The sequence below is a fragment of the Castor canadensis genome, chromosome 13 (genome assembly GCF_047511655.1).
Source record: "Castor canadensis chromosome 13, mCasCan1.hap1v2, whole genome shotgun sequence".
NCBI lineage: Eukaryota > Metazoa > Chordata > Mammalia > Rodentia > Castoridae > Castor > Castor canadensis.
Window position 1 is genome coordinate 114947147 of NC_133398.1, and position 72089 is coordinate 115019235.

Here is a 72089-nt window from a genome sequence, read left to right on the forward strand (position 1 = left end):
ATTTTACATCCAGATATGAGTATGCATACCTTAATGATTTGTATTAATGATTAATATCCTAGTCTGGGCTCATTGTGGTAATTGGCTCCCTTGGGTGTCTTTCTCCTTGTGATGTAAGAATACCCCTTAAAGTTTTTAGATTTTACTCAGTTTCATTTGGCTAAGTTTCACTGATATATTTGACGTATTTTCACCTTTACCTTACTTTTTTCCATATTTCATGGTTTTTTTAGAGTTTTCCTTATTTACAACTTGGAAATTCCAATACAATATTTCCAACTAGTATGATTGCTATCTGCAGGATTATTTTTGTCATTTAGGTTCGATTCAATATTTCTCTTTGGCAATTTACCCTCCTTGCTCTCAAATTTAAAAAGTTGTCATTGTGATACCAGAAAATATTTGAGTTCTCTTTTGTCTTGTTTACCTACCAGGTACACAGTTCAGAAGAACCAGCCCAAACAACTTCAACAGTTTTTCCCCAAATTATTCCTTATTTCCTTTTCAAAATTCCGGGGTAATTTTGTGATTATCCTGGATTTGGAAATAATTTGGAGCATGTATCTGTATTGACATAGATGTGGAGCGTGAGTTCTAAATTTTTATTTTCTCATAGTTTTTCCAAATTTTTGTGATTTTGTTGTAGTATTTATAAACATGTGTGATTAGTTTATTTTCTTGCTTCGTAAAAAAAAACGATGACGTTTTCCCTTTTATCTAATGTATACATTGATGCGTATTTATGGGTCACATACGTGAACATTTATTTTATACTATGTATTTATTTTTTAATTTCATTTTTGTTATCTATATATTTTTCCTAAATATTGGAGTGTAGCGTGATAAGTTTCAAATTTCTATGTCCTTTCTTGAAAATCCTTACTTAGTTAAATTTCTCATTTCTGTTGCAGGCAATCTGTGAGCACTTTAAAATTCTTTCCCATTGTGACATCATAAAATTTTTCATGCTTCAATGTTCTGTTAGGAATTCTCATATACAGATTCGTTAACACCGAAGAAAAAGCACTCCAACAGTCTTCCTTTCCAATGCAATCCATTATTCATCACTCACTTTATACTTGTATGGCGGTCAGAGTTAATTCGGAACAATTAAAATATACGGGGCACACATAAATTTTGATATACTTTGCAGTCATGTTTATGCTCATTTCTGGATGGTGATTTCAATATGCAGCTTCTTAAAGATGATCTGTATTGGCAATCTACCTTTAATGGTTATTACCTCACCACTCTCATGCACAGTTCTCCATGCTCATTACTAAATATTTTACAAATTGTGTAACTTAATATCGGAAGGCATTTTCTTCTTTTTGCCTGTACTTTTCTATCCCCGTTTAGGTGAACATTGAGATTATATCGAAGCCTGCAAAATGTCCTCAATTTTAGGGACTTCCTTCTGCGTTCCACAATTTGCTGAAGTATTACTATTTCTTGGTTCTTTTCATATAAGCAAGCATGGATATGACGGCTGAAATGTTAATGTCTCTACTTATGCTTTGCTATAAAATGTTGATTGAATTTTAATTACCTCATTTTCTTGCAGATAAATGGGTATATGACACCTAATTATGGCGTATTTGTTAATAATCATTCAGACATGTGACACTGAGGGTTTTTTTTATGCATTCTAACGTGTGTCACTTCCTTTCTAAAATCTAGTCAATATCGTCAAATTTACCCAGTTCCGGAGAATTACTTTCTTACTGGTATGTCTTCTTTGAAGTGCGTCCTTCTTACTAAAGTCACGTCATATCACATTCTCTGGATATGTCTTGAGTCCTCGTTAGCTGTATTTTTCTATTAATTTCTATTTTACTAATTTATTTCATATCCACATGTTCTTTATTAATAGTGTGAAAGTCCATATTTGAAAGCAAAATGCAGTTTTATTTCTTAAGGTGTTGTTCTAAGAGTAAAATATCCTTTGAAGTGGTAATCAGTAAGAAACAAAAACTGTTTAATAAAAATTTCTTTTTGCCTACAAATTGAACTAAATCCTTCATTTTACTTCTGCTTGGAAGTTTAGATAATACTCGAACATTTGATATTATGAGAGTATCTATGAGTCTTGTTACCAACAATTGACCTGTTTATTCCTGGCAGATTAAAGGCAATCTTTTACATTTTTCTGGTAGTAGTAAGATATGGAGATGTCTTATTATCTAATGGTTATTTATTAGTAACTCTAATTGGAAGAGAGGCTTTTTTGAAATCGTAAAAACCCACGTAAATACACTACAAACCGATATCTGTTCATTTCAGTTCATTTGAACAGACTACTATATTCAGATTTGTCCGTTTCTAAAAATGATGGGTAACAGCTTGTTTTTAGCTTGTCAATTCTTAGGAAGGCAAATGAGGACTTTTATGAAACTGGCAACTTAACTCATTTTGCAGAGTTGTCACATAAGTTGTGCTTTTGGAAGTGAACCACTAGATTATATGTAAAGGTAAGAAACTGGCAGTTTCTATTTTCTGGAGTCCAGCATCAATTAAAAATGCTGTGGGAACCTTAAAAATGAAAAAATACCTAGTGCACATACGAAACATCGGGTTACTACTATATGTTAACTGTACTAAATGTGGATACGCAAAATTACAGGAGTATTTTCAAGTGGCTGTTGAATGCAGTGGTTATACACATCACTTGGAAAACAGAATTTCGAGGACACTTCAGTCATAACAAAGGCAGAGACAATCAAGTGGCCACAGTTTTCTATGCCAATATGGCCAGTACTTCTAAAGTTTATACAAAGGTAATTATGAAACTACAAGGAAACCCCATGTCAAAAAACATTTCACAACACGAATGATGTTAATATTAAAAGAAGAAGAGAACTATTTTCATCATACTTGCAGTTAAACTCAGGACCTTATACTTCCTATGTAGGTGCCCTTGACTCACCCTCCCAGCCACTTTTTGCTGATTAAGTTTGATATCACGTCTTCCTTGTATGTCACATTTTCTGTGATGTAGTGAGGTAGCTATTCCATTTACATGTTTCTGAATTATTTCCTTAATTTTTCATTTCCATGGTAATTCTATTTTTAGAAGTTATTCATGTATACAAGACATTATATTATTCTTTCCAAATTAGTCATTGTTTACTTCTGCGTTCACAATATCCTTTTCATTATAAAAAATATTTCTCTCTATGTATTTCATTATATTTTGTATATCTATATGCACATATATTCAATTATTGTATATATCTACATACCTATTTACATATAAATATCTCCTAGGTCAAATCTCTAATATGTGGAAGATTTTCTTATCTTTTCTAGGCTAATCTGGTCAGGGAAATATGTGTCCATCCATGCAGCTTTCATTGTGGTGGGCAACTTCAACAAAATTCTGCATTTTCCTGTTCATCATCCTAAGGACAATGTTGAATAGGAAGGGTTTGTAATTCTTTAAATTCTAGGTAAGATTGTTTCCATTTTCTTGGTAGTTATGGAATGTATGTTCATTTAGTAGATATAGGTCAATAGATTACAGAGGGATTGGCATCTTTCATTTATAATCATTCTGGTATTTGCCGGCATATCTGTATAGTGTCTTCTGGTGTTCTTCCTTGTTTTGTTCAATCAAACGTTATTTCTTGAACAGCAGTTTGTCTTAACTATGTGTCACCCTAAACATGATCCTTCCAAATGAGTTTTAGTCTTTTCTATCACAGTATATTTTACATCCAGATATGAGTATGCATACCTTAATGATTTGTATTAATGATTAATATCCTAGTCTGGGCTCATTGTGGTAATTGGCTCCCTTGGGTGTCTTTCTCCTTGTGATGTAAGAATACCCCTTAAAGTTTTTAGATTTTACTCAGTTTCATTTGGCTAAGTTTCACTGATATATTTGACGTATTTTCACCTTTACCTTACTTTTTTCCATATTTCATGGTTTTTTTAGAGTTTTCCTTATTTACAACTTGGAAATTCCAATACAATATTTCCAACTAGTATGATTGCTATCTGCAGGATTATTTTTGTCATTTAGGTTCGATTCAATATTTCTCTTTGGCAATTTACCCTCGTTGCTCTCAAATTTAAAAAGTTGTCATTGTGATACCAGAAAATATTTGAGTTCTCTTTTGTCTTGTTTACCTACCAGGTACACAGTTCAGAAGAACCAGCCCAAACAACTTCAACAGTTTTTCCCCAAATTATTCCTTATTTCCTTTTCAAAATTCCGGGGTAATTTTGTGATTATCCTGGATTTGGAAATAATTTGGAGCATGTATCTGTATTGACATAGATGTGGAGCGTGAGTTCTAAATTTGTATTTTCTCATAGTTTTTCCAAATTTTTGTGATTTTGTTGTAGTATTTATAAACATGTGTGATTAGTTTATTTTCTTGCTTCGTAAAAAAAAACGATGAAGTTTTCCCTTTTATCTAATGTATACATTGATGCGTATTTATGGGTCACATACGTGAACATTTATTTTATACTATGTATTTATTTTTTAATTTCATTTTTGTTATCTATATATTTTTCCTAAATATTGGAGTGTAGCGTGATAAGTTTCAAATTTCTATGTCCTTTCTTGAAAATCCTTACTTAGTTAAATTTCTCATTTCTGTTGCAGGCAATCTGTGAGCACTTTAAAATTCTTTCCCATTGTGACATCATAAAATTTTTCATGCTTCAATGTTCTGTTAGGAATTCTCATATACAGATTCGTTAACACCGAAGAAAAAGCACTCCAACAGTCTTCCTTTCCAATGCAATCCATTATTCATCACTCACTTTATACTTGTATGGCGGTCAGAGTTAATTCGGAACAATTAAAATATACGGGGCACACATAAATTTTGATATACTTTGCAGTCATGTTTATGCTCATTTCTGGATGGTGATTTCAATATGCAGCTTCTTAAAGATGATCTGTATTGGCAATCTACCTTTAATGGTTATTACCTCACCACTCTCATGCACAGTTCTCCATGCTCATTACTACATATTTTACAAATTGTGTAACTTAATATCGGAAGGCATTTTCTTCTTTTTGCCTGTACTTTTCTATCCCCGTTTAGGTGAACATTGAGATTATATCGAAGCCTGCAAAATGTCCTCAATTTTAGGGACTTCCTTCTGCGTTCCACAATTTGCTGAAGTATTACTATTTCTTGGTTCTTTTCATATAAGCAAGCATGGATATGACGGCTGAAATGTTAATGTCTCTACTTATGCTTTGCTATAAAATGTTGATTGAATTTTAATTACCTCATTTTCTTGCAGATAAATGGGTATATGACACCTAATTATGGCGTATTTGTTAATAATCATTCAGACATGTGACACTGAGGGTTTTTTTTATGCATTCTAACGTGTGTCACTTCCTTTCTAAAATCTAGTCAATATCGTCAAATTTACCCAGTTCCGGAGAATTACTTTCTTACTGGTATGTCTTCTTTGAAGTGCGTCCTTCTTACTAAAGTCACGTCATATCACATTCTCTGGATATGTCTTGAGTCCTCGTTAGCTGTATTTTTCTATTAATTTCTATTTTACTAATTTATTTCATATCCACATGTTCTTTATTAATAGTGTGAAAGTCCATATTTGAAAGCAAAATGCAGTTTTATTTCTTAAGGTGTTGTTCTAAGAGTAAAATATCCTTTGAAGTGGTAATCAGTAAGAAACAAAAACTGTTTAATAAAAATTTCTTTTTGCCTACAAATTGAACTAAATCCTTCATTTTACTTCTGCTTGGAAGTTTAGATAATACTCGAACATTTGACATTATGAGAGTATCTATGAGTCTTGTTACCAACAATTGACCTGTTTATTCCTGGCAGATTAAAGGCAATCTTTTACATTTTTCTGGTAGTAGTAAGATATGGAGATGTCTTATTATCTAATGGTTATTTATTAGTAACTCTAATTGGAAGAGAGGCTTTTTTGAAATCGTAAAAACCCACGTAAATACACTACAAACCGATATCTGTTCATTTCAGTTCATTTGAACAGACTACTATATTCAGATTTGTCCGTTTCTAAAAATGATGGGTAACAGCTTGTTTTTAGCTTGTCAATTCTTAGGAAGGCAAATGAGGACTTTTATGAAACTGGCAACTTAACTCATTTTGCAGAGTTGTCACATAAGTTGTGCTTTTGGAAGTGAACCACTAGATTATATGTAAAGGTAAGAAACTGGCAGTTTCTATTTTCTGGAGTCCAGCATCAATTAAAAATGCTGTGGGAACCTTAAAAATGAAAAAATACCTAGTGCACATACGAAACATCGGGTTACTACTATATGTTAACTGTACTAAATGTGGATACGCAAAATTACAGGAGTATTTTCAAGTGGCTGTTGAATGCAGTGGTTATACACATCACTTGGAAAACAGAATTTCGAGGACACTTCAGTCATAACAAAGGCAGAGACAATCAAGTGGCCACAGTTTTCTATGCCAATATGGCCAGTACTTCTAAAGTTTATACAAAGGTAATTATGAAACTACAAGGAAACCCCATGTCAAAAAACATTTCACAACACGAATGATGTTAATATTAAAAGAAGAAGAGAACTATTTTCATCATACTTGCAGTTAAACTCAGGACCTTATACTTCCTATGTAGGTGCCCTTGACTCACCCTCCCAGCCACTTTTTGCTGATTAAGTTTGATATCACGTCTTCCTTGTATGTCACATTTTCTGTGATGTAGTGAGGTAGCTATTCCATTTACATGTTTCTGAATTATTTCCTTAATTTTTCATTTCCATGGTAATTCTATTTTTAGAAGTTATTCATGTATACAAGACATTATATTATTCTTTCCAAATTAGTCATTGTTTACTTCTGCGTTCACAATATCCTTTTCATTATAAAAAATATTTCTCTCTATGTATTTCATTATATTTTGTATATCTATATGCACATATATTCAATTATTGTATATATCTACATACCTATTTACATATAAATATCTCCTAGGTCAAATCTCTAATATGTGGAAGATTTTCTTATCTTTTCTAGGCTAATCTGGTCAGGGAAATATGTGTCCATCCATGCAGCTTTCATTGTGGTGGGCAACTTCAACAAAATTCTGCATTTTCCTGTTCATCATCCTAAGGACAATGTTGAATAGGAAGGGTTTGTAATTCTTTAAATTCTAGGTAAGATTGTTTCCATTTTCTTGGTAGTTATGGAATGTATGTTCATTTAGTAGATATAGGTCAATAGATTACAGAGGGATTGGCATCTTTCATTTATAATCATTCTGGTATTTGCCGGCATATCTGTATAGTGTCTTCTGGTGTTCTTCCTTGTTTTGTTCAATCAAACGTTATTTCTTGAACAGCAGTTTGTCTTAACTATGTGTCACCCTAAACATGATCCTTCCAAATGAGTTTTAGTCTTTTCTATCACAGTATATTTTACATCCAGATATGAGTATGCATACCTTAATGATTTGTATTAATGATTAATATCCTAGTCTGGGCTCATTGTGGTAATTGGCTCCCTTGGGTGTCTTTCTCCTTGTGATGTAAGAATACCCCTTAAAGTTTTTAGATTTTACTCAGTTTCATTTGGCTAAGTTTCACTGATATATTTGACGTATTTTCACCTTTACCTTACTTTTTTCCATATTTCATGGTTTTTTTAGAGTTTTCCTTATTTACAACTTGGAAATTCCAATACAATATTTCCAACTAGTATGATTGCTATCTGCAGGATTATTTTTGTCATTTAGGTTCGATTCAATATTTCTCTTTGGCAATTTACCCTCGTTGCTCTCAAATTTAAAAAGTTGTCATTGTGATACCAGAAAATATTTGAGTTCTCTTTTGTCTTGTTTACCTACCAGGTACACAGTTCAGAAGAACCAGCCCAAACAACTTCAACAGTTTTTCCCCAAATTATTCCTTATTTCCTTTTCAAAATTCCGGGGTAATTTTGTGATTATCCTGGATTTGGAAATAATTTGGAGCATGTATCTGTATTGACATAGATGTGGAGCGTGAGTTCTAAATTTGTATTTTCTCATAGTTTTTCCAAATTTTTGTGATTTTGTTGTAGTATTTATAAACATGTGTGATTAGTTTATTTTCTTGCTTCGTAAAAAAAAACGATGAAGTTTTCCCTTTTATCTAATGTATACATTGATGCGTATTTATGGGTCACATACGTGAACATTTATTTTATACTATGTATTTATTTTTTAATTTCATTTTTGTTATCTATATATTTTTCCTAAATATTGGAGTGTAGCGTGATAAGTTTCAAATTTCTATGTCCTTTCTTGAAAATCCTTACTTAGTTAAATTTCTCATTTCTGTTGCAGGCAATCTGTGAGCACTTTAAAATTCTTTCCCATTGTGACATCATAAAATTTTTCATGCTTCAATGTTCTGTTAGGAATTCTCATATACAGATTCGTTAACACCGAAGAAAAAGCACTCCAACAGTCTTCCTTTCCAATGCAATCCATTATTCATCACTCACTTTATACTTGTATGGCGGTCAGAGTTAATTCGGAACAATTAAAATATACGGGGCACACATAAATTTTGATATACTTTGCAGTCATGTTTATGCTCATTTCTGGATGGTGATTTCAATATGCAGCTTCTTAAAGATGATCTGTATTGGCAATCTACCTTTAATGGTTATTACCTCACCACTCTCATGCACAGTTCTCCATGCTCATTACTAAATATTTTACAAATTGTGTAACTTAATATCGGAAGGCATTTTCTTCTTTTTGCCTGTACTTTTCTATCCCCGTTTAGGTGAACATTGAGATTATATCGAAGCCTGCAAAATGTCCTAAATTTTAGGGACTTCCTTCTGCGTTCCACAATTTGCTGAAGTATTACTATTTCTTGGTTCTTTTCATATAAGCAAGCATGGATATGACGGCTGAAATGTTAATGTCTCTACTTATGCTTTGCTATAAAATGTTGATTGAATTTTAATTACCTCATTTTCTTGCAGATAAATGGGTATATGACACCTAATTATGGCGTATTTGTTAATAATCATTCAGACATGTGACACTGAGGGTTTTTTTTATGCATTCTAACGTGTGTCACTTCCTTTCTAAAATCTAGTCAATATCGTCAAATTTACCCAGTTCCTGAGAATTACTTTCTTACTGGTATGTCTTCTTTGAAGTGCGTCCTTCTTACTAAAGTCACGTCATATCACATTCTCTGGATATGTCTTGAGTCCTCGTTAGCTGTATTTTTCTATTAATTTCTATTTTACTAATTTATTTCATATCCACATGTTCTTTATTAATAGTGTGAAAGTCCATATTTGAAAGCAAAATGCAGTTTTATTTCTTAAGGTGTTGTTCTAAGAGTAAAATATCCTTTGAAGTGGTAATCAGTAAGAAACAAAAACTGTTTAATAAAAATTTCTTTTTGCCTACAAATTGAACTAAATCCTTCATTTTACTTCTGCTTGGAAGTTTAGATAATACTCGAACATTTGACATTATGAGAGTATCTATGAGTCTTGTTACCAACAATTGACCTGTTTATTCCTGGCAGATTAAAGGCAATCTTTTACATTTTTCTGGTAGTAGTAAGATATGGAGATGTCTTATTATCTAATGGTTATTTATTAGTAACTCTATTTGGAAGAGAGGCTTTTTTGAAATCGAAAAAAACCCACGTAAATACACTACAAACCGATATCTGTTCATTTCAGTTCATTTGAACAGACTACTATATTCAGATTTGTCCGTTTCTAAAAATGATGGGTAACAGCTTGTTTTTAGCTTGTCAATTCTTAGGAAGGCAAATGAGGACTTTTATGAAACTGGCAACTTAACTCATTTTGCAGAGTTGTCACATAAGTTGTGCTTTTGGAAGTGAACCACTAGATTATATGTAAAGGTAAGAAACTGGCAGTTTCTATTTTCTGGAGTCCAGCATCAATTAAAAATGCTGTGGGAACCTTAAAAATGAAAAAATACCTAGTGCACATACGAAACATCGGGTTACTACTATATGTTAACTGTACTAAATGTGGATACGCAAAATTACAGGAGTATTTTCAAGTGGCTGTTGAATGCAGTGGTTATACACATCACTTGGAAAACAGAATTTCGAGGACACTTCAGTCATAACAAAGGCAGAGACAATCAAGTGGCCACAGTTTTCTATGCCAATATGGCCAGTACTTCTAAAGTTTATACAAAGGTAATTATGAAACTACAAGGAAACCCCATGTCAAAAAACATTTCACAACACGAATGATGTTAATATTAAAAGAAGAAGAGAACTATTTTCATCATACTTGCAGTTAAACTCAGGACCTTATACTTCCTATGTAGGTGCCCTTGACTCACCCTCCCAGCCACTTTTTGCTGATTAAGTTTGATATCACGTCTTCCTTGTATGTCACATTTTCTGTGATGTAGTGAGGTAGCTATTCCATTTACATGTTTCTGAATTATTTCCTTAATTTTTCATTTCCATGGTAATTCTATTTTTAGAAGTTATTCATGTATACAAGACATTATATTATTCTTTCCAAATTAGTCATTGTTTACTTCTGCGTTCACAATATCCTTTTCATTATAAAAAATATTTCTCTCTATGTATTTCATTATATTTTGTATATCTATATGCACACATATTCAATTATTGTATATATCTACATACCTATTTACATATAAATATCTCCTAGGTCAAATCTCTAATATGTGGAAGATTTTCTTATCTTTTCTAGGCTAATCTGGTCAGGGAAATATGTGTCCATCCATGCAGCTTTCATTGTGGTGGGCAACTTCAACAAAATTCTGCATTTTCCTGTTCATCATCCTAAGGACAATGTTGAATAGGAAGGGTTTGTAATTCTTTAAATTCTAGGTAAGATTGTTTCCATTTTCTTGGTAGTTATGGAATGTATGTTCATTTAGTAGATATAGGTCAATAGATTACAGAGGGATTGGCATCTTTCATTTATAATCATTCTGGTATTTGCCGGCATATCTGTATAGTGTCTTCTGGTGTTCTTCCTTGTTTTGTTCAATCAAACGTTATTTCTTGAACAGCAGTTTGTCTTAACTATGTGTCACCCTAAACATGATCCTTCCAAATGAGTTTTAGTCTTTTCTATCACAGTATATTTTACATCCAGATATGAGTATGCATACCTTAATGATTTGTATTAATGATTAATATCCTAGTCTGGGCTCATTGTGGTAATTGGCTCCCTTGGGTGTCTTTCTCCTTGTGATGTAAGAATACCCCTTAAAGTTTTTAGATTTTACTCAGTTTCATTTGGCTAAGTTTCACTGATATATTTGACGTATTTTCACCTTTACCTTACTTTTTTCCATATTTCATGGTTTTTTTAGAGTTTTCCTTATTTACAACTTGGAAATTCCAATACAATATTTCCAACTAGTATGATTGCTATCTGCAGGATTATTTTTGTCATTTAGGTTCGATTCAATATTTCTCTTTGGCAATTTACCCTCGTTGCTCTCAAATTTAAAAAGTTGTCATTGTGATACCAGAAAATATTTGAGTTCTCTTTTGTCTTGTTTACCTACCAGGTACACAGTTCAGAAGAACCAGCCCAAACAACTTCAACAGTTTTTCCCCAAATTATTCCTTATTTCCTTTTCAAAATTCCGGGGTAATTTTGTGATTATCCTGGATTTGGAAATAATTTGGAGCATGTATCTGTATTGACATAGATGTGGAGCGTGAGTTCTAAATTTGTATTTTCTCATAGTTTTTCCAAATTTTTGTGATTTTGTTGTAGTATTTATAAACATGTGTGATTAGTTTATTTTCTTGCTTCGTAAAAAAAAACGATGAAGTTTTCCCTTTTATCTAATGTATACATTGATGCGTATTTATGGGTCACATACGTGAACATTTATTTTATACTATGTATTTATTTTTTAATTTCATTTTTGTTATCTATATATTTTTCCTAAATATTGGAGTGTAGCGTGATAAGTTTCAAATTTCTATGTCCTTTCTTGAAAATCCTTACTTAGTTAAATTTCTCATTTCTGTTGCAGGCAATCTGTGAGCACTTTAAAATTCTTTCCCATTGTGACATCATAAAATTTTTCATGCTTCAATGTTCTGTTAGGAATTCTCATATACAGATTCGTTAACACCGAAGAAAAAGCACTCCAACAGTCTTCCTTTCCAATGCAATCCATTATTCATCACTCACTTTATACTTGTATGGCGGTCAGAGTTAATTCGGAACAATTAAAATATACGGGGCACACATAAATTTTGATATACTTTGCAGTCATGTTTATGCTCATTTCTGGATGGTGATTTCAATATGCAGCTTCTTAAAGATGATCTGTATTGGCAATCTACCTTTAATGGTTATTACCTCACCACTCTCATGCACAGTTCTCCATGCTCATTACTAAATATTTTACAAATTGTGTAACTTAATATCGGAAGGCATTTTCTTCTTTTTGCCTGTACTTTTCTATCCCCGTTTAGGTGAACATTGAGATTATATCGAAGCCTGCAAAATGTCCTAAATTTTAGGGACTTCCTTCTGCGTTCCACAATTTGCTGAAGTATTACTATTTCTTGGTTCTTTTCATATAAGCAAGCATGGATATGACGGCTGAAATGTTAATGTCTCTACTTATGCTTTGCTATAAAATGTTGATTGAATTTTAATTACCTCATTTTCTTGCAGATAAATGGGTATATGACACCTAATTATGGCGTATTTGTTAATAATCATTCAGACATGTGACACTGAGGGTTTTTTTTATGCATTCTAACGTGTGTCACTTCCTTTCTAAAATCTAGTCAATATCGTCAAATTTACCCAGTTCCTGAGAATTACTTTCTTACTGGTATGTCTTCTTTGAAGTGCGTCCTTCTTACTAAAGTCACGTCATATCACATTCTCTGGATATGTCTTGAGTCCTCGTTAGCTGTATTTTTCTATTAATTTCTATTTTACTAATTTATTTCATATCCACATGTTCTTTATTAATAGTGTGAAAGTCCATATTTGAAAGCAAAATGCAGTTTTATTTCTTAAGGTGTTGTTCTAAGAGTAAAATATCCTTTGAAGTGGTAATCAGTAAGAAACAAAAACTGTTTAATAAAAATTTCTTTTTGCCTACAAATTGAACTAAATCCTTCATTTTACTTCTGCTTGGAAGTTTAGGTAATACTCGAACATTTGACATTATGAGAGTATCTATGAGTCTTGTTACCAACAATTGACCTGTTTATTCCTGGCAGATTAAAGGCAATCTTTTACATTTTTCTGGTAGTAGTAAGATATGGAGATGTCTTATTATCTAATGGTTATTTATTAGTAACTCTATTTGGAAGAGAGGCTTTTTTGAAATCGAAAAAAACCCACGTAAATACACTACAAACCGATATCTGTTCATTTCAGTTCATTTGAACAGACTACTATATTCAGATTTGTCCGTTTCTATAAATGATGGGTAACAGCTTGTTTTTAGCTTGTCAATTCTTAGGAAGGCAAATGAGGACTTTTATGAAACTGGCAACTTAACTCATTTTGCAGAGTTGTCACATAAGTTGTGCTTTTGGAAGTGAACCACTAGATTATATGTAAAGGTAAGAAACTGGCAGTTTCTATTTTCTGGAGTCCAGCATCAATTAAAAATGCTGTGGGAACCTTAAAAATGAAAAAATACCTAGTGCACATACGAAACATCGGGTTACTACTATATGTTAACTGTACTAAATGTGGATACGCAAAATTACAGGAGTATTTTCAAGTGGCTGTTGAATGCAGTGGTTATACACATCACTTGGAAAACAGAATTTCGAGGACACTTCAGTCATAACAAAGGCAGAGACAATCAAGTGGCCACAGTTTTCTATGCCAATATGGCCAGTACTTCTAAAGTTTATACAAAGGTAATTATGAAACTACAAGGAAACCCCATGTCAAAAAACATTTCACAACACGAATGATGTTAATATTAAAAGAAGAAGAGAACTATTTTCATCATACTTGCAGTTAAACTCAGGACCTTATACTTCCTATGTAGGTGCCCTTGACTCACCCTCCCAGCCACTTTTTGCTGATTAAGTTTGATATCACGTCTTCCTTGTATGTCACATTTTCTGTGATGTAGTGAGGTAGCTATTCCATTTACATGTTTCTGAATTATTTCCTTAATTTTTCATTTCCATGGTAATTCTATTTTTAGAAGTTATTCATGTATACAAGACATTATATTATTCTTTCCAAATTAGTCATTGTTTACTTCTGCGTTCACAATATCCTTTTCATTATAAAAAATATTTCTCTCTATGTATTTCATTATATTTTGTATATCTATATGCACATATATTCAATTATTGTATATATCTACATACCTATTTACATATAAATATCTCCTAGGTCAAATCTCTAATATGTGGAAGATTTTCTTATCTTTTCTAGGCTAATCTGGTCAGGGAAATATGTGTCCATCCATGCAGCTTTCATTGTGGTGGGCAACTTCAACAAAATTCTGCATTTTCCTGTTCATCATCCTAAGGACAATGTTGAATAGGAAGGGTTTGTAATTCTTTAAATTCTAGGTAAGATTGTTTCCATTTTCTTGGTAGTTATGGAATGTATGTTCATTTAGTAGATATAGGTCAATAGATTACAGAGGGATTGGCATCTTTCATTTATAATCATTCTGGTATTTGCCGGCATATCTGTATAGTGTCTTCTGGTGTTCTTCCTTGTTTTGTTCAATCAAACGTTATTTCTTGAACAGCAGTTTGTCTTAACTATGTGTCACCCTAAACATGATCCTTCCAAATGAGTTTTAGTCTTTTCTATCACAGTATATTTTACATCCAGATATGAGTATGCATACCTTAATGATTTGTATTAATGATTAATATCCTAGTCTGGGCTCATTGTGGTAATTGGCTCCCTTGGGTGTCTTTCTCCTTGTGATGTAAGAATACCCCTTAAAGTTTTTAGATTTTACTCAGTTTCATTTGGCTAAGTTTCACTGATATATTTGACGTATTTTCTCCTTTACCTTACTTTTTTCCATATTTCATGGTTTTTTTAGAGTTTTCCTTATTTACAACTTGGAAATTCCAATACAATATTTCCAACTAGTATGATTGCTATCTGCAGGATTATTTTTGTCATTTAGGTTCGATTCAATATTTCTCTTTGGCAATTTACCCTCCTTGCTCTCAAATTTAAAAAGTTGTCATTGTGATACCAGAAAATATTTGAGTTCTCTTTTGTCTTGTTTACCTACCAGGTACACAGTTCAGAAGAACCAGCCCAAACAACTTCAACAGTTTTTCCCCAAATTATTCCTTATTTCCTTTTCAAAATTCCGGGATAATTTTGTGATTATCCTGGATTTGGAAATAATTTGGAGCATGTATCTGTATTGACATAGATGTGGAGCGTGAGTTCTAAATTTGTATTTTCTCATAGTTTTTCCAAATTTTTGTGATTTTGTTGTAGTATTTATAAACATGTGTGATTAGTTTATTTTCTTGCTTCGTAAAAAAAAACGATGAAGTTTTCCCTTTTATCTAATGTATACATTGATGCGTATTTATGGGTCACATACGTGAACATTTATTTTATACTATGTATTTATTTTTTAATTTCATTTTTGTTATCTATATATTTTTCCTAAATATTGGAGTGTAGCGTGATAAGTTTCAAATTTCTATGTCCTTTCTTGAAAATCCTTACTTAGTTAAATTTCTCATTTCTGTTGCAGGCAATCTGTGAGCACTTTAAAATTCTTTCCCATTGTGACATCATAAAATTTTTCATGCTTCAATGTTCTGTTAGGAATTCTCATATACAGATTCGTTAACACCGAAGAAAAAGCACTCCAACAGTCTTCCTTTCCAATGCAATCCATTATTCATCACTCACTTTATACTTGTATGGCGGTCAGAGTTAATTCGGAACAATTAAAATATACGGGGCACACATAAATTTTGATATACTTTGCAGTCATGTTTATGCTCATTTCTGGATGGTGATTTCAATATGCAGCTTCTTAAAGATGATCTGTATTGGCAATCTACCTTTAATGGTTATTACCTCACCACTCTCATGCACAGTTCTCCATGCTCATTACTACATATTTTACAAATTGTGTAACTTAATATCGGAAGGCATTTTCTTCTTTTTGCCTGTACTTTTCTATCCCCGTTTAGGTGAACATTGAGATTATATCGAAGCCTGCAAAATGTCCTCAATTTTAGGGACTTCCTTCTGCGTTCCACAATTTGCTGAAGTATTACTATTTCTTGGTTCTTTTCATATAAGCAAGCATGGATATGACGGCTGAAATGTTAATGTCTCTACTTATGCTTTGCTATAAAATGTTGATTGAATTTTAATTACCTCATTTTCTTGCAGATAAATGGGTATATGACACCTAATTATGGCGTATTTGTTAATAATCATTCAGACATGTGACACTGAGGGTTTTTTTATGCATTCTAACGTGTGTCACTTCCTTTCTAAAATCTAGTCAATATCGTCAAATTTACCCAGTTCCTGAGAATTACTTTCTTACTGGTATGTCTTCTTTGAAGTGCGTCCTTCTTACTAAAGTCACGTCATATCACATTCTCTGGATATGTCTTGAGTCCTCGTTAGCTGTATTTTTCTATTAATTTCTATTTTACTAATTTATTTCATATCCACATGTTCTTTATTAATAGTGTGAAAGTCCATATTTGAAAGCAAAATGCAGTTTTATTTCTTAAGGTGTTGTTCTAAGAGTAAAATATCCTTTGAAGTGGTAATCAGTAAGAAACAAAAACTGTTTAATAAAAATTTCTTTTTGCCTACAAATTGAACTAAATCCTTCATTTTACTTCTGCTTGGAAGTTTAGATAATACTCGAACATTTGATATTATGAGAGTATCTATGAGTCTTGTTACCAACAATTGACCTGTTTATTCCTGGCAGATTAAAGGCAATCTTTTACATTTTTCTGGTAGTAGTAAGATATGGAGATGTCTTATTATCTAATGGTTATTTATTAGTAACTCTATTTGGAAGAGAGGCTTTTTTGAAATCGAAAAAAACCCACGTAAATACACTACAAACCGATATCTGTTCATTTCAGTTCATTTGAACAGACTACTATATTCAGATTTGTCCGTTTCTAAAAATGATGGGTAACAGCTTGTTTTTAGCTTGTCAATTCTTAGGAAGGCAAATGAGGACTTTTATGAAACTGGCAACTTAACTCATTTTGCAGAGTTGTCACATAAGTTGTGCTTTTGGAAGTGAACCACTAGATTATATGTAAAGGTAAGAAACTGGCAGTTTCTATTTTCTGGAGTCCAGCATCAATTAAAAATGCTGTGGGAACCTTAAAAATGAAAAAATACCTAGTGCACATACGAAACATCGGGTTACTACTATATGTTAACTGTACTAAATGTGGATACGCAAAATTACAGGAGTATTTTCAAGTGGCTGTTGAATGCAGTGGTTATACACATCACTTGGAAAACAGAATTTCGAGGACACTTCAGTCATAACAAAGGCAGAGACAATCAAGTGGCCACAGTTTTCTATGCCAATATGGCCAGTACTTCTAAAGTTTATACAAAGGTAATTATGAAACTACAAGGAAACCCCATGTCAAAAAACATTTCACAACACGAATGATGTTAATATTAAAAGAAGAAGAGAACTATTTTCATCATACTTGCAGTTAAACTCAGGACCTTATACTTCCTATGTAGGTGCCCTTGACTCACCCTCCCAGCCACTTTTTGCTGATTAAGGTTGATATCACGTCTTCCTTGTATGTCACATTTTCTGTGATGTAGTGAGGTAGCTATTCCATTTACATGTTTCTGAATTATTTCCTTAATTTTTCATTTCCATGGTAATTCTATTTTTAGAAGTTATTCATGTATACAAGACATTATATTATTCTTTCCAAATTAGTCATTGTTTACTTCTGCGTTCACAATATCCTTTTCATTATAAAAAATATTTCTCTCTATGTATTTCATTATATTTTGTATATCTATATGCACATATATTCAATTATTGTATATATCTACATACCTATTTCTATATAAATATCTCCTAGGTCAAATCTCTAATATGTGGAAGATTTTCTTATCTTTTCTAGGCTAATCTGGTCAGGGAAATATGTGTCCATCCATGCAGCTTTCATTGTGCTGGGCAACTTCAACAAAATTCTGCATTTTCCTGTTCATCATCCTAAGGACAATGTTGAATAGGAAGGGTTTGTAATTCTTTAAATTCTAGGTAAGATTGTTTCCATTTTCTTGGTAGTTATGGAATGTATGTTCATTTAGTAGATATAGGTCAATAGATTACAGAGGGATTGGCATCTTTCATTTATAATCATTCTGGTATTTGCCGGCATATCTGTATAGTGTCTTCTGGTGTTCTTCCTTGTTTTGTTCAATCAAACGTTATTTCTTGAACAGCAGTTTGTCTTAACTATGTGTCACCCTAAACATGATCCTTCCAAATGAGTTTTAGTCTTTTCTATCACAGTATATTTTACATCCAGATATGAGTATGCATACCTTAATGATTTGTATTAATGATTAATATCCTAGTCTGGGCTCATTGTGGTAATTGGCTCCCTTGGGTGTCTTTCTCCTTGTGATGTAAGAATACCCCTTAAAGTTTTTAGATTTTACTCAGTTTCATTTGGCTAAGTTTCACTGATATATTTGACGTATTTTCACCTTTACCTTACTTTTTTCCATATTTCATGGTTTTTTTAGAGTTTTCCTTATTTACAACTTGGAAATTCCAATACAATATTTCCAAGTAGTATGATTGCTATCTGCAGGATTATTTTTGTCATTTAGGTTCGATTCAATATTTCTCTTTGGCAATTTACCCTCCTTGCTCTCAAATTTAAAAAGTTGTCATTGTGATACCAGAAAATATTTGAGTTCTCTTTTGTCTTGTTTACCTACCAGGTACACAGTTCAGAAGAACCAGCCCAAACAACTTCAACAGTTTTTCCCCAAATTATTCCTTATTTCCTTTTCAAAATTCCGGGGTAATTTTGTGATTATCCTGGATTTGGAAATAATTTGGAGCATGTATCTGTATTGACATAGATGTGGAGCGTGAGTTCTAAATTTGTATTTTCTCATAGTTTTTCCAAATTTTTGTGATTTTGTTGTAGTATTTATAAACATGTGTGATTAGTTTATTTTCTTGCTTCGTAAAAAAAAACGATGAAGTTTTCCCTTTTATCTAATGTATACATTGATGCGTATTTATGGGTCACATACGTGAACATTTATTTTATACTATGTATTTATTTTTTAATTTCATTTTTGTTATCTATATATTTTTCCTAAATATTGGAGTGTAGCGTGATAAGTTTCAAATTTCTATGTCCTTTCTTGAAAATCCTTACTTAGTTAAATTTCTCATTTCTGTTGCAGGCAATCTGTGAGCACTTTAAAATTCTTTCCCATTGTGACATCATAAAATTTTTCATGCTTCAATGTTCTGTTAGGAATTCTCATATACAGATTCGTTAACACCGAAGAAAAAGCACTCCAACAGTCTTCCTTTCCAATGCAATCCATTATTCATCACTCACTTTATACTTGTATGGCGGTCAGAGTTAATTCGGAACAATTAAAATATACGGGGCACACATAAATTTTGATATACTTTGCAGTCATGTTTATGCTCATTTCTGGATGGTGATTTCAATATGCAGCTTCTTAAAGATGATCTGTATTGGCAATCTACCTTTAATGGTTATTACCTCACCACTCTCATGCACAGTTCTCCATGCTCATTACTACATATTTTACAAATTGTGTAACTTAATATCGGAAGGCATTTTCTTCTTTTTGCCTGTACTTTTCTATCCCCGTTTAGGTGAACATTGAGATTATATCGAAGCCTGCAAAATGTCCTCAATTTTAGGGACTTCCTTCTGCGTTCCACAATTTGCTGAAGTATTACTATTTCTTGGTTCTTTTCATATAAGCAAGCATGGATATGACGGCTGAAATGTTAATGTCTCTACTTATGCTTTGCTATAAAATGTTGATTGAATTTTAATTACCTCATTTTCTTGCAGATAAATGGGTATATGACACCTAATTATGGCGTATTTGTTAATAATCATTCAGACATGTGACACTGAGGGTTTTTTTTATGCATTCTAACGTGTGTCACTTCCTTTCTAAAATCTAGTCAATATCGTCAAATTTACCCAGTTCCTGAGAATTACTTTCTTACTGGTATGTCTTCTTTGAAGTGCGTCCTTCTTACTAAAGTCACGTCATATCACATTCTCTGGATATGTCTTGAGTCCTCGTTAGCTGTATTTTTCTATTAATTTCTATTTTACTAATTTATTTCATATCCACATGTTCTTTATTAATAGTGTGAAAGTCCATATTTGAAAGCAAAATGCAGTTTTATTTCTTAAGGTGTTGTTCTAAGAGTAAAATATCCTTTGAAGTGGTAATCAGTAAGAAACAAAAACTGTTTAATAAAAATTTCTTTTTGCCTACAAATTGAACTAAATCCTTCATTTTACTTCTGCTTGGAAGTTTAGATAATACTCGAACATTTGATATTATGAGAGTATCTATGAGTCTTGTTACCAACAATTGACCTGTTTATTCCTGGCAGATTAAAGGCAATCTTTTACATTTTTCTGGTAGTAGTAAGATATGGAGATGTCTTATTATCTAATGGTTATTTATTAGTAACTCTATTTGGAAGAGAGGCTTTTTTGAAATCGAAAAAAACCCACGTAAATACACTACAAACCGATATCTGTTCATTTCAGTTCATTTGAACAGACTACTATATTCAGATTTGTCCGTTTCTAAAAATGATGGGTAACAGCTTGTTTTTAGCTTGTCAATTCTTAGGAAGGCAAATGAGGACTTTTATGAAACTGGCAACTTAACTCATTTTGCAGAGTTGTCACATAAGTTGTGCTTTTGGAAGTGAACCACTAGATTATATGTAAAGGTAAGAAACTGGCAGTTTCTATTTTCTGGAGTCCAGCATCAATTAAAAATGCTGTGGGAACCTTAAAAATGAAAAAATACCTAGTGCACATACGAAACATCGGGTTACTACTATATGTTAACTGTACTAAATGTGGATACGCAAAATTACAGGAGTATTTTCAAGTGGCTGTTGAATGCAGTGGTTATACACATCACTTGGAAAACAGAATTTCGAGGACACTTCAGTCATAACAAAGGCAGAGACAATCAAGTGGCCACAGTTTTCTATGCCAATATGGCCAGTACTTCTAAAGTTTATACAAAGGTAATTATGAAACTACAAGGAAACCCCATGTCAAAAAACATTTCACAACACGAATGATGTTAATATTAAAAGAAGAAGAGAACTATTTTCATCATACTTGCAGTTAAACTCAGGACCTTATACTTCCTATGTAGGTGCCCTTGACTCACCCTCCCAGCCACTTTTTGCTGATTAAGGTTGATATCACGTCTTCCTTGTATGTCACATTTTCTGTGATGTAGTGAGGTAGCTATTCCATTTACATGTTTCTGAATTATTTCCTTAATTTTTCATTTCCATGGTAATTCTATTTTTAGAAGTTATTCATGTATACAAGACATTATATTATTCTTTCCAAATTAGTCATTGTTTACTTCTGCGTTCACAATCTCCTTTTCATTATAAAAAATATTTCTCTCTATGTATTTCATTATATTTTGTATATCTATATGCACATATATTCAATTATTGTATATATCTACATACCTATTTCTATATAAATATCTCCTAGGTCAAATCTCTAATATGTGGAAGATTTTCTTATCTTTTCTAGGCTAATCTGGTCAGGGAAATATGTGTCCATCCATGCAGCTTTCATTGTGGTGGGCAACTTCAACAAAATTCTGCATTTTCCTCTTCATCATCCTAAGGACAATGTTGAATAGGAAGGGTTTGTAATTCTTTAAATTCTAGGTAAGATTGTTTCCATTTTCTTGGTAGTTATGGAATGTATGTTCATTTAGTAGATATAGGTCAATAGATTACAGAGGGATTGGCATCTTTCATTTATAATCATTCTGGTATTTGCCGGCATATCTGTATAGTGTCTTCTGGTGTTCTTCCTTGTTTTGTTCAATCAAACGTTATTTCTTGAACAGCAGTTTGTCTTAACTATGTGTCACCCTAAACATGATCCTTCCAAATGAGTTTTAGTCTTTTCTATCACAGTATATTTTACATCCAGATATGAGTATGCATACCTTAATGATTTGTATTAATGATTAATATCCTAGTCTGGGCTCATTGTGGTAATTGGCTCCCTTGGGTGTCTTTCTCCTTGTGATGTAAGAATACCCCTTAAAGTTTTTAGATTTTACTCAGTTTCATTTGGCTAAGTTTCACTGATATATTTGACGTATTTTCACCTTTACCTTACTTTTTTCCATATTTCATGGTTTTTTTAGAGTTTTCCTTATTTACAACTTGGAAATTCCAATACAATATTTCCAACTAGTATGATTGCTATCTGCAGGATTATTTTTGTCATTTAGGTTCGATTCAATATTTCTCTTTGGCAATTTACCCTCCTTGCTCTCAAATTTAAAAAGTTGTCATTGTGATACCAGAAAATATTTGAGTTCTCTTTTGTCTTGTTTACCTACCAGGTACACAGTTCAGAAGAACCAGCCCAAACAACTTCAACAGTTTTTCCCCAAATTATTCCTTATTTCCTTTTCAAAATTCCGGGGTAATTTTGTGATTATCCTGGATTTGGAAATAATTTGGAGCATGTATCTGTATTGACATAGATGTGGAGCGTGAGTTCTAAATTTGTATTTTCTCATAGTTTTTCCAAATTTTTGTGATTTTGTTGTAGTATTTATAAACATGTGTGATTAGTTTATTTTCTTGCTTCGTAAAAAAAAACGATGAAGTTTTCCCTTTTATCTAATGTATACATTGATGCATATTTATGGGTCACATACGTGAACATTTATTTTATACTATGTATTTATTTTTTAATTTCATTTTTGTTATCTATATATTTTTCCTAAATATTGGAGTGTAGCGTGATAAGTTTCAAATTTCTATGTCCTTTCTTGAAAATCCTTACTTAGTTAAATTTCTCATTTCTGTTGCAGGCAATCTGTGAGCACTTTAAAATTCTTTCCCATTGTGACATCATAAAATTTTTCATGCTTCAATGTTCTGTTAGGAATTCTCATATACAGATTCGTTAACACCGAAGAAAAAGCACTCCAACAGTCTTCCTTTCCAATGCAATCCATTATTCATCACTCACTTTATACTTGTATGGCGGTCAGAGTTAATTCGGAACAATTAAAATATACGGGGCACACATAAATTTTGATATACTTTGCAGTCATGTTTATGCTCATTTCTGGATGGTGATTTCAATATGCAGCTTCTTAAAGATGATCTGTATTGGCAATCTACCTTTAATGGTTATTACCTCACCACTCTCATGCACAGTTCTCCATGCTCATTACTAAATATTTTACAAATTGTGTAACTTAATATCGGAAGGCATTTTCTTCTTTTTGCCTGTACTTTTCTATCCCCGTTTAGGTGAACATTGAGATTATATCGAAGCCTGCAAAATGTCCTCAATTTTAGGGACTTCCTTCTGCGTTCCACAATTTGCTGAAGTATTACTATTTCTTGGTTCTTTTCATATAAGCAAGCATGGATATGACGGCTGAAATGTTAATGTCTCTACTTATGCTTTGCTATAAAATGTTGATTGAATTTTAATTACCTCATTTTCTTGCAGATAAATGGGTATATGACACCTAATTATGGCGTATTTGTTAATAATCATTCAGACATGTGACACTGAGGGTTTTTTTTATGCATTCTAACGTGTGTCACTTCCTTTCTAAAATCTAGTCAATATCGTCAAATTTACCCAGTTCCTGAGAATTACTTTCTTACTGGTATGTCTTCTTTGAAGTGCGTCCTTCTTACTAAAGTCACGTCATATCACATTCTCTGGATATGTCTTGAGTCCTCGTTAGCTGTATTTTTCTATTAATTTCTATTTTACTAATTTATTTCATATCCACATGTTCTTTATTAATAGTGTGAAAGTCCATATTTGAAAGCAAAATGCAGTTTTATTTCTTAAGGTGTTGTTCTAAGAGTAAAATATCCTTTGAAGTGGTAATCAGTAAGAAACAAAAACTGTTTAATAAAAATTTCTTTTTGCCTACAAATTGAACTAAATCCTTCATTTTACTTCTGCTTGGAAGTTTAGATAATACTCGAACATTTGATATTATGAGAGTATCTATGAGTCTTGTTACCAACAATTGACCTGTTTATTCCTGGCAGATTAAAGGCAATCTTTTACATTTTTCTGGTAGTAGTAAGATATGGAGATGTCTTATTATCTAATGGTTATTTATTAGTAACTCTATTTGGAAGAGAGGCTTTTTTGAAATCGAAAAAAACCCACGTAAATACACTACAAACCGATATCTGTTCATTTCAGTTCATTTGAACAGACTACTATATTCAGATTTGTCCGTTTCTAAAAATGATGGGTAACAGCTTGTTTTTAGCTTGTCAATTCTTAGGAAGGCAAATGAGGACTTTTATGAAACTGGCAACTTAACTCATTTTGCAGAGTTGTCACATAAGTTGTGCTTTTGGAAGTGAACCACTAGATTATATGTAAAGGTAAGAAACTGGCAGTTTCTATTTTCTGGAGTCCAGCATCAATTAAAAATGCTGTGGGAACCTTAAAAATGAAAAAATACCTAGTGCACATACGAAACATCGGGTTACTACTATATGTTAACTGTACTAAATGTGGATACGCAAAATTACAGGAGTATTTTCAAGTGGCTGTTGAATGCAGTGGTTATACACATCACTTGGAAAACAGAATTTCGAGGACACTTCAGTCATAACAAAGGCAGAGACAATCAAGTGGCCACAGTTTTCTATGCCAATATGGCCAGTACTTCTAAAGTTTATACAAAGGTAATTATGAAACTACAAGGAAACCCCATGTCAAAAAACATTTCACAACACGAATGATGTTAATATTAAAAGAAGAAGAGAACTATTTTCATCATACTTGCAGTTAAACTCAGGACCTTATACTTCCTATGTAGGTGCCCTTGACTCACCCTCCCAGCCACTTTTTGCTGATTAAGGTTGATATCACGTCTTCCTTGTATGTCACATTTTCTGTGATGTAGTGAGGTAGCTATTCCATTTACATGTTTCTGAATTATTTCCTTAATTTTTCATTTCCATGGTAATTCTATTTTTAGAAGTTATTCATGTATACAAGACATTATATTATTCTTTCCAAATTAGTCATTGTTTACTTCTGCGTTCACAATCTCCTTTTCATTATAAAAAATATTTCTCTCTATGTATTTCATTATATTTTGTATATCTATATGCACATATATTCAATTATTGTATATATCTACATACCTATTTCTATATAAATATCTCCTAGGTCAAATCTCTAATATGTGGAAGATTTTCTTATCTTTTCTAGGCTAATCTGGTCAGGGAAATATGTGTCCATCCATGCAGCTTTCATTGTGCTGGGCAACTTCAACAAAATTCTGCATTTTCCTGTTCATCATCCTAAGGACAATGTTGAATAGGAAGGGTTTGTAATTCTTTAAATTCTAGGTAAGATTGTTTCCATTTTCTTGGTAGTTATGGAATGTATGTTCATTTAGTAGATATAGGTCAATAGATTACAGAGGGATTGGCATCTTTCATTTATAATCATTCTGGTATTTGCCGGCATATCTGTATAGTGTCTTCTGGTGTTCTTCCTTGTTTTGTTCAATCAAACGTTATTTCTTGAACAGCAGTTTGTCTTAACTATGTGTCACCCTAAACATGATCCTTCCAAATGAGTTTTAGTCTTTTCTATCACAGTATATTTTACATCCAGATATGAGTATGCATACCTTAATGATTTGTATTAATGATTAATATCCTAGTCTGGGCTCATTGTGGTAATTGGCTCCCTTGGGTGTCTTTCTCCTTGTGATGTAAGAATACCCCTTAAAGTTTTTAGATTTTACTCAGTTTCATTTGGCTAAGTTTCACTGATATATTTGACGTATTTTCACCTTTACCTTACTTTTTTCCATATTTCATGGTTTTTTTAGAGTTTTCCTTATTTACAACTTGGAAATTCCAATACAATATTTCCAACTAGTATGATTGCTATCTGCAGGATTATTTTTGTCATTTAGGTTCGATTCAATATTTCTCTTTGGCAATTTACCCTCCTTGCTCTCAAATTTAAAAAGTTGTCATTGTGATACCAGAAAATATTTGAGTTCTCTTTTGTCTTGTTTACCTACCAGGTACACAGTTCAGAAGAACCAGCCCAAACAACTTCAACAGTTTTTCCCCAAATTATTCCTTATTTCCTTTTCAAAATTCCGGGGTAATTTTGTGATTATCCTGGATTTGGAAATAATTTGGAGCATGTATCTGTATTGACATAGATGTGGAGCGTGAGTTCTAAATTTGTATTTTCTCATAGTTTTTCCAAATTTTTGTGATTTTGTTGTAGTATTTATAAACATGTGTGATTAGTTTATTTTCTTGCTTCGTAAAAAAAAACGATGAAGTTTTCCCTTTTATCTAATGTATACATTGATGCATATTTATGGGTCACATACGTGAACATTTATTTTATACTATGTATTTATTTTTTAATTTCATTTTTGTTATCTATATATTTTTCCTAAATATTGGAGTGTAGCGTGATAAGTTTCAAATTTCTATGTCCTTTCTTGAAAATCCTTACTTAGTTAAATTTCTCATTTCTGTTGCAGGCAATCTGTGAGCACTTTAAAATTCTTTCCCATTGTGACATCATAAAATTTTTCATGCTTCAATGTTCTGTTAGGAATTCTCATATACAGATTCGTTAACACCGAAGAAAAAGCACTCCAACAGTCTTCCTTTCCAATGCAATCCATTATTCATCACTCACTTTATACTTGTATGGCGGTCAGAGTTAATTCGGAACAATTAAAATATACGGGGCACACATAAATTTTGATATACTTTGCAGTCATGTTTATGCTCATTTCTGGATGGTGATTTCAATATGCAGCTTCTTAAAGATGATCTGTATTGGCAATCTACCTTTAATGGTTATTACCTCACCACTCTCATGCACAGTTCTCCATGCTCATTACTAAATATTTTACAAATTGTGTAACTTAATATCGGAAGGCATTTTCTTCTTTTTGCCTGTACTTTTCTATCCCCGTTTAGGTGAACATTGAGATTATATCGAAGCCTGCAAAATGTCCTCAATTTTAGGGACTTCCTTCTGCGTTCCACAATTTGCTGAAGTATTACTATTTCTTGGTTCTTTTCATATAAGCAAGCATGGATATGACGGCTGAAATGTTAATGTCTCTACTTATGCTTTGCTATAAAATGTTGATTGAATTTTAATTACCTCATTTTCTTGCAGATAAATGGGTATATGACACCTAATTATGGCGTATTTGTTAATAATCATTCAGACATGTGACACTGAGGGTTTTTTTTATGCATTCTAACGTGTGTCACTTCCTTTCTAAAATCTAGTCAATATCGTCAAATTTACCCAGTTCCTGAGAATTACTTTCTTACTGGTATGTCTTCTTTGAAGTGCGTCCTTCTTACTAAAGTCACATCATATCACATTCTCTGGATATGTCTTGAGTCCTCGTTAGCTGTATTTTTCTATTAATTTCTATTTTACTAATTTATTTCATATCCACATGTTCTTTATTAATAGTGTGAAAGTCCATATTTGAAAGCAAAATGCAGTTTTATTTCTTAAGGTGTTGTTCTAAGAGTAAAATATCCTTTGAAGTGGTAATCAGTAAGAAACAAAAACTGTTTAATAAAAATTTCTTTTTGCCTACAAATTGAACTAAATCCTTCATTTTACTTCTGCTTGGAAGTTTAGATAATACTCGAACATTTGATATTATGAGAGTATCTATGAGTCTTGTTACCAACAATTGACCTGTTTATTCCTGGCAGATTAAAGGCAATCTTTTACATTTTTCTGGTAGTAGTAAGATATGGAGATGTCTTATTATCTAATGGTTATTTATTAGTAACTCTATTTGGAAGAGAGGCTTTTTTGAAATCGAAAAAAACCCACGTAAATACACTACAAACCGATATCTGTTCATTTCAGTTCATTTGAACAGACTACTATATTCAGATTTGTCCGTTTCTAAAAATGATGGGTAACAGCTTGTTTTTAGCTTGTCAATTCTTAGGAAGGCAAATGAGGACTTTTATGAAACTGGCAACTTAACTCATTTTGCAGAGTTGTCACATAAGTTGTGCTTTTGGAAGTGAACCACTAGATTATATGTAAAGGTAAGAAACTGGCAGTTTCTATTTTCTGGAGTCCAGCATCAATTAAAAATGCTGTGGGAACCTTAAAAATGAAAAAATACCTAGTGCACATACGAAACATCGGGTTACTACTATATGTTAACTGTACTAAATGTGGATACGCAAAATTACAGGAGTATTTTCAATTGGCTGTTGAATGCAGTGGTTATACACATCACTTGGAAAACAGAATTTCGAGGACACTTCAGTCATAACAAAGGCAGAGACAATCAAGTGGCCACAGTTTTCTATGCCAATATGGCCAGTACTTCTAAAGTTTATACAAAGGTAATTATGAAACTACAAGGAAACCCCATGTCAAAAAACATTTCACAACACGAATGATGTTAATATTAAAAGAAGAAGAGAACTATTTTCATCATACTTGCAGTTAAACTCAGGACCTTATACTTCCTATGTAGGTGCCCTTGACTCACCCTCCCAGCCACTTTTTGCTGATTAAGGTTGATATCACGTCTTCCTTGTATGTCACATTTTCTGTGATGTAGTGAGGTAGCTATTCCATTTACATGTTTCTGAATTATTTCCTTAATTTTTCATTTCCATGGTAATTCTATTTTTAGAAGTTATTCATGTATACAAGACATTATATTATTCTTTCCAAATTAGTCATTGTTTACTTCTGCGTTCACAATATCCTTTTCATTATAAAAAATATTTCTCTCTATGTATTTCATTATATTTTGTATATCTATATGCACATATATTCAATTATTGTATATATCTACATACCTATTTCTATATAAATATCTCCTAGGTCAAATCTCTAATATGTGGAAGATTTTCTTATCTTTTCTAGGCTAATCTGGTCAGGGAAATATGTGTCCATCCATGCAGCTTTCATTGTGCTGGGCAACTTCAACAAAATTCTGCATTTTCCTGTTCATCATCCTAAGGACAATGTTGAATAGGAAGGGTTTGTAATTCTTTAAATTCTAGGTAAGATTGTTTCCATTTTCTTGGTAGTTATGGAATGTATGTTCATTTAGTAGATATAGGTCAATAGATTACAGAGGGATTGGCATCTTTCATTTATAATCATTCTGGTATTTGCCGGCATATCTGTATAGTGTCTTCTGGTGTTCTTCCTTGTTTTGTTCAATCAAACGTTATTTCTTGAACAGCAGTTTGTCTTAACTATGTGTCACCCTAAACATGATCCTTCCAAATGAGTTTTAGTCTTTTCTATCACAGTATATTTTACATCCAGATATGAGTATGCATACCTTAATGATTTGTATTAATGATTAATATCCTAGTCTGGGCTCATTGTGGTAATTGGCTCCCTTGGGTGTCTTTCTCCTTGTGATGTAAGAATACCCCTTAAAGTTTTTAGATTTTACTCAGTTTCATTTGGCTAAGTTTCACTGATATATTTGACGTATTTTCACCTTTACCTTACTTTTTTCCATATTTCATGGTTTTTTTAGAGTTTTCCTTATTTACAACTTGGAAATTCCAATACAATATTTCCAAGTAGTATGATTGCTATCTGCAGGATTATTTTTGTCATTTAGGTTCGATTCAATATTTCTCTTTGGCAATTTACCCTCCTTGCTCTCAAATTTAAAAAGTTGTCATTGTGATACCAGAAAATATTTGAGTTCTCTTTTGTCTTGTTTACCTACCAGGTACACAGTTCAGAAGAACCAGCCCAAACAACTTCAACAGTTTTTCCCCAAATTATTCCTTATTTCCTTTTCAAAATTCCGGGGTAATTTTGTGATTATCCTGGATTTGGAAATAATTTGGAGCATGTATCTGTATTGACATAGATGTGGAGCGTGAGTTCTAAATTTGTATTTTCTCATAGTTTTTCCAAATTTTTGTGATTTTGTTGTAGTATTTATAAACATGTGTGATTAGTTTATTTTCTTGCTTCGTAAAAAAAAACGATGAAGTTTTCCCTTTTATCTAATGTATACATTGATGCGTATTTATGGGTCACATACGTGAACATTTATTTTATACTATGTATTTATTTTTTAATTTCATTTTTGTTATCTATATATTTTTCCTAAATATTGGAGTGTAGCGTGATAAGTTTCAAATTTCTATGTCCTTTCTTGAAAATCCTTACTTAGTTAAATTTCTCATTTCTGTTGCAGGCAATCTGTGAGCACTTTAAAATTCTTTCCCATTGTGACATCATAAAATTTTTCATGCTTCAATGTTCTGTTAGGAATTCTCATATACAGATTCGTTAACACCGAAGAAAAAGCACTCCAACAGTCTTCCTTTCCAATGCAATCCATTATTCATCACTCACTTTATACTTGTATGGCGGTCAGAGTTAATTCGGAACAATTAAAATATACGGGGCACACATAAATTTTGATATACTTTGCAGTCATGTTTATGCTCATTTCTGGATGGTGATTTCAATATGCAGCTTCTTAAAGATGATCTGTATTGGCAATCTACCTTTAATGGTTATTACCTCACCACTCTCATGCACAGTTCTCCATGCTCATTACTAAATATTTTACAAATTGTGTAACTTAATATCGGAAGGCATTTTCTTCTTTTTGCCTGTACTTTTCTATCCCCGTTTAGGTGAACATTGAGATTATATCGAAGCCTGCAAAATGTCCTCAATTTTAGGGACTTCCTTCTGCGTTCCACAATTTGCTGAAGTATTACTATTTCTTGGTTCTTTTCATATAAGCAAGCATGGATATGACGGCTGAAATGTTAATGTCTCTACTTATGCTTTGCTATAAAATGTTGATTGAATTTTAATTACCTCATTTTCTTGCAGATAAATGGGTATATGACACCTAATTATGGCGTATTTGTTAATAATCATTCAGACATGTGACACTGAGGGTTTTTTTTATGCATTCTAACGTGTGTCACTTCCTTTCTAAAATCTAGTCAATATCGTCAAATTTACCCAGTTCCTGAGAATTACTTTCTTACTGGTATGTCTTCTTTGAAGTGCGTCCTTCTTACTAAAGTCACGTCATATCACATTCTCTGGATATGTCTTGAGTCCTCGTTAGCTGTATTTTTCTATTAATTTCTATTTTACTAATTTATTTCATATCCACATGTTCTTTATTAATAGTGTGAAAGTCCATATTTGAAAGCAAAATGCAGTTTTATTTCTTAAGGTGTTGTTCTAAGAGTAAAATATCCTTTGAAGTGGTAATCAGTAAGAAACAAAAACTGTTTAATAAAAATTTCTTTTTGCCTACAAATTGAACTAAATCCTTCATTTTACTTCTGCTTGGAAGTTTAGATAATACTCGAACATTTGATATTATGAGAGTATCTATGAGTCTTGTTACCAACAATTGACCTGTTTATTCCTGGCAGATTAAAGGCAATCTTTTACATTTTTCTGGTAGTAGTAAGATATGGAGATGTCTTATTATCTAATGGTTATTTATTAGTAACTCTATTTGGAAGAGAGGCTTTTTTGAAATCGAAAAAAACCCACGTAAATACACTACAAACCGATATCTGTTCATTTCAGTTCATTTGAACAGACTACTATATTCAGATTTGTCCGTTTCTAAAAATGATGGGTAACAGCTTGTTTTTAGCTTGTCAATTCTTAGGAAGGCAAATGAGGACTTTTATGAAACTGGCAACTTAACTCATTTTGCAGAGTTGTCACATAAGTTGTGCTTTTGGAAGTGAACCACTAGATTATATGTAAAGGTAAGAAACTGGCAGTTTCTATTTTCTGGAGTCCAGCATCAATTAAAAATGCTGTGGGAACCTTAAAAATGAAAAAATACCTAGTGCACATACGAAACATCGGGTTACTACTATATGTTAACTGTACTAAATGTGGATACGCAAAATTACAGGAGTATTTTCAAGTGGCTGTTGAATGCAGTGGTTATACACATCACTTGGAAAACAGAATTTCGAGGACACTTCAGTCATAACAAAGGCAGAGACAATCAAGTGGCCACAGTTTTCTATGCCAATATGGCCAGTACTTCTAAAGTTTATACAAAGGTAATTATGAAACTACAAGGAAACCCCATGTCAAAAAACATTTCACAACACGAATGATGTTAATATTAAAAGAAGAAGAGAACTATTTTCATCATACTTGCAGTTAAACTCAGGACCTTATACTTCCTATGTAGGTGCCCTTGACTCACCCTCCCAGCCACTTTTTGCTGATTAAGGTTGATATCACGTCTTCCTTGTATGTCACATTTTCTGTGATGTAGTGAGGTAGCTATTCCATTTACATGTTTCTGAATTATTTCCTTAATTTTTCATTTCCATGGTAATTCTATTTTTAGAAGTTATTCATGTATACAAGACATTATATTATTCTTTCCAAATTAGTCATTGTTTACTTCTGCGTTCACAATCTCCTTTTCATTATAAAAAATATTTCTCTCTATGTATTTCATTATATTTTGTATATCTATATGCACATATATTCAATTATTGTATATATCTACATACCTATTTCTATATAAATATCTCCTAGGTCAAATCTCTAATATGTGGAAGATTTTCTTATCTTTTCTAGGCTAATCTGGTCAGGGAAATATGTGTCCATCCATGCAGCTTTCATTGTGGTGGGCAACTTCAACAAAATTCTGCATTTTCCTGTTCATCATCCTAAGGACAATGTTGAATAGGAAGGGTTTGTAATTCTTTAAATTCTAGGTAAGATTGTTTCCATTTTCTTGGTAGTTATGGAATGTATGTTCATTTAGTAGATATAGGTCAATAGATTACAGAGGGATTGGCATCTTTCATTTATAATCATTCTGGTATTTGCCGGCATATCTGTATAGTGTCTTCTGGTGTTCTTCCTTGTTTTGTTCAATCAAACGTTATTTCTTGAACAGCAGTTTGTCTTAACTATGTGTCACCCTAAACATGATCCTTCCAAATGAGTTTTAGTCTTTTCTATCACAGTATATTTTACATCCAGATATGAGTATGCATACCTTAATGATTTGTATTAATGATTAATATCCTAGTCTGGGCTCATTGTGGTAATTGGCTCCCTTGGGTGTCTTTCTCCTTGTGATGTAAGAATACCCCTTAAAGTTTTTAGATTTTACTCAGTTTCATTTGGCTAAGTTTCACTGATATATTTGACGTATTTTCACCTTTACCTTACTTTTTTCCATATTTCATGGTTTTTTTAGAGTTTTCCTTATTTACAACTTGGAAATTCCAATACAATATTTCCAACTAGTATGATTGCTATCTGCAGGATTATTTTTGTCATTTAGGTTCGATTCAATATTTCTCTTTGGCAATTTACCCTCCTTGCTCTCAAATTTAAAAAGTTGTCATTGTGATACCAGAAAATATTTGAGTTCTCTTTTGTCTGGTTTACCTACCAGGTACACAGTTCAGAAGAACCAGCCCAAACAACTTCAACAGTTTTTCCCCAAATTATTCCTTATTTCCTTTTCAAAATTCCGGGGTAATTTTGTGATTATCCTGGATTTGGAAATAATTTGGAGCATGTATCTGTATTGACATAGATGTGGAGCGTGAGTTCTAAATTTGTATTTTCTCATAGTTTTTCCAAATTTTTGTGATTTTGTTGTAGTATTTATAAACATGTGTGATTAGTTTATTTTCTTGCTTCGTAAAAAAAAACGATGAAGTTTTCCCTTTTATCTAATGTATACATTGATGCATATTTATGGGTCACATACGTGAACATTTATTTTATACTATGTATTTATTTTTTAATTTCATTTTTGTTATCTATATATTTTTCCTAAATATTGGAGTGTAGCGTGATAAGTTTCAAATTTCTATGTCCTTTCTTGAAAATCCTTACTTAGTTAAATTTCTCATTTCTGTTGCAGGCAATCTGTGAGCACTTTAAAATTCTTTCCCATTGTGACATCATAAAATTTTTCATGCTTCAATGTTCTGTTAGGAATTCTCATATACAGATTCGTTAACACCGAAGAAAAAGCACTCCAACAGTCTTCCTTTCCAATGCAATCCATTATTCATCACTCACTTTATACTTGTATGGCGGTCAGAGTTAATTCGGAACAATTAAAATATACGGGGCACACATAAATTTTGATATACTTTGCAGTCATGTTTATGCTCATTTCTGGATGGTGATTTCAATATGCAGCTTCTTAAAGATGATCTGTATTGGCAATCTACCTTTAATGGTTATTACCTCACCACTCTCATGCACAGTTCTCCATGCTCATTACTAAATATTTTACAAATTGTGTAACTTAATATCGGAAGGCATTTTCTTCTTTTTGCCTGTACTTTTCTATCCCCGTTTAGGTGAACATTGAGATTATATCGAAGCCTGCAAAATGTCCTCAATTTTAGGGACTTCCTTCTGCGTTCCACAATTTGCTGAAGTATTACTATTTCTTGGTTCTTTTCATATAAGCAAGCATGGATATGACGGCTGAAATGTTAATGTCTCTACTTATGCTTTGCTATAAAATGTTGATTGAATTTTAATTACCTCATTTTCTTGCAGATAAATGGGTATATGACACCTAATTATGGCGTATTTGTTAATAATCATTCAGACATGTGACACTGAGGGTTTTTTTTATGCATTCTAACGTGTGTCACTTCCTTTCTAAAATCTAGTCAATATCGTCAAATTTACCCAGTTCCTGAGAATTACTTTCTTACTGGTATGTCTTCTTTGAAGTGCGTCCTTCTTACTAAAGTCACGTCATATCACATTCTCTGGATATGTCTTGAGTCCTCGTTAGCTGTATTTTTCTATTAATTTCTATTTTACTAATTTATTTCATATCCACATGTTCTTTATTAATAGTGTGAAAGTCCATATTTGAAAGCAAAATGCAGTTTTATTTCTTAAGGTGTTGTTCTAAGAGTAAAATATCCTTTGAAGTGGTAATCAGTAAGAAACAAAAACTGTTTAATAAAAATTTCTTTTTGCCTACAAATTGAACTAAATCCTTCATTTTACTTCTGCTTGGAAGTTTAGATAATACTCGAACATTTGATATTATGAGAGTATCTATGAGTCTTGTTACCAACAATTGACCTGTTTATTCCTGGCAGATTAAAGGCAATCTTTTACATTTTTCTGGTAGTAGTAAGATATGGAGATGTCTTATTATCTAATGGTTATTTATTAGTAACTCTATTTGGAAGAGAGGCTTTTTTGAAATCGAAAAAAACCCACGTAAATACACTACAAACCGATATCTGTTCATTTCAGTTCATTTGAACAGACTACTATATTCAGATTTGTCCGTTTCTAAAAATGATGGGTAACAGCTTGTTTTTAGCTTGTCAATTCTTAGGAAGGCAAATGAGGACTTTTATGAAACTGGCAACTTAACTCATTTTGCAGAGTTGTCACATAAGTTGTGCTTTTGGAAGTGAACCACTAGATTATATGTAAAGGTAAGAAACTGGCAGTTTCTATTTTCTGGAGTCCAGCATCAATTAAAAATGCTGTGGGAACCTTAAAAATGAAAAAATACCTAGTGCACATACGAAACATCGGGTTACTACTATATGTTAACTGTACTAAATGTGGATACGCAAAATTACAGGAGTATTTTCAAGTGGCTGTTGAATGCAGTGGTTATACACATCACTTGGAAAACAGAATTTCGAGGACACTTCAGTCATAACAAAGGCAGAGACAATCAAGTGGCCACAGTTTTCTATGCCAATATGGCCAGTACTTCTAAAGTTTATACAAAGGTAATTATGAAACTACAAGGAAACCCCATGTCAAAAAACATTTCACAACACGAATGATGTTAATATTAAAAGAAGAAGAGAACTATTTTCATCATACTTGCAGTTAAACTCAGGACCTTATACTTCCTATGTAGGTGCCCTTGACTCACCCTCCCAGCCACTTTTTGCTGATTAAGGTTGATATCACGTCTTCCTTGTATGTCACATTTTCTGTGATGTAGTGAGGTAGCTATTCCATTTACATGTTTCTGAATTATTTCCTTAATTTTTCATTTCCATGGTAATTCTATTTTTAGAAGTTATTCATGTATACAAGACATTATATTATTCTTTCCAAATTAGTCATTGTTTACTTCTGCGTTCACAATCTCCTTTTCATTATAAAAAATATTTCTCTCTATGTATTTCATTATATTTTGTATATCTATATGCACATATATTCAATTATTGTATATATCTACATACCTATTTCTATATAAATATCTCCTAGGTCAAATCTCTAATATGTGGAAGATTTTCTTATCTTTTCTAGGCTAATCTGGTCAGGGAAATATGTGTCCATCCATGCAGCTTTCATTGTGGTGGGCAACTTCAACAAAATTCTGCATTTTCCTGTTCATCATCCTAAGGACAATGTTGAATAGGAAGGGTTTGTAATTCTTTAAATTCTAGGTAAGATTGTTTCCATTTTCTTGGTAGTTATGGAATGTATGTTCATTTAGTAGATATAGGTCAATAGATTACAGAGGGATTGGCATCTTTCATTTATAATCATTCTGGTATTTGCCGGCATATCTGTATAGTGTCTTCTGGTGTTCTTCCTTGTTTTGTTCAATCAAACGTTATTTCTTGAACAGCAGTTTGTCTTAACTATGTGTCACCCTAAACATGATCCTTCCAAATGAGTTTTAGTCTTTTCTATCACAGTATATTTTACATCCAGATATGAGTATGCATACCTTAATGATTTGTATTAATGATTAATATCCTAGTCTGGGCTCATTGTGGTAATTGGCTCCCTTGGGTGTCTTTCTCCTTGTGATGTAAGAATACCCCTTAAAGTTTTTAGATTTTACTCAGTTTCATTTGGCTAAGTTTCACTGATATATTTGACGTATTTTCACCTTTACCTTACTTTTTTCCATATTTCATGGTTTTTTTAGAGTTTTCCTTATTTACAACTTGGAAATTCCAATACAATATTTCCAAGTAGTATGATTGCTATCTGCAGGATTATTTTTGTCATTTAGGTTCGATTCAATATTTCTCTTTGGCAATTTACCCTCCTTGCTCTCAAATTTAAAAAGTTGTCATTGTGATACCAGAAAATATTTGAGTTCTCTTTTGTCTTGTTTACCTACCAGGTACACAGTTCAGAAGAACCAGCCCAAACAACTTCAACAGTTTTTCCCCAAATTATTCCTTATTTCCTTTTCAAAATTCCGGGGTAATTTTGTGATTATCCTGGATTTGGAAATAATTTGGAGCATGTATCTGTATTGACATAGATGTGGAGCGTGAGTTCTAAATTTGTATTTTCTCATAGTTTTTCCAAATTTTTGTGATTTTGTTGTAGTATTTATAAACATGTGTGATTAGTTTATTTTCTTGCTTCGTAAAAAAAAACGATGAAGTTTTCCCTTTTATCTAATGTATACATTGATGCGTATTTATGGGTCACATACGTGAACATTTATTTTATACTATGTATTTATTTTTTAATTTCATTTTTGTTATCTATATATTTTTCCTAAATATTGGAGTGTAGCGTGATAAGTTTCAAATTTCTATGTCCTTTCTTGAAAATCCTTACTTAGTTAAATTTCTCATTTCTGTTGCAGGCAATCTGTGAGCACTTTAAAATTCTTTCCCATTGTGACATCATAAAATTTTTCATGCTTCAATGTTCTGTTAGGAATTCTCATATACAGATTCGTTAACACCGAAGAAAAAGCACTCCAACAGTCTTCCTTTCCAATGCAATCCATTATTCATCACTCACTTTATACTTGTATGGCGGTCAGAGTTAATTCGGAACAATTAAAATATACGGGGCACACATAAATTTTGATATACTTTGCAGTCATGTTTATGCTCATTTCTGGATGGTGATTTCAATATGCAGCTTCTTAAAGATGATCTGTATTGGCAATCTACCTTTAATGGTTATTACCTCACCACTCTCATGCACAGTTCTCCATGCTCATTACTACATATTTTACAAATTGTGTAACTTAATATCGGAAGGCATTTTCTTCTTTTTGCCTGTACTTTTCTATCCCCGTTTAGGTGAACATTGAGATTATATCGAAGCCTGCAAAATGTCCTCAATTTTAGGGACTTCCTTCTGCGTTCCACAATTTGCTGAAGTATTACTATTTCTTGGTTCTTTTCATATAAGCAAGCATGGATATGACGGCTGAAATGTTAATGTCTCTACTTATGCTTTGCTATAAAATGTTGATTGAATTTTAATTACCTCATTTTCTTGCAGATAAATGGGTATATGACACCTAATTATGGCGTATTTGTTAATAATCATTCAGACATGTGACACTGAGGGTTTTTTTTATGCATTCTAACGTGTGTCACTTCCTTTCTAAAATCTAGTCAATATCGTCAAATTTACCCAGTTCCTGAGAATTACTTTCTTACTGGTATGTCTTCTTTGAAGTGCGTCCTTCTTACTAAAGTCACGTCATATCACATTCTCTGGATATGTCTTGAGTCCTCGTTAGCTGTATTTTTCTATTAATTTCTATTTTACTAATTTATTTCATATCCACATGTTCTTTATTAATAGTGTGAAAGTCCATATTTGAAAGCAAAATGCAGTTTTATTTCTTAAGGTGTTGTTCTAAGAGTAAAATATCCTTTGAAGTGGTAATCAGTAAGAAACAAAAACTGTTTAATAAAAATTTCTTTTTGCCTACAAATTGAACTAAATCCTTCATTTTACTTCTGCTTGGAAGTTTAGATAATACTCGAACATTTGATATTATGAGAGTATCTATGAGTCTTGTTACCAACAATTGACCTGTTTATTCCTGGCAGATTAAAGGCAATCTTTTACATTTTTCTGGTAGTAGTAAGATATGGAGATGTCTTATTATCTAATGGTTATTTATTAGTAACTCTATTTGGAAGAGAGGCTTTTTTGAAATCGAAAAAAACCCACGTAAATACACTACAAACCGATATCTGTTCATTTCAGTTCATTTGAACAGACTACTATATTCAGATTTGTCCGTTTCTAAAAATGATGGGTAACAGCTTGTTTTTAGCTTGTCAATTCTTAGGAAGGCAAATGAGGACTTTTATGAAACTGGCAACTTAACTCATTTTGCAGAGTTGTCACATAAGTTGTGCTTTTGGAAGTGAACCACTAGATTATATGTAAAGGTAAGAAACTGGCAGTTTCTATTTTCTGGAGTCCAGCATCAATTAAAAATGCTGTGGGAACCTTAAAAATGAAAAAATACCTAGTGCACATACGAAACATCGGGTTACTACTATATGTTAACTGTACTAAATGTGGATACGCAAAATTACAGGAGTATTTTCAAGTGGCTGTTGAATGCAGTGGTTATACACATCACTTGGAAAACAGAATTTCGAGGACACTTCAGTCATAACAAAGGCAGAGACAATCAAGTGGCCACAGTTTTCTATGCCAATATGGCCAGTACTTCTAAAGTTTATACAAAGGTAATTATGAAACTACAAGGAAACCCCATGTCAAAAAACATTTCACAACACGAATGATGTTAATATTAAAAGAAGAAGAGAACTATTTTCATCATACTTGCAGTTAAACTCAGGACCTTATACTTCCTATGTAGGTGCCCTTGACTCACCCTCCCAGCCACTTTTTGCTGATTAAGGTTGATATCACGTCTTCCTTGTATGTCACATTTTCTGTGATGTAGTGAGGTAGCTATTCCATTTACATGTTTCTGAATTATTTCCTTAATTTTTCATTTCCATGGTAATTCTATTTTTAGAAGTTATTCATGTATACAAGACATTATATTATTCTTTCCAAATTAGTCATTGTTTACTTCTGCGTTCACAATATCCTTTTCATTATAAAAAATATTTCTCTCTATGTATTTCATTATATTTTGTATATCTATATGCACATATATTCAATTATTGTATATATCTACATACCTATTTCTATATAAATATCTCCTAGGTCAAATCTCTAATATGTGGAAGATTTTCTTATCTTTTCTAGGCTAATCTGGTCAGGGAAATATGTGTCCATCCATGCAGCTTTCATTGTGGTGGGCAACTTCAACAAAATTCTGCATTTTCCTGTTCATCATCCTAAGGACAATGTTGAATAGGAAGGGTTTGTAATTCTTTAAATTCTAGGTAAGATTGTTTCCATTTTCTTGGTAGTTATGGAATGTATGTTCATTTAGTAGATATAGGTCAATAGATTACAGACGGATTGGCATCTTTCATTTATAATCATTCTGGTATTTGCCGGCATATCTGTATAGTGTCTTCTGGTGTTCTTCCTTGTTTTGTTCAATCAAACGTTATTTCTTGAACAGCAGTTTGTCTTAACTATGTGTCACCCTAAACATGATCCTTCCAAATGAGTTTTAGTCTTTTCTATCACAGTATATTTTACATCCAGATATGAGTATGCATACCTTAATGATTTGTATTAATGATTAATATCCTAGTCTGGGCTCATTGTGGTAATTGGCTCCCTTGGGTGTCTTTCTCCTTGTGATGTAAGAATACCCCTTAAAGTTTTTAGATTTTACTCAGTTTCATTTGGCTAAGTTTCACTGATATATTTGACGTATTTTCACCTTTACCTTACTTTTTTCCATATTTCATGGTTTTTTTAGAGTTTTCCTTATTTACAACTTGGAAATTCCAATACAATATTTCCAAGTAGTATGATTGCTATCTGCAGGATTATTTTTGTCATTTAGGTTCGATTCAATATTTCTCTTTGGCAATTTACCCTCCTTGCTCTCAAATTTAAAAAGTTGTCATTGTGATACCAGAAAATATTAGAGTTCTCTTTTGTCTTGTTTACCTACCAGGTACACAGTTCAGAAGAACCAGCCCAAACAACTTCCACAGTTTTTCCCCAAATTATTCCTTATTTCCTTTTCAAAATTCCGGGGTAATTTTGTGATTATCCTGGATTTGGAAATAATTTGGAGCATGTATCTGTATTGACATAGATGTGGAGCGTGAGTTCTAAATTTGTATTTTCTCATAGTTTTTCCAAATTTTTGTGATTTTGTTGTAGTATTTATAAACATGTGTGATTAGTTTATTTTCTTGCTTCGTAAAAAAAAACGATGAAGTTTTCCCTTTTATCTAATGTATACATTGATGCGTATTTATGGGTCACATACGTGAACATTTATTTTATACTATGTATTTATTTTTTAATTTCATTTTTGTTATCTATATATTTTTCCTAAATATTGGAGTGTAGCGTGATAAGTTTCAAATTTCTATGTCCTTTCTTGAAAATCCTTACTTAGTTAAATTTCTCATTTCTGTTGCAGGCAATCTGTGAGCACTTTAAAATTCTTTCCCATTGTGACATCATAAAATTTTTCATGCTTCAATGTTCTGTTAGGAATTCTCATATACAGATTCGTTAACACCGAAGAAAAAGCACTCCAACAGTCTTCCTTTCCAATGCAATCCATTATTCATCACTCACTTTATACTTGTATGGCGGTCAGAGTTAATTCGGAACAATTAAAATATACGGGGCACACATAAATTTTGATATACTTTGCAGTCATGTTTATGCTCATTTCTGGATGGTGATTTCAATATGCAGCTTCTTAAAGATGATCTGTATTGGCAATCTACCTTTAATGGTTATTACCTCACCACTCTCATGCACAGTTCTCCATGCTCATTACTAAATATTTTACAAATTGTGTAACTTAATATCGGAAGGCATTTTCTTCTTTTTGCCTGTACTTTTCTATCCCCGTTTAGGTGAACATTGAGATTATATCGAAGCCTGCAAAATGTCCTCAATTTTAGGGACTTCCTTCTGCGTTCCACAATTTGCTGAAGTATTACTATTTCTTGGTTCTTTTCATATAAGCAAGCATGGATATGACGGCTGAAATGTTAATGTCTCTACTTATGCTTTGCTATAAAATGTTGATTGAATTTTAATTACCTCATTTTCTTGCAGATAAATGGGTATATGACACCTAATTATGGCGTATTTGTTAATAATCATTCAGACATGTGACACTGAGGGTTTTTTTTATGCATTCTAACGTGTGTCACTTCCTTTCTAAAATCTAGTCAATATCGTCAAATTTACCCAGTTCCTGAGAATTACTTTCTTACTGGTATGTCTTCTTTGAAGTGCGTCCTTCTTACTAAAGTCACGTCATATCACATTCTCTGGATATGTCTTGAGTCCTCGTTAGCTGTATTTTTCTATTAATTTCTATTTTACTAATTTATTTCATATCCACATGTTCTTTATTAATAGTGTGAAAGTCCATATTTGAAAGCAAAATGCAGTTTTATTTCTTAAGGTGTTGTTCTAAGAGTAAAATATCCTTTGAAGTGGTAATCAGTAAGAAACAAAAACTGTTTAATAAAAATTTCTTTTTGCCTACAAATTGAACTAAATCCTTCATTTTACTTCTGCTTGGAAGTTTAGATAATACTCGAACATTTGATATTATGAGAGTATCTATGAGTCTTGTTACCAACAATTGACCTGTTTATTCCTGGCAGATTAAAGGCAATCTTTTACATTTTTCTGGTAGTAGTAAGATATGGAGATGTCTTATTATCTAATGGTTATTTATTAGTAACTCTATTTGGAAGAGAGGCTTTTTTGAAATCGAAAAAAACCCACGTAAATACACTACAAACCGATATCTGTTCATTTCAGTTCATTTGAACAGACTACTATATTCAGATTTGTCCGTTTCTAAAAATGATGGGTAACAGCTTGTTTTTAGCTTGTCAATTCTTAGGAAGGCAAATGAGGACTTTTATGAAACTGGCAACTTAACTCATTTTGCAGAGTTGTCACATAAGTTGTGCTTTTGGAAGTGAACCACTAGATTATATGTAAAGGTAAGAAACTGGCAGTTTCTATTTTCTGGAGTCCAGCATCAATTAAAAATGCTGTGGGAACCTTAAAAATGAAAAAATACCTAGTGCACATACGAAACATCGGGTTACTACTATATGTTAACTGTACTAAATGTGGATACGCAAAATTACAGGAGTATTTTCAAGTGGCTGTTGAATGCAGTGGTTATACACATCACTTGGAAAACAGAATTTCGAGGACACTTCAGTCATAACAAAGGCAGAGACAATCAAGTGGCCACAGTTTTCTATGCCAATATGGCCAGTACTTCTAAAGTTTATACAAAGGTAATTATGAAACTACAAGGAAACCCCATGTCAAAAAACATTTCACAACACGAATGATGTTAATATTAAAAGAAGAAGAGAACTATTTTCATCATACTTGCAGTTAAACTCAGGACCTTATACTTCCTATGTAGGTGCCCTTGACTCACCCTCCCAGCCACTTTTTGCTGATTAAGGTTGATATCACGTCTTCCTTGTATGTCACATTTTCTGTGATGTAGTGAGGTAGCTATTCCATTTACATGTTTCTGAATTATTTCCTTAATTTTTCATTTCCATGGTAATTCTATTTTTAGAAGTTATTCATGTATACAAGACATTATATTATTCTTTCCAAATTAGTCATTGTTTACTTCTGCGTTCACAATCTCCTTTTCATTATAAAAAATATTTCTCTCTATGTATTTCATTATATTTTGTATATCTATATGCACATATATTCAATTATTGTATATATCTACATACCTATTTCTATATAAATATCTCCTAGGTCAAATCTCTAATATGTGGAAGATTTTCTTATCTTTTCTAGGCTAATCTGGTCAGGGAAATATGTGTCCATCCATGCAGCTTTCATTGTGGTGGGCAACTTCAACAAAATTCTGCATTTTCCTGTTCATCATCCTAAGGACAATGTTGAATAGGAAGGGTTTGTAATTCTTTAAATTCTAGGTAAGATTGTTTCCATTTTCTTGGTAGTTATGGAATGTATGTTCATTTAGTAGATATAGGTCAATAGATTACAGAGGGATTGGCATCTTTCATTTATAATCATTCTGGTATTTGCCGGCATATCTGTATAGTGTCTTCTGGTGTTCTTCCTTGTTTTGTTCAATCAAACGTTATTTCTTGAACAGCAGTTTGTCTTAACTATGTGTCACCCTAAACATGATCCTTCCAAATGAGTTTTAGTCTTTTCTATCACAGTATATTTTACATCCAGATATGAGTATGCATACCTTAATGATTTGTATTAATGATTAATATCCTAGTCTGGGCTCATTGTGGTAATTGGCTCCCTTGGGTGTCTTTCTCCTTGTGATGTAAGAATACCCCTTAAAGTTTTTAGATTTTACTCAGTTTCATTTGGCTAAGTTTCACTGATATATTTGACGTATTTTCACCTTTACCTTACTTTTTTCCATATTTCATGGTTTTTTTAGAGTTTTCCTTATTTACAACTTGGAAATTCCAATACAATATTTCCAACTAGTATGATTGCTATCTGCAGGATTATTTTTGTCATTTAGGTTCGATTCAATATTTCTCTTTGGCAATTTACCCTCCTTGCTCTCAAATTTAAAAAGTTGTCATTGTGAAACCAGAAAATATTTGAGTTCTCTTTTGTCTTGTTTACCTACCAGGTACACAGTTCAGAAGAACCAGCCCAAACAACTTCAACAGTTTTTCCCCAAATTATTCCTTATTTCCTTTTCAAAATTCCGGGGTAATTTTGTGATTATCCTGGATTTGGAAATAATTTGGAGCATGTATCTGTATTGACATAGATGTGGAGCGTGAGTTCTAAATTTGTATTTTCTCATAGTTTTTCCAAATTTTTGTGATTTTGTTGTAGTATTTATAAACATGTGTGATTAGTTTATTTTCTTGCTTCGTAAAAAAAAACGATGAAGTTTTCCCTTTTATCTAATGTATACATTGATGCGTATTTATGGGTCACATACGTGAACATTTATTTTATACTATGTATTTATTTTTTAATTTCATTTTTGTTATCTATATATTTTTCCTAAATATTGGAGTGTAGCGTGATAAGTTTCAAATTTCTATGTCCTTTCTTGAAAATCCTTACTTAGTTAAATTTCTCATTTCTGTTGCAGGCAATCTGTGAGCACTTTAAAATTCTTTCCCATTGTGACATCATAAAATTTTTCATGCTTCAATGTTCTGTTAGGAATTCTCATATACAGATTCGTTAACACCGAAGAAAAAGCACTCCAACAGTCTTCCTTTCCAATGCAATCCATTATTCATCACTCACTTTATACTTGTATGGCGGTCAGAGTTAATTCGGAACAATTAAAATATACGGGGCACACATAAATTTTGATATACTTTGCAGTCATGTTTATGCTCATTTCTGGATGGTGATTTCAATATGCAGCTTCTTAAAGATGATCTGTATTGGCAATCTACCTTTAATGGTTATTACCTCACCACTCTCATGCACAGTTCTCCATGCTCATTACTAAATATTTTACAAATTGTGTAACTTAATATCGGAAGGCATTTTCTTCTTTTTGCCTGTACTTTTCTATCCCCGTTTAGGTGAACATTGAGATTATATCGAAGCCTGCAAAATGTCCTCAATTTTAGGGACTTCCTTCTGCGTTCCACAATTTGCTGAAGTATTACTATTTCTTGGTTCTTTTCATATAAGCAAGCATGGATATGACGGCTGAAATGTTAATGTCTCTACTTATGCTTTGCTATAAAATGTTGATTGAATTTTAATTACCTCATTTTCTTGCAGATAAATGGGTATATGACACCTAATTATGGCGTATTTGTTAATAATCATTCAGACATGTGACACTGAGGGTTTTTTTTATGCATTCTAACGTGTGTCACTTCCTTTCTAAAATCTAGTCAATATCGTCAAATTTACCCAGTTCCTGAGAATTACTTTCTTACTGGTATGTCTTCTTTGAAGTGCGTCCTTCTTACTAAAGTCACGTCATATCACATTCTCTGGATATGTCTTGAGTCCTCGTTAGCTGTATTTTTCTATTAATTTCTATTTTACTAATTTATTTCATATCCACATGTTCTTTATTAATAGTGTGAAAGTCCATATTTGAAAGCAAAATGCAGTTTTATTTCTTAAGGTGTTGTTCTAAGAGTAAAATATCCTTTGAAGTGGTAATCAGTAAGAAACAAAAACTGTTTAATAAAAATTTCTTTTTGCCTACAAATTGAACTAAATCCTTCATTTTACTTCTGCTTGGAAGTTTATATAATACTCGAACATTTGATATTATGAGAGTATCTATGAGTCTTGTTACCAACAATTGACCTGTTTATTCCTGGCAGATTAAAGGCAATCTTTTACATTTTTCTGGTAGTAGTAAGATATGGAGATGTCTTATTATCTAATGGTTATTTATTAGTAACTCTATTTGGAAGAGAGGCTTTTTTGAAATCGAAAAAAACCCACGTAAATACACTACAAACCGATATCTGTTCATTTCAGTTCATTTGAACAGACTACTATATTCAGATTTGTCCGTTTCTAAAAATGATGGGTAACAGCTTGTTTTTAGCTTGTCAATTCTTAGGAAGGCAAATGAGGACTTTTATGAAACTGGCAACTTAACTCATTTTGCAGAGTTGTCACATAAGTTGTGCTTTTGGAAGTGAACCACTAGATTATATGTAAAGGTAAGAAACTGGCAGTTTCTATTTTCTGGAGTCCAGCATCAATTAAAAATGCTGTGGGAACCTTAAAAATGAAAAAATACCTAGTGCACATATGAAACATCGGGTTACTACTATATGTTAACTGTACTAAATGTGGATACGCAAAATTACAGGAGTATTTTCAAGTGGCTGTTGAATGCAGTGGTTATACACATCACTTGGAAAACAGAATTTCGAGGACACTTCAGTCATAACAAAGGCAGAGACAATCAAGTGGCCACAGTTTTCTATGCCAATATGGCCAGTACTTCTAAAGTTTATACAAAGGTAATTATGAAACTACAAGGAAACCCCATGTCAAAAAACATTTCACAACACGAATGATGTTAATATTAAAAGAAGAAGAGAACTATTTTCATCATACTTGCAGTTAAACTCAGGACCTTATACTTCCTATGTAGTTGCCCTTGACTCACCCTCCCAGCCACTTTTTGCTGATTAAGGTTGATATCACGTCTTCCTTGTATGTCACATTTTCTGTGATGTAGTGAGGTAGCTATTCCATTTACATGTTTCTGAATTATTTCCTTAATTTTTCATTTCCATGGTAATTCTATTTTTAGAAGTTATTCATGTATACAAGACATTATATTATTCTTTCCAAATTAGTCATTGTTTACTTCTGCGTTCACAATATCCTTTTCATTATAAAAAATATTTCTCTCTATGTATTTCATTATATTTTGTATATCTATATGCACATATATTCAATTATTGTATATATCTACATACCTATTTCTATATAAATATCTCCTAGGTCAAATCTCTAATATGTGGAAGATTTTCTTATCTTTTCTAGGCTAATCTGGTCAGGGAAATATGTGTCCATCCATGCAGCTTTCATTGTGGTGGGCAACTTCAACAAAATTCTGCATTTTCCTGTTCATCATCCTAAGGACAATGTTGAATAGGAAGGGTTTGTAATTCTTTAAATTCTAGGTAAGATTGTTTCCATTTTCTTGGTAGTTATGGAATGTATGTTCATTTAGTAGATATAGGTCAATAGATTACAGAGGGATTGGCATCTTTCATTTATAATCATTCTGGTATTTGCCGGCATATCTGTATAGTGTCTTCTGGTGTTCTTCCTTGTTTTGTTCAATCAAACGTTATTTCTTGAACAGCAGTTTGTCTTAACTATGTGTCACCCTAAACATGATCCTTCCAAATGAGTTTTAGTCTTTTCTATCACAGTATATTTTACATCCAGATATGACTATGCATACCTTAATGATTTGTATTAATGATTAATATCCTAGTCTGGGCTCATTGTGGTAATTGGCTCCCTTGGGTGTCTTTCTCCTTGTGATGTAAGAATACCCCTTAAAGTTTTTAGATTTTACTCAGTTTCATTTGGCTAAGTTTCACTGATATATTTGACGTATTTTCACCTTTACCTTACTTTTTTCCATATTTCATGGTTTTTTTAGAGTTTTCCTTATTTACAACTTGGAAATTCCAATACAATATTTCCAACTAGTATGATTGCTATCTGCAGGATTATTTTTGTCATTTAGGTTCGATTCAATATTTCTCTTTGGCAATTTACCCTCCTTGCTCTCAAATTTAAAAAGTTGTCATTGTGATACCAGAAAATATTAGAGTTCTCTTTTGTCTTGTTTACCTACCAGGTACACAGTTCAGAAGAACCAGCCCAAACAACTTCCACAGTTTTTCCCCAAATTATTCCTTATTTCCTTTTCAAAATTCCGGGGTAATTTTGTGATTATCCTGGATTTGGAAATAATTTGGAGCATGTATCTGTATTGACATAGATGTGGAGCGTGAGTTCTAAATTTGTATTTTCTCATAGTTTTTCCAAATTTTTGTGATTTTGTTGTAGTATTTATAAACATGTGTGATTAGTTTATTTTCTTGCTTCGTAAAAAAAAACGATGAAGTTTTCCCTTTTATCTAATGTATACATTGATGCGTATTTATGGGTCACATACGTGAACATTTATTTTATACTATGTATTTATTTTTTAATTTCATTTTTGTTATCTATATATTTTTCCTAAATATTGGAGTGTAGCGTGATAAGTTTCAAATTTCTATGTCCTTTCTTGAAAATCCTTACTTAGTTAAATTTCTCATTTCTGTTGCAGGCAATCTGTGAGCACTTTAAAATTCTTTCCCATTGTGACATCATAAAATTTTTCATGCTTCAATGTTCTGTTAGGAATTCTCATATACAGATTCGTTAACACCGAAGAAAAAGCACTCCAACAGTCTTCCTTTCCAATGCAATCCATTATTCATCACTCACTTTATACTTGTATGGCGGTCAGAGTTAATTCGGAACAATTAAAATATACGGGGCACACATAAATTTTGATATACTTTGCAGTCATGTTTATGCTCATTTCTGGATGGTGATTTCAATATGCAGTTTCTTAAAGATGATCTGTATTGGCAATCTACCTTTAATGGTTATTACCTCACCACTCTCATGCACAGTTCTCCATGCTCATTACTACATATTTTACAAATTGTGTAACTTAATATCGGAAGGCATTTTCTTCTTTTTGCCTGTACTTTTCTATCCCCGTTTAGGTGAACATTGAGATTATATCGAAGCCTGCAAAATGTCCTCAATTTTAGGGACTTCCTTCTGCGTTCCACAATTTGCTGAAGTATTACTATTTCTTGGTTCTTTTCATATAAGCAAGCATGGATATGACGGCTGAAATGTTAATGTCTCTACTTATGCTTTGCTATAAAATGTTGATTGAATTTTAATTACCTCATTTTCTTGCAGATAAATGGGTATATGACACCTAATTATGGCGTATTTGTTAATAATCATTCAGACATGTGACACTGAGGGTTTTTTTTATGCATTCTAACGTGTGTCACTTCCTTTCTAAAATCTAGTCAATATCGTCAAATTTACCCAGTTCCTGAGAATTACTTTCTTACTGGTATGTCTTCTTTGAAGTGCGTCCTTCTTACTAAAGTCACGTCATATCACATTCTCTGGATATGTCTTGAGTCCTCGTTAGCTGTATTTTTCTATTAATTTCTATTTTACTAATTTATTTCATATCCACATGTTCTTTATTAATAGTGTGAAAGTCCATATTTGAAAGCAAAATGCAGTTTTATTTCTTAAGGTGTTGTTCTAAGAGTAAAATATCCTTTGAAGTGGTAATCAGTAAGAAACAAAAACTGTTTAATAAAAATTTCTTTTTGCCTACAAATTGAACTAAATCCTTCATTTTACTTCTGCTTGGAAGTTTAGATAATACTCGAACATTTGATATTATGAGAGTATCTATGAGTCTTGTTACCAACAATTGACCTGTTTATTCCTGGCAGATTAAAGGCAATCTTTTACATTTTTCTGGTAGTAGTAAGATATGGAGATGTCTTATTATCTAATGGTTATTTATTAGTAACTCTATTTGGAAGAGAGGCTTTTTTGAAATCGTAAAAACCCACGTAAATTCACTACAAACCGATATCTGTTCATTTCAGTTCATTTGAACAGACTACTATATTCAGATTTGTCCGTTTCTAAAAATGATGGGTAACAGCTTGTTTTTAGCTTGTCAATTCTTAGGAAGGCAAATGAGGACTTTTATGAAACTGGCAACTTAACTCATTTTGCAGAGTTGTCACATAAGTTGTGCTTTTGGAAGTGAACCACTAGATTATATGTAAAGGTAAGAAACTGGCAGTTTCTATTTTCTGGAGTCCAGCATCAATTAAAAATGCTGTGGGAACCTTAAAAATGAAAAAATACCTAGTGCACATACGAAACATCGGGTTACTACTATATGTTAACTGTACTAAATGTGGATACGCAAAATTACAGGAGTATTTTCAAGTGGCTGTTGAATGCAGTGGTTATACACATCACTTGGAAAACAGAATTTCGAGGACACTTCAGTCATAACAAAGGCAGAGACAATCAAGTGGCCACAGTTTTCTATGCCAATATGGCCAGTACTTCTAAAGTTTATACAAAGGTAATTATGAAACTACAAGGAAACCCCATGTCAAAAAACATTTCACAACACGAATGATGTTAATATTAAAAGAAGAAGAGAACTATTTTCATCATACTTGCAGTTAAACTCAGGACCTTATACTTCCTATGTAGGTGCCCTTGACTCACCCTCCCAGCCACTTTTTGCTGATTAAGTTTGATATCACGTCTTCCTTGTATGTCACATTTTCTGTGATGTAGTGAGGTAGCTATTCCATTTACATGTTTCTGAATTATTTCCTTAATTTTTCATTTCCATGGTAATTCTATTTTTAGAAGTTATTCATGTATACAAGACATTATATTATTCTTTCCAAATTAGCCATTGTTTACTTCTGCGTTCACAATATCCTTTTCAATATAAAAAATATTTCTCTCTATGTATTTCATTATATTTTGTATATCTATATGCACATATATTCAATTATTGTATATATCTACATACCTATTTCTATATAAATATCTCCTAGGTCAAATCTCTAATATGTGGAAGATTTTCTTATCTTTTCTAGGCTAATCTGGTCAGGGAAATATGTGTCCATCCATGCAGCTTTCATTGTGGTGGGCAACTTCAACAAAATTCTGCATTTTCCTGTTCATCATCCTAAGGACAATGTTGAATAGGAAGGGTTTGTAATTCTTTAAATTCTAGGTAAGATTGTTTCCATTTTCTTGGTAGTTATGGAATGTATGTTCATTTAGTAGATATAGGTCAATAGATTACAGAGGGATTGGCATCTTTCATTTATAATCATTCTGGTATTTGCCGGCATATCTGTATAGTGTCTTCTGGTGTTCTTCCTTGTTTTGTTCAATCAAACGTTATTTCTTGAACAGCAGTTTGTCTTAACTATGTGTCACCCTAAACATGATCCTTCCAAATGAGTTTTAGTCTTTTCTATCACAGTATATTTTACATCCAGATATGAGTATGCATACCTTAATGATTTGTATTAATGATTAATATCCTAGTCTGGGCTCATTGTGGTAATTGGCTCCCTTGGGTGTCTTTCTCCTTGTGATGTAAGAATACCCCTTAAAGTTTTTAGATTTTACTCAGTTTCATTTGGCTAAGTTTCACTGATATATTTGACGTATTTTCACCTTTACCTTACTTTTTTCCATATTTCATGGTTTTTTTAGAGTTTTCCTTATTTACAACTTGGAAATTCCAATACAATATTTCCAACTAGTATGATTGCTATCTGCAGGATTATTTTTGTCATTAGGTTCGATTCAATATTTCTCTTTGGCAATTTACCCTCCTTGCTCTCAAATTTAAAAAGTTGTCATTGTGATACCAGAAAATATTTGAGTTCTCTTTTGTCTTGTTTACCTACCAGGTACACAGTTCAGAAGAACCAGCCCAAACAACTTCCACAGTTTTTCCCCAAATTATTCCTTATTTCCTTTTCAAAATTCCGGGGTAATTTTGTGATTATCCTGGATTTGGAAATAATTTGGAGCATGTATCTGTATTGACATAGATGTGGAGCGTGAGTTCTAAATTTGTATTTTCTCATAGTTTTTCCAAATTTTTGTGATTTTGTTGTAGTATTTATAAACATGTGTGATTAGTTTATTTTCTTGCTTCGTAAAAAAAAACGATGAAGTTTTCCCTTTTATCTAATGTATACATTGATGCGTATTTATGGGTCACATACGTGAACATTTATTTTATACTATGTATTTATTTTTTAATTTCATTTTTGTTATCTATATATTTTTCCTAAATATTGGAGTGTAGCGTGATAAGTTTCAAATTTCTATGTCCTTTCTTGAAAATCCTTACTTAGTTAAATTTCTCATTTCTGTTGCAGGCAATCTGTGAGCACTTTAAAATTCTTTCCCATTGTGACATCATAAAATTTTTCATGCTTCAATGTTCTGTTAGGAATTCTCATATACAGATTCGTTAACACCGAAGAAAAAGCACTCCAACAGTCTTCCTTTCCAATGCAATCCATTATTCATCACTCACTTTATACTTGTATGGCGGTCAGAGTTAATTCGGAACAATTAAAATATACGGGGCACACATAAATTTTGATATACTTTGCAGTCATGTTTATGCTCATTTCTGGATGGTGATTTCAATATGCAGCTTCTTAAAGATGATCTGTATTGGCAATCTACCTTTAATGGTTATTACCTCACCACTCTCATGCACAGTTCTCCATGCTCATTACTACATATTTTACAAATTGTGTAACTTAATATCGGAAGGCATTTTCTTCTTTTTGCCTGTACTTTTCTATCCCCGTTTAGGTGAACATTGAGATTATATCGAAGCCTGCAAAATGTCCTCAATTTTAGGGACTTCCTTCTGCGTTCCACAATTTGCTGAAGTATTACTATTTCTTGGTTCTTTTCATATAAGCAAGCATGGATATGACGGCTGAAATGTTAATGTCTCTACTTATGCTTTGCTATAAAATGTTGATTGAATTTTAATTACCTCATTTTCTTGCAGATAAATGGGTATATGACACCTAATTATGGCGTATTTGTTAATAATCATTCAGACATGTGACACTGAGGGTTTTTTTTATGCATTCTAACGTGTGTCACTTCCTTTCTAAAATCTAGTCAATATCGTCAAATTTACCCAGTTCCTGAGAATTACTTTCTTACTGGTATGTCTTCTTTGAAGTGCGTCCTTCTTACTAAAGTCACGTCATATCACATTCTCTGGATATGTCTTGAGTCCTCGTTAGCTGTATTTTTCTATTAATTTCTATTTTACTAATTTATTTCATATCCACATGTTCTTTATTAATAGTGTGAAAGTCCATATTTGAAAGCAAAATGCAGTTTTATTTCTTAAGGTGTTGTTCTAAGAGTAAAATATCCTTTGAAGTGGTAATCAGTAAGAAACAAAAACTGTTTAATAAAAATTTCTTTTTGCCTACAAATTGAACTAAATCCTTCATTTTACTTCTGCTTGGAAGTTTAGATAATACTCGAACATTTGATATTATGAGAGTATCTATGAGTCTTGTTACCAACAATTGACCTGTTTATTCCTGGCAGATTAAAGGCAATCTTTTACATTTTTCTGGTAGTAGTAAGATATGGAGATGTCTTATTATCTAATGGTTATTTATTAGTAACTCTATTTGGAAGAGAGGCTTTTTTGAAATCGTAAAAACCCACGTAAATTCACTACAAACCGATATCTGTTCATTTCAGTTCATTTGAACAGACTACTATATTCAGATTTGTCCGTTTCTAAAAATGATGGGTAACAGCTTGTTTTTAGCTTGTCAATTCTTAGGAAGGCAAATGAGGACTTTTATGAAACTGGCAACTTAACTCATTTTGCAGAGTTGTCACATAAGTTGTGCTTTTGGAAGTGAACCACTAGATTATATGTAAAGGTAAGAAACTGGCAGTTTCTATTTTCTGGAGTCCAGCATCAATTAAAAATGCTGTGGGAACCTTAAAAATGAAAAAATACCTAGTGCACATACGAAACATCGGGTTACTACTATATGTTAACTGTACTAAATGTGGATACGCAAAATTACAGGAGTATTTTCAAGTGGCTGTTGAATGCAGTGGTTATACACATCACTTGGAAAACAGAATTTCGAGGACACTTCAGTCATAACAAAGGCAGAGACAATCAAGTGGCCACAGTTTTCTATGCCAATATGGCCAGTACTTCTAAAGTTTATACAAAGGTAATTATGAAACTACAAGGAAACCCCATGTCAAAAAACATTTCACAACACGAATGATGTTAATATTAAAAGAAGAAGAGAACTATTTTCATCATACTTGCAGTTAAACTCAGGACCTTATACTTCCTATGTAGGTGCCCTTGACTCACCCTCCCAGCCACTTTTTGCTGATTAAGTTTGATATCACGTCTTCCTTGTATGTCACATTTTCTGTGATGTAGTGAGGTAGCTATTCCATTTACATGTTTCTGAATTATTTCCTTAATTTTTCATTTCCATGGTAATTCTATTTTTAGAAGTTATTCATGTATACAAGACATTATATTATTCTTTCCAAATTAGCCATTGTTTACTTCTGCGTTCACAATATCCTTTTCAATATAAAAAATATTTCTCTCTATGTATTTCATTATATTTTGTATATCTATATGCACATATATTCAATTATTGTATATATCTACATACCTATTTCTATATAAATATCTCCTAGGTCAAATCTCTAATATGTGGAAGATTTTCTTATCTTTTCTAGGCTAATCTGGTCAGGGAAATATGTGTCCATCCATGCAGCTTTCATTGTGGTGGGCAACTTCAACAAAATTCTGCATTTTCCTGTTCATCATCCTAAGGACAATGTTGAATAGGAAGGGTTTGTAATTCTTTAAATTCTAGGTAAGATTGTTTCCATTTTCTTGGTAGTTATGGAATGTATGTTCATTTAGTAGATATAGGTCAATAGATTACAGAGGGATTGGCATCTTTCATTTATAATCATTCTGGTATTTGCCGGCATATCTGTATAGTGTCTTCTGGTGTTCTTCCTTGTTTTGTTCAATCAAACGTTATTTCTTGAACAGCAGTTTGTCTTAACTATGTGTCACCCTAAACATGATCCTTCCAAATGAGTTTTAGTCTTTTCTATCACAGTATATTTTACATCCAGATATGAGTATGCATACCTTAATGATTTGTATTAATGATTAATATCCTAGTCTGGGCTCATTGTGGTAATTGGCTCCCTTGGGTGTCTTTCTCCTTGTGATGTAAGAATACCCCTTAAAGTTTTTAGATTTTACTCAGTTTCATTTGGCTAAGTTTCACTGATATATTTGACGTATTTTCACCTTTACCTTACTTTTTTCCATATTTCATGGTTTTTTTAGAGTTTTCCTTATTTACAACTTGGAAATTCCAATACAATATTTCCAACTAGTATGATTGCTATCTGCAGGATTATTTTTGTCATTTAGGTTCGATTCAATATTTCTCTTTGGCAATTTACCCTCCTTGCTCTCAAATTTAAAAAGTTGTCATTGTGATACCAGAAAATATTTGAGTTCTCTTTTGTCTTGTTTACCTACCAGGTACACAGTTCAGAAGAACCAGCCCAAACAACTTCAACAGTTTTTCCCCAAATTATTCCTTATTTCCTTTTCAAAATTCCGGGGTAATTTTGTGATTATCCTGCATTTGGAAATAATTTGGAGCATGTATCTGTATTGACATAGATGTGGAGCGTGAGTTCTAAATTTGTATTTTCTCATAGTTTTTCCAAATTTTTGTGATTTTGTTGTAGTATTTATAAACATGTGTGATTAGTTTATTTTCTTGCTTCGTAAAAAAAAACGATGAAGTTTTCCCTTTTATCTAATGTATACATTGATGCGTATTTATGGGTCACATACGTGAACATTTATTTTATACTATGTATTTATTTTTTAATTTCATTTTTGTTATCTATATATTTTTCCTAAATATTGGAGTGTAGCGTGATAAGTTTCAAATTTCTATGTCCTTTCTTGAAAATCCTTACTTAGTTAAATTTCTCATTTCTGTTGCAGGCAATCTGTGAGCACTTTAAAATTCTTTCCCATTGTGACATCATAAAATTTTTCATGCTTCAATGTTCTGTTAGGAATTCTCATATACAGATTCGTTAACACCGAAGAAAAAGCACTCCAACAGTCTTCCTTTCCAATGCAATCCATTATTCATCACTCACTTTATACTTGTATGGCGGTCAGAGTTAATTCGGAACAATTAAAATATACGGGGCACACATAAATTTTGATATACTTTGCAGTCATGTTTATGCTCATTTCTGGATGGTGATTTCAATATGCAGCTTCTTAAAGATGATCTGTATTGGCAATCTACCTTTAATGGTTATTACCTCACCACTCTCATGCACAGTTCTCCATGCTCATTACTACATATTTTACAAATTGTGTAACTTAATATCGGAAGGCATTTTCTTCTTTTTGCCTGTACTTTTCTATCCCCGTTTAGGTGAACATTGAGATTATATCGAAGCCTGCAAAATGTCCTCAATTTTAGGGACTTCCTTCTGCGTTCCACAATTTGCTGAAATATTACTATTTCTTGGTTCTTTTCATATAAGCAAGCATGGATATGACGGCTGAAATGTTAATGTCTCTACTTATGCTTTGCTATAAAATGTTGATTGAATTTTAATTACCTCATTTTCTTGCAGATAAATGGGTATATGACACCTAATTATGGCGTATTTGTTAATAATCATTCAGACATGTGACACTGAGGGTTTTTTTTATGCATTCTAACGTGTGTCACTTCCTTTCTAAAATCTAGTCAATATCGTCAAATTTACCCAGTTCCTGAGAATTACTTTCTTACTGGTATGTCTTCTTTGAAGTGCGTCCTTCTTACTAAAGTCACGTCATATCACATTCTCTGGATATGTCTTGAGTCCTCGTTAGCTGTATTTTTCTATTAATTTCTATTTTACTAATTTATTTCATATCCACATGTTCTTTATTAATAGTGTGAAAGTCCATATTTGAAAGCAAAATGCAGTTTTATTTCTTAAGGTGTTGTTCTAAGAGTAAAATATCCTTTGAAGTGGTAATCAGTAAGAAACAAAAACTGTTTAATAAAAATTTCTTTTTGCCTACAAATTGAACTAAATCCTTCATTTTACTTCTGCTTGGAAGTTTAGATAATACTCGAACATTTGATATTATGAGAGTATCTATGAGTCTTGTTACCAACAATTGACCTGTTTATTCCTGGCAGATTAAAGGCAATCTTTTACATTTTTCTGGTAGTAGTAAGATATGGAGATGTCTTATTATCTAATGGTTATTTATTAGTAACTCTATTTGGAAGAGAGGCTTTTTTGAAATCGTAAAAACCCACGTAAATACATTACAAACCGATATCTGTTCATTTCAGTTCATTTGAACAGACTACTATATTCAGATTTGTCCGTTTCTAAAAATGATGGGTAACAGCTTGTTTTTAGCTTGTCAATTCTTAGGAAGGCAAATGAGGAGTTTTATGAAACTGGCAACTTAACTCATTTTGCAGAGTTGTCACATAAGTTGTGCTTTTGGAAGTGAACCACTAGATTATATGTAAAGGTAAGAAACTGGCAGTTTCTATTTTCTGGAGTCCAGCATCAATTAAAAATGCTGTGGGAACCTTAAAAATGAAAAAATACCTAGTGCACATATGAAACATCGGGTTACTACTATATGTTAACTGTACTAAATGTGGATACGCAAAATTACAGGAGTATTTTCAATTGGCTGTTGAATGCAGTGGTTATACACATCACTTGGAAAACAGAATTTCGAGGACACTTCAGTCATAACAAAGGCAGAGACAATCAAGTGGCCACAGTTTTCTATGCCAATATGGCCAGTACTTCTAAAGTTTATACAAAGGTAATTATGAAACTACAAGGAAACCCCATGTCAAAAAACATTTCACAACACGAATGATGTTAATATTAAAAGAAGAAGAGAACTATTTTCATCATACTTGCAGTTAAACTCAGGACCTTATACTTCCTATGTAGGTGCCCTTGACTCACCCTCCCAGCCACTTTTTGCTGATTAAGTTTGATATCACGTCTTCCTTGTATGTCACATTTTCTGTGATGTAGTGAGGTAGCTATTCCATTTACATGTTTCTGAATTATTTCCTTAATTTTTCATTTCCATGGTAATTCTATTTTTAGAAGTTATTCATGTATACAAGACATTATATTATTCTTTCCAAATTAGTCATTGTTTACTTCTGCGTTCACAATATCCTTTTCATTATAAAAAATATTTCTCTCTATGTATTTCATTATATTTTGTATATCTATATGCACATATATTCAATTATTGTGTATATCTACATACATATTTCTATATAAATATCTCCTAGGTCAAATCTGTAATATGTGGAAGATTTTCTTATCTTTTCTAGGCTAATCTTGTCAGGGAAATATGTGTCCATCCATGCAGCTTTCATTGTGGTGGGCAACTTCAACAAAATTCTGCATTTTCCTGTTCATCATCCTAAGGACAATGTTGAGTAGGAAGGGTTTGTAATTCTTTAAATTCTAGGTAAGATTGTTTCCATTTTCTTGGTAGTTATGGAATGTATGTTCATTTAGTAGATATAGGTCAATAGATTACAGAGGGATTGGCATCTTTCATTTATAATCATTCTGGTATTTGCCGGCATATCTGTATAGTGTCTTCTGGTGTTCTTCCTTGTTTTGTTCAATCAAACGTTATTTCTTGAACAGCAGTTTGTCTTAACTATGTGTCACCCTAAACATGATCCTTCCCAATGAGTTTTAGTCTTTTCTATCACAGTATATTTTACATCCAGATATGAGTATGCATACCTTAATGATTTGTATTAATGATTAATATCCTAGTCTGGGCTCATTGTGGTAATTGGCTCCCTTGGGTGTCTTTCTCCTTGTGATGTAAGAATACCCCTTAAAGTTTTTAGATTTTACTCAGTTTCATTTGGCTAAGTTTCACTGATATATTTGACGTATTTTCACCTTTACCTTACTTTTTTCCATATTTCATGGTTTTTTTAGAGTTTTCCTTATTTACAACTTGGAAATTCCAATACAATATTTCCAACTAGTATGATTGCTATCTGCAGGATTATTTTTGTCATTTAGGTTCGATTCAATATTTCTCTTTGGCAATTTACCCTCCTTGCTCTCAAATTTAAAAAGTTGTCATTGTGATACCAGAAAATATTTGAGTTCTCTTTTGTCTTGTTTACCTACCAGGTACACAGTTCAGAAGAACCAGCCCAAACAACTTCAACAGTTTTTCCCCAAATTATTCCTTATTTCCTTTTCAAAATTCCGGGGTAATTTTGTGATTATCCTGCATTTGGAAATAATTTGGAGCATGTATCTGTATTGACATAGATGTGGAGCGTGAGTTCTAAATTTGTATTTTCTCATAGTTTTTCCAAATTTTTGTGATTTTGTTGTAGTATTTATAAACATGTGTGATTAGTTTATTTTCTTGCTTCGTAAAAAAAAACGATGAAGTTTTCCCTTTTATCTAATGTATACATTGATGCGTATTTATGGGTCACATACGTGAACATTTATTTTATACTATGTATTTATTTTTTAATTTCATTTTTGTTATCTATATATTTTTCCTAAATATTGGAGTGTAGCGTGATAAGTTTCAAATTTCTATGTCCTTTCTTGAAAATCCTTACTTAGTTAAATTTCTCATTTCTGTTGCAGGCAATCTGTGAGCACTTTAAAATTCTTTCCCATTGTGACATCATAAAATTTTTCATGCTTCAATGTTCTGTTAGGAATTCTCATATACAGATTCGTTAACACCGAAGAAAAAGCACTCCAACAGTCTTCCTTTCCAATGCAATCCATTATTCATCACTCACTTTATACTTGTATGGCGGTCAGAGTTAATTCGGAACAATTAAAATATACGGGGCACACATAAATTTTGATATACTTTGCAGTCATGTTTATGCTCATTTCTGGATGGTGATTTCAATATGCAGCTTCTTAAAGATGATCTGTATTGGCAATCTACCTTTAATGGTTATTACCTCACCACTCTCATGCACAGTTCTCCATGCTCATTACTAAATATTTTACAAATTGTGTAACTTAATATCGGAAGGCATTTTCTTCTTTTTGCCTGTACTTTTCTATCCCCGTTTAGGTGAACATTGAGATTATATCGAAGCCTGCAAAATGTCCTCAATTTTAGGGACTTCCTTCTGCGTTCCACAATTTGCTGAAGTATTACTATTTCTTGGTTCTTTTCATATAAGCAAGCATGGAGATGACGGCTGAAATGTTAATGTCTCTACTTATGCTTTGCTATAAAATGTTGATTGAATTTTAATTACCTCATTTTCTTGCAGATAAATGGGTATATGACACCTAATTATGGCGTATTTGTTAATAATCATTCAGACATGTGACACTGAGGGTTTTTTTTATGCATTCTAACGTGTGTCACTTCCTTTCTAAAATCTAGTCAATATCGTCAAATTTACCCAGTTCCTGAGAATTACTTTCTTACTGGTATGTCTTCTTTGAAGTGCGTCCTTCTTACTAAAGTCACGTCATATCACATTCTCTGGATATGTCTTGAGTCCTCGTTAGCTGTATTTTTCTATTAATTTCTATTTTACTAATTTATTTCATATCCACATGTTCTTTATTAATAGTGTGAAAGTCCATATTTGAAAGCAAAATGCAGTTTTATTTCTTAAGGTGTTGTTCTAAGAGTAAAATATCCTTTGAAGTGGTAATCAGTAAGAAACAAAAACTGTTTAATAAAAATTTCTTTTTGCCTACAACTTGAACTAAATCCTTCATTTTACTTCTGCTTGGAAGTTTAGATAATACTCGAACATTTGATATTATGAGAGTATCTATGAGTCTTGTTACCAACAATTGACCTGTTTATTCCTGGCAGATTAAAGGCAATCTTTTACATTTTTCTGGTAGTAGTAAGATATGGAGATGTCTTATTATCTAATGGTTATTTATTAGTAACTCTATTTGGAAGAGAGGCTTTTTTGAAATCGTAAAAACCCACGTAAATACATTACAAACCGATATCTGTTCATTTCAGTTCATTTGAACAGACTACTATATTCAGATTTGTCCGTTTCTAAAAATGATGGGTAACAGCTTGTTTTTAGTTTGTCAATTCTTAGGAAGGCAAATGAGGACTTTTATGAAACTGGCAACTTAACTCATTTTGCAGAGTTGTCACATAAGTTGTGCTTTTGGAAGTGAACCACTAGATTATATGTAAAGGTAAGAAACTGGCAGTTTCTATATTCTGGAGTCCAGCATCTATTAAAAATGCTGTGGGAACCTTAAAAATGAAAAAATACCTAGTGCACATAAGAAACATCGGGTTACTACTATATGTTAACTGTACTAAATGTGGATACGCAAAATTATAGGAGTATTTTCAAGTGGCTGTTGAATGCAGTGGTTATACACATCACTTGGAAAACAGAATTTCGAGGACACTTCAGTCATAACAAAGGCAGAGACAATCAAGTGGCCACAGTTTTCTATGCCAATATGGCCAGTACTTCTAAAGTTTATACAAAGGTAATTATGAAACTACAAGGAAACCCCATGTCAAAAAACATTTCACAACACGAATGATGTTAATATTAAAAGAAGAAGAGAACTATTTTCATCATACTTGCAGTTAAACTCAGGACCTTATACTTCCTATGTAGGTGCCCTTGACTCACCCTCCCAGCCACTTTTTGCTGATTAAGTTTGATATCACGTCTTCCTTGTATGTCACATTTTCTGTGATGTAGTGAGGTAGCTATTCCATTTACATGTTTCTGAATTATTTCCTTAATTTTTCATTTCCATGGTAATTCTATTTTTAGAAGTTATTCATGTATACAAGACATTATATTATTCTTTCCAAATTAGTCATTGTTTACTTCTGCGTTCACAATATCCTTTTCATTATAAAAAATATTTCTCTCTATGTATTTCATTATATTTTGTATATCTATATGCACATATATTCAATTATTGTATATATCTACATACCTATTTCTATATAAATATCTCCTAGGTCAAATCTCTAATATGTGGAAGATTTTCTTATCTTTTCTAGGCTAATCTGGTCAGGGAAATATGTGTCCATCCATGCAGCTTTCATTGTGGTGGGCAACTTCAACAAAATTCTGCATTTTCCTGTTCATCATCCTAAGGACAATGTTGAATAGGAAGGGTTTGTAATTCTTTAAATTCTAGGTAAGATTGTTTCCATTTTCTTGGTAGTTATGGAATGTATGTTCATTTAGTAGATATAGGTCAATAGATTACAGAGGGATTGGCATCTTTCATTTATAATCATTCTGGTATTTGCCGGCATATCTGTATAGTGTCTTCTGGTGTTCTTCCTTGTTTTGTTCAATCAAACGTTATTTCTTGAACAGCAGTTTGTCTTAACTATGTGTCACCCTAAACATGATCCTTCCAAATGAGTTTTAGTCTTTTCTATCACAGTATATTTTACATCCAGATATGAGTATGCATACCTTAATGATTTGTATTAATGATTAATATCCTAGTCTGGGCTCATTGTGGTAATTGGCTCCCTTGGGTGTCTTTCTCCTTGTGATGTAAGAATTCCCCTTAAAGTTTTTACATTTTACTCAGTTTCATTTGGCTAAGTTTCACTGATATATTTGACGTATTTTCACCTTTACCTTACTTTTTTCCATATTTCATGGTTTTTTTAGAGTTTTCCTTATTTACAACTTGGAAATTCCAATACAATATTTCCAACTAGTATGATTGCTATCTGCAGGATTATTTTTGTCATTTAGGTTCGATGCAATATTTCTCTTTGGCAATTTACCCTCCTTGCTCTCAAATTTAAAAAGTTGTCATTGTGATACCAGAAAATATTTGAGTTCTCTTTTGTCTTGTTTACCTACCAGGTACACAGTTCAGAAGAACCAGCCCAAACAACTTCAACAGTTTTTCCCCAAATTATTCCTTATTTCCTTTTCAAAATTCCGGGGTAATTTTGTGATTATCCTGGATTTGGAAATAATTTGGAGCATGTATCTGTATTGACATAGATGTGGAGCGTGAGTTCTAAATTTGTATTTTCTCATAGTTTTTCCAAATTTTTGTGATTTTGTTGTAGTATTTATAAACATGTGTGATTAGTTTATTTTCTTGCTTCGTAAAAAAAAACGATGAAGTTTTCCCTTTTATCTAATGTATACATTGATGCGTATTTATGGGTCACATACGTGAACATTTATTTTATACTATGTATTTATTTTTTAATTTCATTTTTGTTATCTATATATTTTTCCTAAATATTGGAGTGTAGCGTGATAAGTTTCAAATTTCTATGTCCTTTCTTGAAAATCCTTACTTAGTTAAATTTCTCATTTCTGTTGCAGGCAATCTGTGAGCACTTTAAAATTCTTTCCCATTGTGACATCATAAAATTTTTCATGCTTCAGTGTTCTGTTAGGAATTCTCATATACAGATTCGTTAACACCGAAGAAAAAGCACTCCAACAGTCTTCCTTTCCAATGCAATCCATTATTCATCACTCACTTTATACTTGTATGGCGGTCAGAGTTAATTCGGAACAATTAAAATATACGGGGCACACATAAATTTTGATATACTTTGCAGTCATGTTTATGCTCATTTCTGGATGGTGATTTCAATATGCAGCTTCTTAAAGATGATCTGTATTGGCAATCTACCTTTAATGGTTATTACCTCACCACTCTCATGCACAGTTCTCCATGCTCATTACTAAATATTTTACAAATTGTGTAACTTAATATCGGAAGGCATTTTCTTCTTTTTGCCTGTACTTTTCTATCCCCTTTAGGTGAACATTGAGATTATATCGAAGCCTGCAAAATGTCCTCAATTTTAGGGACTTCCTTCTGCGTTCCACAATTTGCTGAAGTATTACTATTTCTTGGTTCTTTTCATATAAGCAAGCATGGATATGACGGCTGAAATGTTAATGTCTCTACTTATGCTTTGCTATAAAATGTTGATTGAATTTTAATTACCTCATTTTCTTGCAGATAAATGGGTATATGACACCTAATTATGGCGTATTTGTTAATAATCATTCAGACATGTGACACTGAGGGTTTTTTTTATGCATTCTAACGTGTGTCACTTCCTTTCTAAAATCTAGTCAATATCGTCAAATTTACCCAGTTCCTGAGAATTACTTTCTTACTGGTATGTCTTCTTTGAAGTGCGTCCTTCTTACTAAAGTCACGTCATATCACATTCTCTGGATATGTCTTGAGTCCTCGTTAGCTGTATTTTTCTATTAATTTCTATTTTACTAATTTATTTCATATGCACATGTTCTTTATTAATAGTGTGAAAGTCCATATTTGAAAGCAAAATGCAGTTTTATTTCTTAAGGTGTTGTTCTAAGAGTAAAATATCCTTTGAAGTGGTAATCAGTAAGAAACAAAAACTGTTTAATAAAAATTTCTTTTTGCCTACAAATTGAACTAAATCCTTCATTTTACTTCTGCTTGGAAGTTTATATAATACTCGAACATTTGATATTATGAGAGTATCTATGAGTCTTGTTACCAACAATTGACCTGTTTATTCCTGGCAGATTAAAGGCAATCTTTTACATTTTTCTGGTAGTAGTAAGATATGGAGATGTCTTATTATCTAATGGTTATTTATTAGTAACTCTATTTGGAAGAGAGGCTTTTTTGAAATCGAAAAAACCCACGTAAATACACTACAAACCGATATCTGTTCATTTCCGTTCATTTGAACAGACTACTATATTCAGATTTGTCCGTTTCTAAAAATGATGGGTAACAGCTTGTTTTTAGCTTGTCAATTCTTAGGAAGGCAAATGAGGACTTTTATGAAACTGGCAACTTAACTCATTTTGCAGAGTTGTCACATAAGTTGTGCTTTTGGAAGTGAACCACTAGATTATATGTAAAGGTAAGAAACTGGCAGTTTCTATTTTCTGGAGTCCAGCATCAATTAAAAATGCTGTGGGAACCTTAAAAATGAAAAAATACCTAGTGCACATATGAAACATCGGGTTACTACTATATGTTAACTATACTAAATGTGGATACGCAAAATTACAGGAGTATTTTCAAGTGGGTGTTGAATGCAGTGGTTATACTCATCACTTTGAAAACAGAATTTCGAGGACACTTCAGTCATAACAAAGGCAGAGACAATCAAGTGGCCACAGTTTTCTATGCCAATATGGCCAGTACTTCTAAAGTTTATACAAAGGTAATTATGAAACTACAAGGAAACCCCATGTCAAAAAACATTTCACAACACGAATGATGTTAATATTAAAAGAAGAAGAGAACTATTTTCATCATACTTGCAGTTAAACTCAGGACCTTATACTTCCTATGTAGGTGCCCTTGACTCACCCTCCCAGCCACTTTTTGCTGATTAAGGTTGATATCACGTCTTCCTTGTATGTCACATTTTCTGTGATGTAGTGAGGTAGCTATTCCATTTACATGTTTCTGAATTATTTCCTTAATTTTTCATTTCCATGGTAATTCTATTTTTAGAAGTTATTCATGTATACAAGACATTATATTATTCTTTCCAAATTAGTCATTGTTTACTTCTGCGTTCACAATATCGTTTTCATTATAAAAAATATTTCTCTCTATGTATTTCATTATATTTTGTATATCTATATGCACATATATTCAATTATTGTATATATCTACATACCTATTTCTATATAAATATCTCCTAGGTCAAATCTCTAATATGTGGAAGATTTTCTTATCTTTTCTAGGCTAACCTGGTCAGGGAAATATGTGTCCATCCATGCAGCTTTCATTCTGGTGGGCAACTTCAACAAAATTCTGCATTTTCCTGTTCATCATCCTAAGGACAATGTTGAATAGGAAGGGTTTGTAATTCTTTAAATTCTAGGTAAGATTGTTTCCATTTTCTTGGTAGTTATGGAATGTATGTTCATTTAGTAGATATAGGTCAATAGATTACAGAGGGATTGGCATCTTTCATTTATAATCATTCTGGTATTTGCCGGCATATAGTGTCTTCTGGTGTATAGTGTATAGTGTCTTCACTATACACTACACATATAGTGTATAGTGTCTTCTGGTGTTCTTCCTTGTTTTGTTCAATCAAACGTTATTTCTTGAACAGCAGTTTGTCTTAACTATGTGTCACCCTAAACATGATCCTTCCAAATGAGTTTTAGTCTTTTCTATCACAGTATATTTTACATCCAGATATGAGTATGCATACCTTAATGATTTGTATTAATGATTAATATCCTAGTCTGGGCTCATTGTGGTAATTGGCTCCCTTGGGTGTCTTTCTCCTTGTGATGTAAGAATACCCCTTAAAGTTTTTAGATTTTACTCAGTTTCATTTGGCTAAGTTTCACTGATATATTTGACGTATTTTCACCTTTACCTTACTTTTTTCCATATTTCATGGTTTTTTTAGAGTTTTCCTTATTTACAACTTGGAAATTCCAATACAATATTTCCAACTAGTATGATTGCTATCTGCAGGATTATTTTTGTCATTTAGGTTCGATTCAATATTTCTCTTTGGCAATTTACCCTCCTTGCTCTCAAATTTAAAAAGTTGTCATTGTGATACCAGAAAATATTTGAGTTCTCTTTTGTCTTGTTTACCTACCAGGTACACAGTTCAGAAGAACCAGCCCAAACAACTTCAACAGTTTTTCCCCAAATTATTCCTTATTTCCTTTTCAAAATTCCGGGGTAATTTTGTGATTATCCTGGATTTGGAAATAATTTGGAGCATGTATCTGTATTGACATAGATGTGGAGCGTGAGTTCTAAATTTGTATTTTCTCATAGTTTTTCCAAATTTTTGTGATTTTGTTGTAGTATTTATAAACATGTGTGATTAGTTTATTTTCTTGCTTCGTAAAAAAAAACGATGAAGTTTTCCCTTTTATCTAATGTATACATTGATGCGTATTTATGGGTCACATACGTGAACATTTATTTTATACTATGTATTTATTTTTTAATTTCATTTTTGTTATCTATATATTTTTCCTAAATATTGGAGTGTAGCGTGATAAGTTTCAAATTTCTATGTCCTTTCTTGAAAATCCTTACTTAGTTAAATTTCTCATTTCTGTTGCAGGCAATCTGTGAGCACTTTAAAATTCTTTCCCATTGTGACATCATAAAATTTTTCATGCTTCAATGTTCTGTTAGGAATTCTCATATACAGATTCGTTAACACCGAAGAAAAAGCACTCCAACAGTCTTCCTTTCCAATGCAATCCATTATTCATCACTCACTTTATACTTGTATGGCGGTCAGAGTTAATTCGGAACAATTAAAATATACGGGGCACACATAAATTTTGATATACTTTGCAGTCATGTTTATGCTCATTTCTGGATGGTGATTTCAATATGCAGCTTCTTAAAGATGATCTGTATTGGCAATCTACCTTTAATGGTTATTACCTCACCACTCTCATGCACAGTTCTCCATGCTCATTACTAAATATTTTACAAATTGTGTAACTTAATATCGGAAGGCATTTTCTTCTTTTTGCCTGTACTTTTCTATCCCCGTTTAGGTGAACATTGAGATTATATCGAAGCCTGCAAAATGTCCTCAATTTTAGGGACTTCCTTCTGCGTTCCACAATTTGCTGAAATATTACTATTTCTTGGTTCTTTTCATATAAGCAAGCATGGATATGACGGCTGAAATGTTAATGTCTCTACTTATGCTTTGCTATAAAATGTTGATTGAATTTTAATTACCTCATTTTCTTGCAGATAAATGGGTATATGACACCTAATTATGGCGTATTTGTTAATAATCATTCAGACATGTGACACTGAGGGTTTTTTTTATGCATTCTAACGTGTGTCACTTCCTTTCTAAAATCTAGTCAATATCGTCAAATTTACCCAGTTCCTGAGAATTACTTTCTTACTGGTATGTCTTCTTTGAAGTGCGTCCTTCTTACTAAAGTCACGTCATATCACATTCTCTGGATATGTCTTGAGTCCTCGTTAGCTGTATTTTTCTATTAATTTCTATTTTACTAATTTATTTCATATCCACATGTTCTTTATTAATAGTGTGAAAGTCCATATTTGAAAGCAAAATGCAGTTTTATTTCTTAAGGTGTTGTTCTAAGAGTAAAATATCCTTTGAAGTGGTAATCAGTAAGAAACAAAAACTGTTTAATAAAAATTTCTTTTTGCCTACAAATTGAACTAAATCCTTCATTTTACTTCTGCTTGGAAGTTTAGATAATACTCGAACATTTGATATTATGAGAGTATCTATAAGTCTTGTTACCAACAATTGACCTGTTTATTCCTGGCAGATTAAAGGCAATCTTTTACATTTTTCTGGTAGTAGTAAGATATGGAGATGTCTTATTATCTAATGGTTATTTATTAGTAACTCTATTTGGAAGAGAGGCTTTTTTGAAATCGTAAAAACCCAGGTAAATACACTACAAACCGATATCTGTTCATTTCCGTTCATTTGAACAGACTACTATATTCAGATTTGTCCGTTTCTAAAAATGATGGGTAACAGCTTGTTTTTAGCTTGTCAATTCTTAGGAAGGCAAATGAGGACTTTTATGAAACTGGCAACTTAACTCATTTTGCAGAGTTGTCACATAAGTTGTGCTTTTGGAAGTGAACCACTAGATTATATGTAAAGGTAAGAAACTGGCAGTTTCTATTTTCTGGAGTCCAGCATCAATTAAAAATGCTGTGGGAACCTTAAAAATGAAAAAATACCTAGTGCACATATGAAACATCGGGTTACTACTATATGTTAACTGTACTAAATGTGGATACGCAAAATTACAGGAGTATTTTCAAGTGGCTGTTGAATGCAGTGGTTAAACACATCACTTGGAAAACAGAATTTCGAGGACACTTCAGTCATAACAAAGGCAGAGACAATCAAGTGGCCACAGTTTTCTATGCCAATATGGCCAGTACTTCTAAAGTTTATACAAAGGTAATTATGAAACTACAAGGAAACCCCATGTCAAAAAACATTTCACAACACGAATGATGTTAATATTAAAAGAAGAAGAGAACTATTTTCATCATACTTGCAGTTAAACTCAGGACCTTATACTTCCTATGTAGGTGCCCTTGACTCACCCTCCCAGCCACTTTTTGCTGATTAAGGTTGATATCACGTCTTCCTTGTATGTCACATTTTCTGTGATGTAGTGAGGTAGCTATTCCATTTACATGTTTCTGAATTATTTCCTTAATTTTTCATTTCCCTGGTAATTCTATTTTTAGAAGTTATTCATGTATACAAGACATTATATTATTCTTTCCAAATTAGTCATTGTTTACTTCTGCGTTCACAATATCGTTTTCATTATAAAAAATATTTCTCTCTATGTATTTCATTATATTTTGTATATCTATATGCACATATATTCAATTATTGTATATATCTACATACCTATTTCTATATAAATATCTCCTAGGTCAAATCTCTAATATGTGGAAGATTTTCTTATCTTTTCTAGGCTAATCTGGTCAGGGAAATATGTGTCCATCCATGCAGCTTTCATTGTGGTGGGCAACTTCAACAAAATTCTGCATTTTCCTGTTCATCATCCTAAGGACAATGTTGAATAGGAAGGGTTTGTAATTCTTTAAATTCTAGGTATGATTGTTTCCATTTTCTTGGTAGTTATGGAATGTATGTTCATTTAGTAGATATAGGTCAATAGATTACAGAGGGATTGGCATCTTTCATTTATAATCATTCTGGTATTTGCCGGCATATCTGTATAGTGTCTTCTGGTGTTCTTCCTTGTTTTGTTCAATCAAACGTTATTTCTTGAACAGCAGTTTGTCTTAACTATGTGTCACCCTAAACATGATCCTTCCAAATGAGTTTTAGTCTTTTCTATCACAGTATATTTTACATCCAGATATGAGTATGCATACCTTAATGATTTGTATTAATGATTAATATCCTAGTCTGGGCTCATTGTGGTAATTGGCTCCCTTGGGTGTCTTTCTCCTTGTGATGTAAGAATACCCCTTAAAGTTTTTACATTTTACTCAGTTTCATTTGGCTAAGTTTCACTGATATATTTGACGTATTTTCACCTTTACCTTACTTTATTCCATGTTTCATGGTTTTTTTAGAGTTTTCCTTATTTACAACTTGGAAATTCCAATACAATATTTCCAACTAGTATGATTGCTATCTGCAGGATTATTTTTGTCATTTAGGTTCGATTCAATATTTCTCTTTGGCAATTTACCCTCCTTGCTCTCAAATTTAAAAAGTTGTCATTGTGATACCAGAAAATATTTGAGTTCTCTTTTGTCTTGTTTACCTACCAGGTACACAGTTCAGAAGAGCCAGCCCAAACAACTTCAACAGTTTTTCCCCAAATTATTCCTTATTTCCTTTTCAAAATTCCGTTGTAATTTTGTGATTATCCTGGATTTGGAAATAATTTGGAGCATGTATCTGTATTGACATAGATGTGGAGCGTGAGTTCTAAATTTGTATTGTCTCACAGTTTTTCCAAATTTTTGTGATTTTGTTGTAGTATTTATAAAAATGTGTGATTAGTTTATTTTCTTGCTTCGTAAAAAAAAACGATGAAGTTTTCCCTTTTATCTAATGTATACATTGATGCGTATTTATGGGTCACATACGTGAACATTTATTTTATACTATGTATTTATTTTTTAATTTCATTTTTGTTATCTATATATTTTTCCTAAATATTGGAGTGTAGCGTGATATGTTTCAAATTTCTATGTCCTTTCTTGAAAATCCTTACTTAGTTAAATTTCTCACTTCTGTTGCAGGCAATCTGTGAGCACTTTAAATTTCTTTCCCATTGTGACATCATAAAATTTTTCATGCTTCAATGTTCTGTTAGGAATTCTCATATACAGATTCGTTAACACCGAAGAAAAAGCACTCCAACAGTCTTCCTTTCCAATGTAATCCATTATTCATCACTCACTTTATACTTGTATGGCGGTCAGAGTTAATTCGGAACAATTAAAATATACGGGGCACACATAAATTTTGACATACTTTGCAGTCATGTTTATGCTCATTTCTAAATGGTGATTTCAATATGCAGCTTCTTAAAGATGATCTGTATTGGCAATCTACCTTTAATGGTTATTACCTCACCACTCTCATGCACAGTTCTCCATGCTCATTACTAAATATTTTACAAATTGTGTAACTTAATATCGGAAGGCATTTTCTTCTTTTTGCCTGTACTTTTCTATCCCCGTTTAGGTGAACATTGAGATTATATCGAAGCCTGCAAAATGTCCTCAATTTTAGGGACTTCCTTCTGCGTTCCACAATTTGCTGAAATATTACTATTTCTTGGTTCTTTTCATATAAGCAAGCATGGATATGACGGCTGAAATGTTAATGTCTCTACTTATGCTTTGCTATAAAATGTTGATTGAATTTTAATTACCTCATTTTCTTGCAGATAAATGGGTATATGACACCTAATTATGGCGT